At 45.4% G+C, this 71,901-nt stretch overlaps 1 protein-coding gene across 4 annotated transcripts; it reads right to left on the reverse strand.

The window, feature by feature from the left end:
• Positions 1 to 17,825: 17,825 nt before the first annotated feature.
• Positions 17,826 to 59,439, reverse strand: EHF (ETS homologous factor). 4 transcript variants are annotated; one of them, XM_059405933.1, is made up of 10 exons: positions 59,284 to 59,435; positions 48,143 to 48,212; positions 38,566 to 38,665; positions 34,606 to 34,851; positions 32,070 to 32,132; positions 29,326 to 29,394; positions 29,137 to 29,205; positions 23,954 to 24,016; positions 22,315 to 22,510; positions 17,826 to 22,226 (listed from the first exon to the last, which is right to left on the reverse strand). In XM_059405933.1, exons 3-10 carry the CDS (start codon positions 38,660 to 38,662, stop codon positions 22,127 to 22,129), a joined length of 903 nt encoding a protein of 300 aa, XP_059261916.1. In that variant the 5' UTR covers positions 38,663 to 38,665; positions 48,143 to 48,212; positions 59,284 to 59,435; the 3' UTR covers positions 17,826 to 22,126. The 4 variants fall into 4 exon arrangements, with proteins under 4 accessions (XP_059261916.1, XP_059261926.1, XP_059261906.1 ...); XM_059405943.1 differs by lacking the exon at positions 48,143 to 48,212 and having other exon boundaries at positions 23,954 to 24,013; XM_059405923.1 differs by lacking the exon at positions 48,143 to 48,212 and having other exon boundaries at positions 59,284 to 59,434.
• Between the last annotated feature and the right edge of the window lie 12,462 nt (positions 59,440 to 71,901).

Here is a 71,901-nt window from a genome sequence, read left to right on the forward strand (position 1 = left end):
CAATAAAATTTTCAAGGAAACTCATTATAAGACAATAGCCTTAATAGAAAAAATAGGCAGAGGGTATAAAAAGGCAACCTACAGAAGAGGAAACAAAAGGTTACTTAGTATTTGAAAGACTCAAAATTATGAGTGACCAGGAAAAGCAATGTAGGAAAAGTTATCACTTCACACCAAATACTTCTTCCCAAAGCTGGACGTTGGCAGACTGGGTGGGGACCAGGAACCACTAGAATCTTCATGTGCACTGTGGGAACCTTTCCCAGCGATTCCATTCCCAGGTATATATCTCAGATGATTTTTTAACCTAGTCCCAGAAGAGCCCAGGTACCATAATATTCATTGCTGTGTGATTGCAGCAGTGACAGAGCCTTTGAGACAACTAGCAGGTCCCTCAGTAAAAGAGGAGAGAGGGTAATTATGGGAGAGACTTACCCTGGGGCACTGTGTAGCAATGAGAAGCAAGGAATTCGGTGTAATGACAGTAACATGAAGAGGCTTTTTTAAAAAAACGTTATAGTTAGTATTAAAAAAATTAAAAATGGAACGAGATATATAATGGAATAGAAATTATATAACATTGAAAAAAGCACAAAAAAACACATTTGAAGAACATATATTTAAAAAAAAAATTAAATGTGTACCCTAACAACAAACACATTAAGTAGAATAGAATGGTTGCCCATAAAAGTGGGACTGAAAATAAAATACAATAAATAAGTAAGTAAAACCAGAAAGAGATGTTTAGGGGACCACTAATAATTGTGTTCAACAAACTGCAGAGTGTGATTAGCTCATCACTAAAGCTATCCTTACCAAGGGCTCATAGTCTCATAGGGAAAATGATACTACAAAAGTCAGACATTTTTTATGCATTAAGGAATTCAAGTGACAAAGAAAAGATGTTTATTATACAGATGTTCCAATCAAGCCAGGTGGACTGTGATGAAACCATATTACAGAATATATTAGCAAATAATATGGAATGGCCATCTTTTTTTTTTTTTTTTTTAAGATTAAACTCCCTAGACTTCTCCTTTTGGGAGTATGTAATGGCACAGTTCATTCTGAAAATCTGAGCAGAATTATGTGAGGCAACCCATCACAAATGCATGTGTAGGGATGCATGGGTTTGCATTAAGGGTACTGTGTTCACTGCAATTCTCATCAGCACTTTGGACTATGCATTGATAATTAGGGACAGCAAGATGAACATAGCTATTGTATGTAATATCAATAAGCCATTTATTATGCATATCTGTCTATGTTCCTAGATTTTAAGATGACCCTGTAGAAGTACAAAGTACTAGCGTACAAATGAACATTTCCTCCTGCCCTATTCTCTCCCCACCCCCGCAACCTGCCGAGAATTCCTCCCCCATCATCACTGAAACATTGAAATAACAGAAATGCTCAAGGACAACTCGATTTCTCCCCCATGAGTTGTTTTGCTGGTATCCTAGGGATTTGTCTCATCTGCTCTGCAAGCACTGTTTCATTTAATGAAGTCCACACCTCTACCAACCCTTTTGGAATTCAGAATGATCGTTGCTGACGATGGCAGGTCACACATGGACAAAAGTATACAATAACATATTTCTGCAAAACTGATCGGGTGCGGGTGTAGAGCTTTGTAGAGGTATAATGCGTAATCCTGGTATAAAACTACTAAATTTCATCTATGCTAATTGATTGTAAGATACTCCATTATTTTATGTGTCATTAAGTAAGAAAAAACACTGTCAGTTACGCTATGGCATAATGGCATCCTTTAAAAAAACAATGCGTGTGCAGCAGCCTGGAGAGCCAGGATTTACATGCCAGCTCTTCTGTTTCTAGCTGGATGGCTATGAACACACCAGCTAACGTCTCTAAGCCTCAGTGTCAGCTCTTATAACAGGAACACCATAACAGTACCGGTTAATAGGGCTTGTGCGGGGATTAAATGAGATTGTGAATGCAAAGTATTTACATCATATCTAGCACATACTAGCCCTCAATTCTTAAAATATATTAGCAATTTTAGGATTAACAGAAAGTTTGTAATAGTATGGAATGTTCTTATGGCATAATGATAATAAAAAAGCAAGATATAAAATTACTATTACTTAATCTCAACAATATTCTTTTTCTTAAAGATTTTATTTATTTATTTGACAGAAAGAGACACAGCGAGAGGGAACACATATGCAGGGGAAGTGGAAGAGGGAGAAGCAGGCTTCCTGCCGAGCAGGGAGCCTGATGCGGGGCTCGATCCCAGGACCCTGGAATCATGACCCGAGCCAAAGGCAGATGCTTAACCAATGAGCCACCCAGGCGCCCCAATCTCAACATATTCAAAAGAATTAAAGCATAGAAAAAATGCTGCAGCGAAATATATGAATATTAGCATGTGTTAACATATATAACACGCATTTGAAGCAAAACTGTGAATTACTCTTTTTTCTTTATTCTTTTCTTATTTTCCTAACTTCTTTCTTATTTCCTAACTTTATTTCCTAACCTTATTTCTTCTTTCTTATTTCCTAACTTTATTCTTATTTTCCTAACTTCTCTATGATAGTCATTTTAATGACTATACAAACAAAAAAATTTTGACTATATTTCGACTTACTCCTAGATATTTCTTTCACACTTGAAAGCTTCTTTTCACACATTTGCCACTGAATGAGTAAGGAAATGCTCTTACTGTTTAGTCAACAAATGTACCTACTGAGCATCTGTCCTAAGACTTCTCCTTCCAGCCCAAGAAGGACGCTGCTCATCGGGCACAGCCCCTGTGAGTCTCCCCCTGAATCCTAACTGAGATGACAGTCCTTCTCAGTACAATCTGCCAGCCCTTTCTTTCCAATCAAATGAAAGAGCACTGTGGGGGAAAGGTATCTCTGGTCTCATGCGTCATTCCTCCCCCAGGATATTGACATCTTAACTGTTGCCATATTTCATCACTAGATCAAAACTTCAGTCTAAACACAAGGTGCCTGAGATTTGGGAGAGGAGATTTGGGAAGAGGGGGCTTTCCATCCCAAGAACTAAAACTTTTCCTTTAACAAAAGGCTGTAGAATTAATGGCAGAGTTTCCTGTCTTAAACCTATCACAGAATTCCAGATCTTCCTAAACAGTCATAATATTGAATATTCTATGACTTGTGCTGATCAGGCAATGGGTTGCAACCTCGGTTTTGCCTCTTATTTTTTAATCCCTTTATATTCCAGGCATCTGGCTCTCAACAGGTTCTAAATCAACTGGTTTTCTGGTGATCAATCTCTCCTAGCAAAAAAAAAAAAAAAAATGGAGACCTCTTTCTTTCCCAGCAAAGCCATAAATTCTTCTTACTTTCAGACTTTGTTCTTTACCTTTTCAGATCTACTCTACCAGGATGGCACAGTGCAGGTGACTGATACATGAACAAGTCCTCCCAGGCATGTCCTAAAAGCCTGTTCCCCAGGAGACAGAACAGGTGGTCAGGGTAATGCCATGCCCAAGCTTTGGAAGTGACTGGTAGATGAGTCATGTGGCTGTGTCACTGTGTTTGTTTACAGGGACCAAAGCTACATTTGTATCTAAGCTTGTGGATTCAGAGAAGAAACAGTCTCATGGGGAAAAAAGGAGGGGGTCATATTATTTGAAATTACCTGCTAGAGATGAGTGTTAGGCTGCCCTAAGGGGAAGTAGGTTAGCCCTTAAAACTCCATTGAAAGGATGAAGGGTCCAGTATAGGGGGTAGTTTATAGGGACAGATGTTTATCTCTGAAGCAAAGAGGAGATTTCGTCCTTCCGTATACCCAGAGTGGGCATGGGAAGCATGGGAAGCATGGGAAGCAGCTCCAGGACAGCCTTTGGAAATGTTGGCTGGTATGGCAGAAAGAACATATGACTTGGTTTTAGAACACCTGCATTCAAGTTCTACTTTTGTCACCTAATGACAGTATGATCTTGGGTGAGTCTTAACAACACTGAGCCTCAGTTTTATCATCTGTAAAAGGGTAACTATAATTATAGACTGTTGATATGAACCATTGAGGTAGCTTATCTGGATCTCCTGGTGTGTAGTCAATGCTCAATGAACATTTCGTTCCTTCTCCAGCTTTGTCAGCTATGGATAGTAGGGCTTGGAGAGATCTTATAATTTGCCAAAGGTCTCCCCCATCAGTGGTGAACAACACATGTTGTTCTCCATGTGGAAAGTGGGAGAGCTGGGACCCAGTTAGTATTCTGGTTTAAGATCTAATTTTCTGAAAATTCTTTGTGCCTTCTTATCTATCAATGCTAGCTGGCGGGGACCTTGTTGGAATTGAGGTTGAGGAGGGGCCAAGAAAGGAGAAACACTATTAAGAAGAGTTCACTGAGAAAAACCCTTTAGCTCTGTGGTTCACTAATGTCACCAGCACTGCTGAGCCAACCATGTCACTGTAAAGCAATAACCACATAATGACAACTCCCACTGACTGGTGACTTCTTGGGTAGCCAGTCATAGGCCAAGCATTCCCACCTCACAAATTTGTTGAGAAATTGTAATAAGGCAACCTAGCTGAAACTCTCAGCAGAACTCACAGCATACAGTAAGCTCTCAATAAATGGTAGTTGCTGGCACTTTACATACCTGGTCTCATTTTACCTTTCCAACAACTCTATAAAACATTTATTACTATTCCCTCTGTTTTACCAATGAAGACAGATAAAAATAAAGGGACTTGGCCATAGGTAAAAACAATCCATGGAAATCAGGACTTAAACTAGGTATGTTTGAGTCCAAAACCTACACTTTTAGCCATTAGGATATACTGGGTCTCAGTCTGCTAGGGGAAGTTGTGACCTGCTAACTAGTCTCAGTTTAAAGTTGCCTGGTTTTCCCATTTCCCATGGGGCCTGAGTCCTAAAACTGAGCCGAGCAGGAGGGCAGTGATACTGCATCGAGTCAAGGGAGGTCTGGCTCCACACTCACTCATCATGGCCAGGAGCCTCTGAGACTGAAGACTGATGGCTCAGAAGGAAGGAACTGGAATAGGTTTGTGTAGTAGGAACCTTAGAAGTTTTCTAATCATTAAGGTCAGTGGATCTGTTCATTCTACATGGACTTTGCTGGCTTTGGAAAGCTTTGCTCAAATGAAATTTTATAGGAAATCACAAAGTGTAAAAGTCAACAAAAGTAGAATCAGTCTGCTAAAAATGAGTGGGAGATCCAGAGTCTCAGCATCTCCAAGGAGCCCTCACGTATTCACCTCTTCATTCAAGATGGTGGCCATTCAGCTGGCGGCAAAAGAACTACGTCATCAGCATGTGCATACAGACAGTGTGGGTAGTGGGAAGTGCCTGGGCTTTGAAGTCCCTCGTTCATATCTCAGCTCTTACATTTCTGATGTGCATGGTATGGGCAAAGAAAACAATCTCTCTGAGCATATCTCCTCCCATGTAAAATGGCACTCTAGTCCCAACCCAAGAAAGTTGAGAGGAAAAAAAAGAGGCAGTAATAGATGAGAATGGCCTCAGACAGTAAACAACACAGAGAAGAAGAGAAAACAACTGGGGCGCCTGGGTGGCTCAGTCAGTTAAGAGTCTGCCTCTGCTCAGGTCATGGTCCCAGGGTTCTGGGATCAAGTCCCACATCAGGCTCCCTGATTCTCCCCTGCCTGCTGTTCCCTCTGCTTGCACTTGCTCTCTGTCTTGCTTACTCTCTCTGAGTCAAATAAATAAATAAAAATCTTTAAAAAGATAAAAAAAGAGAGAGAAGAGAAAACAATTGTTCACTATTAGCTCACTGAACTGAGTTTTAGTTTTGGTTGGTTTTTGTGGTTTGTTGTCTTTTGTTTTTGTGGAAGGAAGAAGAAATTTGTAAGGGTTAAAATGAATAAAGAAAGCATATCTTGGGGCGCCTGGATGGCTCAGTGGGTTAAGCCGCTGCCTTCGGCTCAGGTCATGATCTCAGGGTCCTGGGATCAAGTCCCGCATCGGGCTCTCTGCTCAGCAGGGAGCCTGCTTCTCTCTCTCTCTCTCTGCCTGCCTCTCCATCTACTTGTGATTTCTCTCTGTCAAATAAATAAATAAAATCTTTAAAAAAAAAAAAAAAAAGAAAGCATATCTTAAAACAAGCATACATAATCACCAAAGCTGAAAAATGCACATCCTCACCCTCACTCAACATTTACCTTGTGACTAGAACATGGGATAGACAATAGGACTATTACCTGTCCTAGAGGAACTTAGAGCCCACTGTATGCACAATTGTACACACACACACACACACACACACACACACACAGGAAATTTCCAAACTCCTCTCAGTGTGGCAAAAGATGACAACACTGCAGCCCTGAGTCCTGGACTCTGGGAGTCTCTACCCTGGTTCTTAGTGAAGCAGGAAAAACACCAGAGGCTTCTTATATAGGTCTTCTCCACAGGGTATTTTTCCTTGATCATTATCAACATCTGCCTTGATTTTGCCCAGGTCCAGTATAAGGGGATAACCTGAAAACCTTATTTTTTTTTCCCATATGTGCCTCTTCCACCCCAACCTACTCTCTGGAAAGAAATATGAAGAACAGAATGGAATAATTTTCAAATGTTGCTTCTTTCAGGAGCTCAGACATAAGCTTTCTGTTAATGTATTGAAATTTGAGATGAAAACAAACCTGGAGGGAAATAATTCCCATAGTTTCTGGGTGCATAATAAGGTCAAAATTATTCTCTCATAAGGAGAACAGGCCCAGTCATTGCAGTGGAGAAGGACCAAGCCGAGTCAAGGGACCCACAATCTAACCATCTCGCCCCATCCGGTTGCAGGCAGGATGTGAGCAGGAAAAAGATCTCGGGAAATGCCATGATCAAGAAACAAGAAGATGACTCATGGGTATGGAAGAGGCAAGTGTGGGATCTTGGGAAAGTTACTGAATATGTTCAACTTAGGATGAGAAACCAAATATAGGTGCATTAAATTATTCCACAAATATTTATTAAGCATGTATAAGGGGTGTTAGTATCTCTAATTATAATTACTCTATAATTTAGCATCTTAAAATAAGAAACATTTATATTCTCACACAGTTTCTGAGGATCGGGGGTCTAGGAGCTGCTTAGTTGAGTAGGTCTGGCTCACAATCTCTCATGACATTGTAGTCAAGTTGTCAGCCAGGGCTTTGATCATCTGAAATCTACGTTGGGGGCAAAGGATTCATTTCCAAGCTCACTGATGTGGCCATTGTCTGGAGACCTCAGTTCCTCATTACACAGGCCTCTCTGTGCTGACTTCTTTTGGAGGAATTAGTCCGAACAAGAAAGAAAGAGAAGGGAAGGCTGGATCTCTTCTGTAGTCTGTTAGAAGTGACACACCATTACTCTGCCATCGTCTATTGCTCCCACAGACCAAACCTGGTACATGGATGGAGCAGATTATACAAAGATATGAATACCAGGGAATGGGGAATCACTGGGAGGCCACCTTAGAGGCTGGCTACCACAAGTTTTTTTTTTATAATCCTCAATGCCTTTGCCCCAAGGCAGTGAACCTGACTATTACTGTCCCAATTTAGACAACTGTAGAATTCTAAGACTTTGTCTGAACAAAGGAATTTTTTTGTTGTCCTTCATCAAACAAGATTTTAGATGAAATCTAGTCATAGTGCAAGTATCCCTTGCATTTATTGAGTGGATGCCCTATGTCAGGCAATGTGCAAACTTTATATAGATTACCACTGGGCTCTAAGCATCTTCAAGAGTAGGGAGTCCTGTGCTCCCAGAGACAGAGAAAGGACCAGATGCTCTTTTGAGGCCCTTTCTAAACTGGGATAGTTTTTCCTTCTTCCCAGAGAACTTTTTTTAGTATTAATTTTATAGTAGTTATGTTAGTAGCTCATTCCAGTAATTTTTTTCTGTCTGGAAAGTCATTATTTGGTTTTAACATTTGAAGGATATTTTTGATGGGTACAGAATTTTAATTTGGAAAACTTTTTCAGAACTTTATAGAAGCTACTCCGTTCCAAAGTCTTCTGGCTTCCATTATTTCTGAAGAGAAGTCATGGAACGAATTTTTTTTCACTGTTTACTTTTAAGAATTTCTCCTTGTCTCTTGCCTTTGTTTTTTGTTTTTCAGAGTGTAAAAGTGAAGCCTTTTGTGTGATTTTCTTTTGCTTCTTTCGTCTCAGAGTTTGCAGAAATCACTGACCTTGTGGGTTTCATCTATTTTGGAAAATTCTTGCCCATTACCTCTTCAATGTTGCTTTGGTTCATTCTCTCTTCTCTCATTCTGGCACTCCAATTATATAATGTTTAGACCTATTTACTGCCTCCATACATATTTTCTATTACTTAGTTTTTTTTTCTAGGTTTTTGTCTTTTGGTCCTAGTAATGTTTTATTGAAGTATGTATGAAAAACCATCAAGACATTGAATAATGTTATCTTCCTCTTTTTTTTAAGATTTTATTTATTTATTTGACAGAGAGAGAGAAAGAGCACAAGCAGGGGGAGCAATAGGCAGAGGGAGAGGGAGAAGCAGGACCCCCGACAAGCAGAGAACCTGACTTGGGGTTCCATCATAACACCCTGGGACCATGACCCAGGCCAAAGGGAGATGCCCAACCAACTGAGCCACCCAGGTATCTCTCTTACCCTCCTCTTGAAAAACTTCACTCTCTTTTTTTTTTTTTTTTTTTGGTGAGCCAGACAGATGAGGGGCTATCAACTTCCACCAATCAAGTAATTAGCTGATGTGAAGTAGATTTACAATTATGGCAAGGATTCACCACTTGGGTTAACTCCACCTTCCAGAATTCCCAATAAAAGCCTCAGATGTTTATTGAATATTTTTCTGCCTGCTTGGTCCTGAATCCTAATCCTCAGCCCTTTAGCTTTATGACACTAACAACATTCCATTCTGCTTTTCAGAGCCCAGGTTTATTCATCTCTTACCATAAGCAGTTTCAGAATTTGGCAAATTGTGAGGGGAGGGGAATCTGATGGAGTGTTGGGATTAGTTCTTCAGTCCTCTCTTCTCATGGTTATTCTAATTGCTTAAGCGTCCGCTTTTTTTCTCACCAGCCCCATAAGACTATCAAAACTTCTCTGGTTTCTCTGTCTCTTGGTAGTTGCCTCCTACCTGAACTTTTTGTCTCAAATCCAAAATTGAAAATGACCTGAGATTAGAAAGTCACTCAAAATGTCAATTCACCTGGCATGATTCCATCTTCCTTGGGACTTTGTCCCCTCAACTCCTGGTTGCCTTAGGAGCTCTCAGTGCCTTTGAACCTTTCTAGTCCTCCTGCTATGAGCTACTGTGTTCTGGTTGAAAGTAGAAGTCTATAGTATTATTTAAAATTTGAAAAAAAATAAAAAATAAATAAAATAAAATTTGAAGAGTTGGACCATAATTTTCATCTATTTTTATGAAAGGTAAGAATGGAAATATGCAGCTAGAGTTTGATTTGTAGATAATAGGAAGACTTTTTAAAAGATTTTATTTATTTATTTATTTAAGAGAGAGAGAGCTCAAGCTGGCAAGGTTAAAGAGGGGCAAAGGGAGAGAGAGAAGCAGAAGCAGACTACCCACTGAATATGGAGCTTCCATGCAGAGCTCGATCTTAGGACTCCAGGATCATGACCTGAGCTAAAGGCAGGTACCTAACCAACTGAGCCACCCATGTGCCCCCATAATGGAAAGATCTTGAAGGTGTTAATACCCAGTGATTGCATGACTGGAGCTGTGTATTACATAGTTTCCTGGCAAGAGTGTATGAAATAGAATAGAGGTGAAAGAAGTAGAAAATGGAGAAACTGGCCATTGTTTCCCCAGCTCTTATCTGCTTGAGAAATGACCCAATCTTGTAGGCTCCCATTCCTTGCTCTAGAAAAATCAGAAAAAGGTGTTTTTCTTGCAATAGTGAGCTTATGGGTGACTTCTAACAGAAGCGATAAAAAGTAAATGAGGGGTAGAAATAAGGACTTTGGAGCCTGATTGACCCTGGTTTAAATCCTATCTGCCACTAACTAATTGTATGAGTCTCATAGCATCAGAAGATTTCGGAAACTCTTTTGCAACCTGTACAATGGGGGTACTAATATCACATAGAGTTATTTTACAGGTTAAATGGGATTTTAGGACCATGCTTGAGCCAGGATTCAAACTCAAGCAATCTGGCCTTGGAGCCTAGTGTTTAAGTACTACAATATTCTGCCTCTCTAAGAATCAGAGATTGTTGAAATTCCCCAAGTCAAATATTACAAAGGCAATCTTCTCCATCATGCAGGTCAGTTTAGGGACAATAGAGATCTTGCACAGTCACTCAAGTCCTACCATTGTCCTGGCTCATAGTTCCAACCAGATTAGAGATCTGTGGCTCAAAAGCTGGACTCTTTCAGGAGGTTACAAAACAGGACTTTGTCCTGTAGATAGACAAACTGCAATCAGAATTTCTGATAAGAAGTTGTCAGCTTCATTAATATGAGGGAAGGTTGCTCTTACTCAGGATTTTGTCTCTACTTGTCCCAGGACTGAACTGTAACGAATGCCTTATAACATTCCATAAGAGAATGAAATGAGTTTCATCCATTTGGCAGGACAATTCCTTCCCCTGTTTCCCCACCTCCCCACCAGGTTCTTGGCTCTTTTACATTTTCCCAGCACCAGGTAAGATCTTCCCATAAGGAGGGAAGCCTGGGTGGCTCAGTCAGTTAAGGGTCCGACTCTTGATTTCAGCTCAGGTCATGACCTCAGGGTCATGGGCCTCCATGCTAAGTGGGGAGTCTGCTTAAGGTTTCTCTCTCTCCCTCTCCTTTTGCCCCTCCTCCCACTTGGGCTCACAGGCGGGATCTCTCTCTCTCTCTCTCTCCCTAAAATCAATCAATCTTTTTCTTTTTTTAAAAAAAAGACCTTCTTACAAGGAAATATTTGCTGTAATAGTCAAGTCTTCAGTCCAAGGTTCTACTCCTCTTTAACAAGAATAAGGCCCCCTGTAACTTGAGAAAAAACTAAGCTCGCAAAGACCAAGCCACATGTTAATAGTTCTCTGGCCTCTAAATCTTTGTTCATGCCCTTGCCTTTAAAGGAATGCTCTTTCCATCAATTCCTGTCACCAGCTATCTTCATTATTTCATTCACTAGTACTCTTCACTTTGCAATCAACAGAAAAGTCAGAAATCTAAAAGACGAACTTATGTTCCTGTAACTGAAGTTCAGTAGTATGAGGGCTTCAGGTGCAGCCTGATCTAGGGTTCAGGATATCGTCAGGGATCCAGTATCAGTCCTCTGAAATTTGATTTGTTCTACCCCTCCCCACTACAGTAACTTTATCCTCAGGCTAACTTCCATTATGGAAAGAAAAAAATAGTTGCAGTAGTTCTATGATTCATATCCTCACATCATACAATCCTGAGAAAGAGAGTTCAAATCCCCACCTTCCCAGAAAAATCTACTGAGAGTCACAGAGCGCATGAGCTTAGATCATAAAGATATAGAATACTCTGATTTGCTCAGCCTGGGTCATGGGCTCCATTCCTGGAGCTCAAGGAAGAGCTAGCTTCCTCAAAATGACGTGGGTCCCCGGTGGAGACCAAGAACTACTGGAAAGAGAGAATAGATACACAAGAGCGATTCAAAAGAATTCACCACATTATGAAACCCAGACATCTGAGAGGTGAATCCAAATAAAGAAATATGTAAAAAAAATGGATAACCAATGTAAAAGGACTGGTGACAAACATTTAACACACTTAAATTTAGATCTAAGACTAGACAACTTTGGGAATCAGGGTTTTGATTTTATCAAAAAGAATGGAAGTATTTAATCCTCAGCAATAGCAAAATGAAAAAAAAAAACCCCACTAACTTGAATCAGTAAATGGGGGAAGGGAAATATGAGGGACAACACAGGTTAATTTTATCACCTTTCAGAGTAAGGATTCAACCAATCCCATCTAAAATGGCCACATGTACCTTTAGAAAGCATAATCCCTCCAAGGTCAATATTCTTACTTTATTGTCTTGAACATAGAAGTATCTTTTTGAACTAAATGTATTTTATATTAAAGAAATATTTATTTGAATTCAGAGATCCTTTCTATTTATTTTTCTGTTTCTTTTTCTTCAAACTGAGTTCAAGTCAAATTGATTTTTTTTTGTTAAATAATGTTTAAGGTCATATTTTATAAAATTCTTTCCATCTACATACCTATTTTTTATTGAGTAATTAATTCATTAATATGGTCCAGATATAAAGTTTCACAGGGAAAAGTCATGCTTTCCCCCATATCCTCTACCCTCCTAGTTCCCAGCTCTCAATTCATCTATCTTTTTATTATTCTAGAGACCCGGAATGGATGTCTACCAAATGTGTACACTGGTTATTTTGAGTGTGGGAATTTGATGTTTTTTTAACTTTCCTCTATATTATATAACATATACGTAGGTGTGTATATGTATATATATATTTGGATATGTATGTATTATATATATGCATATATATATTAGACATCATTTTTAAAAATGATATTAAAAATGAAAATCCTGGGGTGCCTGGGTGGCTCAGTGGGTTAAAGGGTCTGCCTTCAGCTCAGGTCATGATCTCGGGGTCCTGCAATAGAGCCCCACATCAGGTTCTCTGCTCAGCGGGGAGCCTGCTTCCCTTCCTCTCTCTGCCTGCCTCTCTGCATACTTGTGACTTGTGATCTCTGTCTGTCAAATAAATAAATAAAATCTTTTTAAAAAATGAAAATACTTTCTTTCCTGCAATGGCCAATTAAATCCCACTCTTGTGAAGGCTTTGAAGGTGGTCAGGACCAGAAATTACCTCTTATCTCCATAGTATGCATCCCTTCCTCAGCACCACTCACGCAGCACACACATATTCCCTGAGACTAACGTTGTTTGTGGACATAGAATGCATGCCTCCTGCAGGAGCTCCCTGGGCGTCCAATCTGTGGTTCCACCACTAGCATTACTGGGATCAATCAGACTCAAGAAAAGGTGGTATCTTTCATGAGTTTTGTATTTCAAATTTACTCAATACCTCAGGGACCTGCTTATTTTTTGCACTTTTGGAAAATTCTACTTTCTAATTCTAAGAAAGCCTACTCAAAAAAGGGACTTCAACCAGCAGTTGAAACCTCAGGTGGTTCTTTCCTGAGTAGTTTAGGAATTCATGCAGTAGAAACATTGTTGCAAGGGAGCTAGGTGTAAGTCCTAATTCTGCCACTTGTCAAACGCTCTAATCCTTCTGGTCCTCAGTATCTTCATCCGAAGGGGAAGGTGGTCATAATGATATTACCTGCCTCATAGGATTAAATGAGATCCTACAGCAAAGTGTATGGTACTTTTCCTGATACAGTCAGCACTAAATAAACATCAGCCATCACTGTCACTGATGAGCCTTTTCCCCAGGGAGCAAACTCACCAGGTGGACACGGTTCTTAGATCTGGAAGAATGGCTTCTGCTGAAACTGGCTATATACATCCAGGGGTCCAGACTCTGCTGCTTTGTCTCCACTCCTCTCCCACTGCTATGGTCCTATAAAACCACCAGAGATGCCTCCGTGTTCACTTTAGCAACCCAACCCACCCCAGGGCAGAATCATAAACATTTACATGATATTTGGACTAGACTCAAACTTATTTTCATAAATTCCTGGATCTTTCTATTTGCAATGACTCTGGAGATGATATAGTCCAAACTGCCAATTTACAAATGAAGAAACCAAAGCAAGAGGGTCGAAGAAACTTCCTGAAGGACCATGGCTAGTTGGTGATGGAGCCATGACCAGCTCCCAGAATTTACCTTCCTGCATTCTCCTATTATTGAGCATACTGCAATGTCATACCCAATTATTTGTCTGTCTTCCCCAGAAAGCATAAGCTCCAGCTTAGGAACTCCTGCTTGTTTATGAGGAACTCGAGTTTTAAAGAGAGAGGTTAAGTCAATTGGCCAAAGTGACCCAACTTATAGTAGAAGGAATGAGATTCGGAGCTGGAGTTGTTGCAACTTAAAAGCCTATGCTTTGTACTCTGTTGGCCTCTTTTTCAGTTCCAGTGACATAAGGGTATCTCCTTCCTAGAGAAAACATGGACATTGATGGACACAGCACAGTGGAGTAGAACCAGAAGTGACATGGGCTTCCACACTAATCTGCATTGTAAGCCAGGACCAGTCACTTGATCTTGACTTGAGTCCATCGTGTGCTCTGAGGCAGCGCCTGGTACAGTGCCTGGCACCGTGGCTGTAATCATTATGTACTTGGAAACAGTGAAGTACTTTGTCCTCTGTGCCATGCTGCCACATCCTTTACTTCTTGCCTTCCATCTCACCAGGAACTCAGTGGAAAATCCAACATGGCCCCAGAATCCTATGTATCCCCATTCAGGTGAGTCATGTCCTCAGGTCAAACTTAAGAGATCACTTCTGTTTTCACAGCTTTGGCAGGGATCACTGACTCTATCAAGTGTGAATACACTGTTTGTTTTCCTTCTTCTCTTTCTGTTTGCCATTGGGAAAGTCCATTAATGCTGAATGACATGACTAAACAGTCAAAGAGAGAACAGTTGATGTGTTAATAACTCTTAGGTAAATACCATTTGTTATTGTCACCACTGAGGCTTTCAGAGAGGTGGCACCAATCCTGGTCCAGGACTGTCCTCTTGTCAGCCCTCCATCTTTCAGCAACCTGGAAAGACGGGTTTGAGGCGGGAAGGAATCTGAAAGGGACCGGTGAGCAAGAGGAAGGAAAGGCATGGGAAAGAAGTGAGAACTCTGAAAGAGACATAGGGTAAGAGCAAAGAAGGTGTGCGCACGCGCACATACACACACACACACACACACACACACACACACACACACACACACTGACGCTGAGCAGAGAAGTCGGAAAGCTGATGATTCATCACATCTTTTACTTGATTCTGTATTCTCCATGCTCCCTCCTCAGCAGTGCCAAGGACCCTTGCATTTATGGTTTCTGAGCAGCTCTAACTTGGTCTCATCTGCTCTTCCACTGACATCGAAGAAGTGTGGGTTTTCCTCCCAGACCAGGCTAGGCTCCAGAGGGAAGATGAAGTTGACTGGATTCAAAGAATCAGCATAAGAAATTTGCATGGCATCGCCCTGGAGACAGAGGAAAGGGAGGTTCTTGAGGATGTCCCCATGTTGGGGACGGAAGACCCCTGTGATTATGAGAACCTGTAACGTGTACTTGTAAGGATTCATGAATGGGAAAACAAGGGAACTGGCTTCCCCTCCTAGCTAAAAGCCTGTGTGACCTTGGATCTATGCATTAAGCTCTCTGTGCTCTTAAGACAGGGTTTTGCACCAAATGATCTTCCAGCTCTAACTGATTAGGAAAGGAGGCTTTTTGAACTGAAACCCACATGACTGGAGGTAGCCAGCCACATGACACAGGGAAGAGGGAAGAGCTAAAGCAAAGCCCCTGAGGCAGCAGTGAGTTTGGCTGTGACCTTCAACAGAGCATTTTCAGTGACTTGATGTGCACAGAGACCGGATCACGCTAGTTAATGGAAAAGCATTGACTTACAAGGCAATAGCCAATAGTGGGTAAACGATGATTCAAAAAGTGAGTCTTGAAAAAGAGGAAGAAAATGGCATTAGTATCATTTGTGGCAGACAGTGGGAGTTCCCAGGCATTCCCGCTTACGGACCTTTCATTTCCCTGCCCATTTTGGTGATCTTCCCTCAATGCCAATATTCCCAACCAGAAAGCCGCATCCTTAGAACACTCGTATTAATGACTGTAGGGTATGTGTGGGGTTCGGAGATAAGAATAATAAAATCCTCCCACTCCAAGCAAGTCTCCACTGACAGCATCAAACTTGTTTGCACTGGTAGCTACTGTCACCATTCCAGCAAACACAGAGAGATTTGCTTTGGATCTTTATTTTGATTGTTCTCTACAATTCAGGGTCACCTTTAGTTTCCAAGGCTCCCTGGATCTTATTTCAGCCTGGGTTAGTTTTGTTCACTACCTCCTCCTCCCAGTCAGATTCTCGATCCCGGCTGTCCCTTCGATCTTTCTCTGGTTATGGAAATGTTCTACGGCGACACCATCCAACACGGGAACCAGTGGCCATATGTGGCTGGGCAGCGCTTGGAATGCAGATGGTGTGACTAATTTCTGTAATTTTAACTCATCGATGCTTCAACAGCCACATGCGGCTAGTGCCTATAGTTTGGGACAGATAGTCCTAAAGATTTAAAAATTCAGGGGGGTTCACAGTTCCCCAAAAGGAGTCAGTTGGCAAGTCCACTGTGATTGCTGACCAATGCATCAACGCAAATAAATAGCACCCAGGGCAGAGAGGGAGTTTCTTCCTAATGAGAAAGAAATAGAATATATTCGAAGTTGGCCAAGTGTGATATGCATGAATATTACCAGCATACTAATTTGGCCCAAACAGGAAAATACTGCTTCTCCAAAGTCAGCGAAGTCATCTCTACATATCATCCTTTCCCTGGGTGTCCCTTGATGAAAAAGGTCCATTTTGCGTACATTTGGGAAGTTGGGAATGCTTTCCCTCTCTTACGGGTTCACAGTGCTTACGATTATCATAAAGGCTCTAAGAATTCTTAAAGAATAACTTCATAAGATTTTGTGTGACTCAGTCTTCCTCCAATATATTGAACCATGAAGCCGTGTGTGTGCATGTGGTATAAATTAGCATCCCAATGAACTAGAGAACATCAGAATTAGGAAGATGGGTTTTGGGGAACTGAGGTCTGGGTGCACAAGGATAGCTTTACTGCTAATTTCTAGCTGTGTGACCTTAAGAAAGTCATTTAACCTTTCTGATCACTGTTTCCTTCATGTGAAAATTGGAGATCATATCTATATATCTGAGACTTGTGGGAGGATTTAATATAATTATGTATGTAAAGCACATCTCATGGTTCCGGCAACAAGAGGATCTTCCCCAAATGCTCACCTATTATTATTTTCATCTTATAGGCTATGAAGTTAAGAACTGAATGAGACTTTCTGGGCCCCAGGAGACAACATAGCTCTACCTTTGTTAGGAACAGATAGAACTCACTGACTACCTTGAAATTTTTGTTAAGCATTGTATGGGAAGCCTGGGTATGAGTGGGAGCTTTTCTACCTCCTTCTGTTCATCCTTCCATAAGAACTATGCTTGGCATTGAATGACTCCCTGCAATTCATTTGCAACACAACAGCCAGAGGGGTTCTTTTAAACCAGAGATGAGAGCATGTCACTTCTCTGTGGCTCCCCACCTCACTCAAAAGAAAACCTGGAGGCTTCATAAAGTTCTCTGTGTTCTATGTCATCTAGGCTGCCAGTGACTAGTTTACATCATTTCCTACTATTGCTTATTCTGCTCTGGCAAATAGACTTTCTCGCTGCTCTTTGGACAGGTCAAGAACACCTGAAGGAAACTCAGGACCTTTGCACTTGCTGGTCCCTTCAGTATGTGACCATTCCCCCTTATCTGGAAGGTTCCTTTCCTTTCATCTTTCAGGTCTCCACTGAAATCCTTCCTCCGTACCCCTGGTGAAACTTGCATATATCCCTATATATCCCAGCACTCTCCAGTCCTCTTGGTTCCGCATTTCTTTATGACACCTCTGATATTTGCTTGTTAGTGCTTGGTTTCTTGTCTGTTTCTATCCAAGAAACATGAACTTCATGAAAGTCAAGATTTTTATCACTTTTATTTTCTACCATAGCTTAGAGTTTAGGATAGTGCCTGGCACACAGAAGATGTTCAATAAATGCTTACGGAATAAATATGTGCAGGAATTGCATGTGTTTTGTTGCTGTAGACCAACTGCATTTCCTCTGGGCGATTTGCTGAAGCATGAAACACACAATTACAGGCTGATCTCTGTGTTTTTTATTCATGTTTTCTAGGACCCATCGAACAACAACAACAAAAAAAAAACCATACTTCCAAAAATAAAATTCTTTCATACAATAAAAATACTCAGTTTGAATTTCACATAGTTTAAAGGATAAGATTTCTGATTTTTTTTTTAATAGTGGCAGTAGGATTGTTTCCCAGAAATTGTTGACCCAGAAGCCAAATGGAAGAAAAGCAAGAATTGTGCAGATAGCTACAGAAAGATTAATCCCAATTAAGCTAAACTTGTGAGGGCTTATACGTTTCAATGGTTCATAAGGCACAGTCCCAATGGGTTTTTATTAAATGCTCTATCTCCTATTCCAGAAAAGGCATCCTGAGAACCAGTGCTGAAGCTAATCCAGTTCTGGTATTGTGACTACTACGCTGTTCCTTCTTTCACACTGCATGTATCCATGCAACAGCGTCCTGTGGAACATCTCTTACGTTCTGTAGAATTAGACACTCCTCACATAGATGGCTCCATTCTGTGCCCACAGTAGGCACTCAACAAATGATTTTTTTAACTATAAAATAATAAGATAATTGCCTCTCCCTCTTACTATTTTACCTTTTCCTCTATTGTATAGATTTGAAAAGCAACACACTTGCAAAATTAAAATCTAACATGCACGACTAACCTTATCAAAAGATCCCTTTTTTCAAAAAGACAAATATATATATATAAACCAACCCCTAAACACTAGAACTGCTTTACACTTAAATAGCAATGTACATCATATAAACACATTCATAACCTTCATTGGTTAAAACAGGTCAAATGTCCATTACTGGCTTCTCGTACCAGATAAGTCTCACAGCTCCTAACAAGGGAACAGAATTCTCATTCAACATATGTTGACTGGTGGAACCAAACAACCTGACTGTTTGGTTTCATTTCAGGACAAGTAGGAAGGCAAAGTAAAAAGTCTCACAGTAGAATGCTCATCTAATACATAATATGTTCTCGAAGTTTTGGCCATTGTGCTCTTATTCCAGTAAAGAAATGATTCACATCCCGATTGTGGATATGGACAAGTCTTCCAGAAGACGTTCATTTATTAAGTCAACACATACTTACCAAGGACCGAGCCCATGCAAGGTGCTGGGAAACAATATGGATAAGATCTAGTTCCTGTCCTCTAAGAGCTTACAGTCTAGAAAGGCATGAACTTTGAGGAAGAACCAGCATGTTCAAAGGAAAACTCATCACCCGTATCTGCCCTGTTCCGAAGGTAAGTTCAAGAATCTGTGGGTGTATGTCTCTGGGATCCAGGATCTTGCTCAAATTTCAAGAAAAATATCCAGGAGACTCAGATTATGTGAGTCTGGTAAAATCTTAGCAACACCTTTCTTGCCTCAGAGTCCCATGAAAATGGCAAAAAGGCTTAAAGCCTAAGCTTTGGAGCTCAAGGAGACCAGGTGTAGGGATGTTGTGAACATCCAGCAGAGCTAAGCTTCTTGAGCGAGAAGCTGTGAGTCCCCAAGAGACTGGGGTTTGGGGGGAGGCTTCATTTGATGCTGGCTTATCTTTGGGATTTTGCTCTCCCTTGCAACACTGTGGTGGGAAGTACTCTGTTCACACCCCAAGCTGGCATGGCTCAATTCCCTTGAGTTCTCCAAGTCACGAACAGTACATAGAAAATGCATCAACTCAAGCCAAGACAATAGAGAGATATGCTGAGAACTTAATACTCCAGCCTATTTAAGCAGGAACTGGGTGCCAAGAAACCGTCACTTTCAACAAATAGCACAATCTGTTAATTATCTGCAGAACTGTTCCAATCAGTACTCCCCAGATTTTCTTACTGCCGAGCAGAAATTGCTCTTCAGGGGGAGGGTGCAGAAAGAGCCAAGGCCAATTTGGAGGAATGTGAGAAACTTGCAGGTTTGGGGAAGCTCAGGGAAGTATCTAGCGCCTCCCCTGCCCCCCATGATGAATAGGCAAAGCCAGGGAAGAAAGAACAGAGAACGAAATAGCAGATGTCCCTAATAGCTCCACACAATTCAGATGTACACAGACATGCAAACATTTATGCATTTATACCAGTTCAGATGTTTGGATGTTTAATTTGTTCCAGGTGAAACATAGTAAAATGCTGGAAAAGCCTCAGAGTCCTTCAGCTTCGCTGGGAAAGCAAGGTGTGTCTTTTAGGCAGTGTGCTTCGGGTCTGTGTGGCTCATTGTTTTTTCTCTCAGGTCCCTCGGTAACTGTTACTTGACAACACCCAGTAACACCTCTGTGGAAGTGACCAAGCCAGGCAGAAGCAAAAACGGACTTGGTTGTACCTTCAGAAGATCATCTCGCTAAGCTGCCGCTCCAAGGTCGCCATCCGTAATGGTTCTCCTTATGATCAGGACAAATTCTGAATTCTTACTTCCAACCTTCTGAATACATTACAAACACTCCACAACCTTCGACTATGACTCGTTCACCTTCGTTGGGTGAGACCCCGTGGTAGGTGTTCTCTTCGTGGATGACATTAGCTGTCTCCATCCCCATATTATTGCTCAAAATAGAGAGGCAAAAGGGGGGAGAAAGCGAAGGATGTGGGGAGCCAAAAAGAAAAGGTGCAAAAGGGATCTCAGGGTTCAAACCCATTTTCAAAGTGTCTACAGGCTCATGTTCCTCCCAGGCTGCAAGGCCCAGGATTAAGTCTCCAGGCAGCCCAGAGCAATGCCACTGGAGAAATCCCCAACTCCTTACTGACCATAGCCCCTGAACTGAGCATTCTGTTTCTCTTCCATCTACCTTTCTTTTTTCTGTCTTTTTTTAAAAAAAAAAAAAAATCCTCTGGACACAAATCTAGGCAACACACCATTCACTTTGGGATGAGTACAGATAAGACAGGAAAGAAATTATCCAAAAGAACAAAGATTTTCCCTGGACCGATCTCTCTCTCTCTCTCTCTCTCTCTCTCTCTCTCTCCCCCTCTCATTCTTCTCTCAGCATTTCCTTTTGCAATGTAATTTTTACTCTGCTTTGTCATTCTAGTGAAATGTCTTCTATTATAATTCTTGGTACATAATTCTGTTTAACTTCTCTGACTTTGGTTCTCATCTGGGATTCTGAAAATCCCCTCTAGATTCCCCATTTCTACCATTCCCATTGTCCCTAATATTTTAAAACGTAAAAATTGATTGACTTTGACGTCTTACTTTTACTTCACTCTGGGAGCTGAAAGATCTACACATATGTTTGTTCTGAGAGTAATCGCCATCTTTGTCTCGGCGGGCTGCCTCAGTGGTTCTCAATCAGGGACAATTTTGCCCTCTTTCAAGGGAAATGTGGCAATGTCTGAAGATGTCACAACTTTGGGGAAGGGAGGACAACTGGCATCCAGTGGGTAAAGATCACGGATCCCGCTAAACAACCTACAAGCACAAGACAGCCAAATAATGCACAAAAAAGAATCACTCAGCCAAAAACATCCACATTTTGTTCATCGAGAATCGATGGGCTGTGAATACAAGAGCAAACTCATCACCACTTCCTTTTTCCCATTTATTTTCAAACAATTGGGATTGAAAACAACCAAGGCTAAACTCTCTCTTAAATACCTAGAAATGAGCAGAGACAGCATTTGAAGTTTTTTTCCCCCAGTCATCGATGAGAGAGGGAGAGAGACAGCCTTGGCGTCAGGTAAATCATTCTTGAATGAGTAGAAAGCCTTCACCATTATTCTGCTGATTTAAGCACAGCAAGTCATGTGATTATGAAGTGATTATAGTCCACTTGGATTTTGGAAGTCTTCATGCTCCCCTCACTGGCTCCAAAAGGTCAGGTTAAACTTCCCAGCATCCTTGGGTTCATCCTGTCAATCTGAGACCTTGGAGTTCACCTTAGTGACCTCTCCCGCCTCTCCCGATGAGGCCACGTGGATGCTTACACGCAGAGGACATGTCACCTTTTCCTAATATAAAAACATTTAATGCCCTCTAATTTTTTTCTCTTTCTTTTAGCAAGAAGCACAAGGCTACAAATCCTGCCCTTCTTGCCATGGAAAGGAACTTCACAATAGAGGCAAAAACAAATCACGACCACATACAGCATCATATTTCACAGAAAACTGTGTACGTTTGTCCCCCATATAGGACATACTTCAAAGTAACAATTTTATCAACTGTAGTGTTCCTTCTTCCCATTAGAAGTAGATGGTTTTCCCCCTCAAGGTACATAAATATCAGAGAAAAGTAGTCTTTGAAATACTTATGTCCAGGAGCTCTTTGCTGGCTATCATTTGGGGGAATGTTTGGGTTCGTGCTCAGTGTTGGCAGGTTCAGTTTTCATTTTCTCGCCATCCACGTGCATTCTTCCCAAATTTGTATACGAGTCTTCTTCCATCTACACGTTCCAGAATTTCTCTTTTGTAGTAATATCTGTAACAAAGGACATCACATAAGGTGGCCATCAACAAAGACCACCAGGGGAAACAAGCGGTGATGGTCAGGGCTGGAAACACCTCACCTCATCGCTCGGCTGAGTTTTTCATAGGTCATGCTGCTGTTGTTTTTCTTTTTGCCCCATAGCTGAGCCACAGCCTCTGATTTCAAGAACCTGAAGATGCCCTCAGACCGGTCTTCCCACTTGATTAACCCTGGGTTCTTGTCTGGGTTCAGGAGGATGTCACGGATGAATTCCCATAAGTGGGTCCCTCGTGGATCTGAGGACAAGTTGAAAAAGGAATTTATAAAGGGCCTAAGTCACAGCAAAGAAGGAGGAGAGGAAGCATAGAGTTGCCACATCTTCTATCAAGGAGAAGAGTCTCAAATTTCCCCTATCCACCGGCACAGTCAGATCACAGAATCACCAAATATTATATCTTTTAAAAGGGCATTTGAGAACAAACTGGCACAATTGTTTAGTTTATACATCAAGAAACGGAGACACAGGGGTGCCTGGGTGGCTCAGTGGGTTAAAGCCTCTGCCTTCGGCTCAGGTCATGATCCCAGGGTCCTGGGATCGAGCCCCGCATGGGCTCTCTGCTCAGCGGGGAGCCTGTTTTCTCCCACCCCCGCCTACTTGTGATCTCTGTCTGTCAAATAAATAAATAAAATCTTTAAAAAAAAAAAAAAAAAGAAAAAGAAAAGTAAAAGAAACGGAGACACAGAGAATTCAAGTGACTTAACCAAGATCACCCAATTAGCTAGTGGCAAATCTAAGACAAAGGAATAGATCTTAGACCTCCTATGCCAGGGGAGTCTCTTTTAATTACTGGAGGATTCCTTGCTCAGGATTCCTTGCGCTCTGTCCTTTCCCAGAAGAGCAAACTTCAACCACTTTCATTTAGAACCTCAGCCCAGGTAAAGCACTCTCACCCAGCAACTATGGTTCAGTCCAATGCACATCAACAGGGCTCTAGAACTCGAGCTCCTAGATTATACTGGGACAGGGTCTGGTAGGAGTTGAGGGGGCCAATTTGACAATGAAGCAGCTACTACAGTAAGATTAGCAACCAAATCCTACTTGACCCCCATAAGACCTGCCCTACACAACCCCTCCCTGCCATTTACTGTGCTGTGTTCTTTCAATTCTCGGGAATGACATGGAGTAACAAATAGTTAACAATGTCCAATTGATTTCTTTCTGAGCCCTCCCCTTCATGGCTCTGACAGCTCCTATATTTTCTTAAGGTTTTATTATCAAGGGAATGACGACTTCCCAAGAACACTGTTGACTATTATTAAGAGTAAACAGTCCTTTCTTGGATCAATCACTCAACAAAGGTAGGAAGCCAACAGTCAACAAAAGAGAAAAAGAATACATCTCCATTGTTTCTGCTCATTTTCTCTTCCCATCCACTTTTCTGGAGAGAGTGAAATGGCTAGCCTCGTGCCTGCAAGCAGTTCTCACTCACTGGGTGTCTCAGTTTGCGAACAAAAAGAACAGCACAGGGAGAAAATATCCAGGGGATCTCCACTTCGAGAAACTATAGAGAGACTCACCGTGCCAGCAAGGGGTGCTCCCACTGACTCACCCTAAACAGGCTGAGATAAATAAGAGGAGGGGACAGGCAGAGGCAGTATTTGCATAAAAACTAGAGGCCTCCAGTTACACCCACCCTGAAGGGAATGGGCAACCGCCACCTGAAAGCCAGCCGACTTACTGTGCTTTTTGGTGTGGGACTTTGAAGAGTGGTCTTGCTCCTTTTTCATCTCAGGTGACTCTGCTGAAAGGAACAGTGAGAGCTGCTTAATTTACCTGTCACCTACAGTCATCCATGCCACTCATTCATCCAGTCATTTAATTGATATTTATTGAGCACCTACTACATGCCCGGCACTGTTTGCGTGTGTGGTATATGAGCAGAACAAAACAGATGATATGTACTATGAAGAAAAATCTTGCAGGGTAAGAAATGGGGATAGGAGTGTGAACGTGGAAATAATCTGCCATTAAATATAAGGCAGTCACAGAAGACATCTCAGAGAAGGGGACCAGAAGATGTGAGGGAGAAAGCCAGCCATGCAGAGAGCTTGCAGAAGAACTCCCAATGAATAAGAAGAGTAAATGCAAAGGCCCTGAGGTCAGTATGTGTTTGGTACATTCAAAGAATAGAAGGATGCCAACGTGACAGTAAACAAGGGGCAGAGGTTGAGATCAGTAAGGCTTTGTGGGACTCTTTTTGGATTTTAGCTTTTATTCTGAGAGAGCGAGGAAGCCACTGAAGGATATAGAACATTGAAAGAAGTATGTGTATGTGTTTTTACATAATACAAAATGTAAACACTTATAACAAAGAAAAATGGCTTTTAAGCCAGAGGAGTGCCCTTTTTTGGCATGCAAAGTTATATTTTAATCAGTCTGACAAAGGGGCCATTGACTGGTCTGTACTCAGTACAGAGGGCCACCAGTGGACTATGGAAACACAGATTAGTTAACAAATGACTCATTATGGTAACCCTTGTGAATATCACCAAAGACACAATGACAGAGGCAGATCTGGTGAAATAAAACTTCTTAAAAAGAAAAATAAGTGGTCTGGCGATGCCTGTGCACACGTGTGTGTGTGTGTGTGTGTGTGTGTGTGTGTACGTGTGTGTTTGTGTGTGTGTGTGTGTGTGAGTGGGCACTTCAGGCGTCAGGAAGACCAGGGCATAGTTTACCAAAAAATCTCTCAATCAGCAACCCAGCAATCTGAATACAGAGCAGTCCCTAAATGCAAGCCAATCCTGTTAAGCAACCGGGCCAGTAAAATGCATCTCCCAGTGCATAGTACATCAGCGCTTCCTAAGCTAGGGTTCACTGATTCCCATGTGGCCTTCCAGGGCATTATGAACTGACTGAAACTGCATGTAGATGGAGAGGACCCATGGCATTCACTTCATTGTCAAGAGTGGCTGATGATTCGAAAAAGTTAGAATAACCATTAGGTCCTACTATGACGGTTAAGAAGAAGAGCTACTATTTACTGAGCCCTTACTATGTGCCACCACTGTGCTAGGCTTGGTACAAGAATAACCTAGTCACCTCACTCAGTAGGCTTCTGAGGTGGGGACTATTACGAACCAAAGATCTGACACAGAGAGGTCAGGTGACTTGTCTAAAGTCACACAGCCTGAAAGTGGCACCACGATGTGAAGACACATGATTCAAATCCAGAGGCTTTGGTCACAAACACCATTTGGAACCAGTCCCAGAGACGATGGCACCTAAGAGATTTCACAGAAGTCTTTCCTGCCGAGAATCAGGCTCAGTTCTCTAATGCCCGAGTTCGTGGGAAAAAGTAATTCCAGCTCAGTGATTCTGGATTCCCCAGCATGCATGGACACATCCTCACACACAGTCACCTATAGGAGCACCCGGCTCATCACGGCTCAGCGTTCCCGGCTGTTTCTCCGTGAGCCGTGGTAGGAGGAGGACAGGGATGTCATAAGCTCTGGTCAGCTGAGAAACCTCTTCTTCAGGCGGAGGATCTCTCCCCCCGCACTGTCGGCAGATGGGCCTGCACCTGACTTGGGTTTCTCTGAAATCTGGAAGGGCAAATTCGCAGGAAAGGCAAGGAGACTCCGCTCTCCCGCCCTGTAGGTTTCAGGGTGAGATTGCGACATCCCGTCAGGATGTGACAATATTGCGACAGGTCTGGCACTCACCCCGGTTTCCAAGTGATACATCACTCTGACAGGGCCGCGTTGTTCTGCGGACAAAGGGTGGCATTTACCCAGGAGGCCACAAGCAAAGTTCATTTTCCAGAGGCATCCAGAAGGGATACAGGGCCATTACTTCAGAGCCAAGGTTGAATTCAGGAAAACTCAAGGGTTTTCAGCAGATTGGCTTCCATCACTGTTCAGGTGTTTCAAGCTGGTATAGAATCAGTTACTTTGGGGGCTCAGGCACCTTTGTGACTAAGACGGAAATCGTGGGCCCTCTCCCCAGAAAAACGCACATATGTGTATCCTCGTGAGAATCTGTAAGCAACTTCAGGGATCTAGGCTTTCTCAATGAGTCCATGGACTCCAGACTTAAAGACCCCAGACCAGACAGACCATGAGGGAATGTTCTCTGTGAGATGCCAGCCATTTACCCAGAATGGACCTCCATCCAGCTTCAAGAAAAACCAAAGACAGAAAACAAAATAAATCCCCCAATAAAAATGTTTCCATCATCACATGGAGGAATATGCAGCCAAAGGCAAAAGAAACTCAGATTTCTTCCAGCCTCCTCTTCCCGTCCCCAGTGTGTGTGGGCAAGCTGTGGGATCACCGACCTGCCTTGGCACTGAAGTCTTTTGATCTGAAACCTCCCCTTAATACGATGGCCTCTCCCCCCGTGTCTTCCCCTCACCCTAAAATAAAAGCCAAAAGCTTTGAAGTTAGCCGTGTGGTTAAGTGATTCACTCCTGTAAAATAATGGCTTGCTCTGGGGAAGTCGTCCGGCCCGGCTTTCTCTCGCTCTGCTCCCAGGCACCTGAGGCCGAGGTCCAGTCTGGGCAAGGGGAGCATCAAGCCACGGGTGTGTGACGCAAGTGCCAGGGCATGACTTCAGCTATGCCGCTTTGCAAGAAGCGAAGATTAGAAGCATTTGCATGTGATTCAGCTGTGAGCCATTTCTTTACGGGATATACAAATGTCAGTGTTATAAGAGACCATGACACCCTAGCTCTAGGCTCAACAAGTCAGTGAATAAACACATCAAGCCCGAGTTGGCGTGATTGGCTCGAGGACTATCGGGCAGATCAGGAACATGGGCAGCGGCCATTTTGTGAAATGGGCAGATGACAGAGAAATCAAAACAAAGCCCGCTTCCCCACCTGTGTTTATCACAGAGGGCATCAGTTTATGCCGAGCCTCGCCTGCTTGGCTTGTAACTTGCTTTAGAGCATAGCAAGATGTTTAACTGCACCCGATTTCATGGGAACTTGAAATCTACAGACTCTGACAAATGACAAAGGTCCTTTTTTTAGGCAAGGTGGTGTTCTGGTCCCCTCCAGTAGAGATTAAACCTTTCCGAAAGGAATGGACCCCCAGGCAAGGCTGTAATTAACTAGCTTTCTGGAGGACCCAGGGCTAGTTAATTACTCCAAAGAAGCTGCCAGCCCCAGACGCTGAGTTGACTCTATAAGGAATAATTCCAGTAGAGGTCCCCAGTTTCTTTACCGTGTTACAATCCAAGGATAGGAATGGGCGGCAAGGGAATCCAGGGTCAAGGGACATAAAGGAGTGCCGATCTGCAAAGCCCGTTTTAAGGATTATGTAAAAATGGAATCAGGGGACAGTGAATTCCCTATTCCTGCAGATATGAAAACAGAATGGTCCGGTGTGGACTGTGAAATTCTAGAGGGTTAAGTCAGGACACAGAAGAGAGAAGGGCGGCCAGGCAGAGAGGGCAGGAGAGTTGTGACTATGGCTTTTCTGTTTTCCAGGCACCTCAGGACCCAACAGGCCCCGAGGCTCAGGAAGTGGTTGGTGCAAGTTTATTCTAAGCTGCAATTTTTTTGCCATAAGCCAGAGACAGAACGGGAAGGACACAGGAGGTGCCACCTGACGAGGTGGGAGAGGAAGTCAGTGTGTGACCTGGTGGTTTCCTCGGTTCTGAAACCCTTGGTCTTGACTGGGTGACAATGATTGTTGCAGAAATTCCACCCCGTCCCCGATCGGCTCAGTTCCCCCAGAACAGCAGACCCACCTAGAGCCTTCCCAGTATCTGATCTGTTTCCAAAGTGGAACAAATACTAAGAGTGACACCTAACACGGTACCCACTGGGGGAAGTCGAAAAACGAATTGCCCCTCATTCTTAACCTCAATTCTAGAACCACTGACATTGGTTCCCATCCCTGTTTCATTCAAAACCTCAAAACCTCATGATTTCATTTCTTAAAAACATACTGAACAAAAGCAAAAACAAGGGAAGTTTTCCAGGGAGGAGAGGCAGTGTGATTCCATGTTCCTTCACAAGCATGCGTTTAAATCCTGATTCTGAAGATGCCCCACCTTCAATTCCAGGAAAACAGCAATTGACCCATGACAAGTCTAAGCTCCAAATCTCATAGACCCAAGCGGTTTTACAAGTTCGCACCCAGGTCAAGGGACACGAGAAAACCCTCTGTTCACCTCCCCTGTGCGCTCATGCTCACAGGGCATGTGCCAATGGGCTTCTTTGTAAGGGGAGGGGGGATTGTCATCTGAAAGTCCCTCTCCGAACTCCCGAGGGACCAACCGTCTCAGAGGAACCTTGACTGGGAGTCACGGATAGCCCCCACTGGCATCCATTTTTAACCAAGCACAACTATCGCCACAGTAATTCATAAAGCACAGGGGTTCTGACTAATCAGAGTCTTAATGAACCATCAGGGTTCAGGCTTAAAGGCTGATCTGTGATAGACAGGGTTCTAGAAATTTCCAACAGCTACCCCACTACCCAGAGATCATCCCTTCAGGTTCTGTGACCTTTGAAGGCCACTTTTAGGTTTTCTTTCTCTGAAGTCAGACTAGTTTGTTGAAGATTCAATACAGCCTTCTTCCCCCATACATAGACCCAAGTCCGAACACTTTTATCAGATAATTCCCTAAGAGCAAGCTTTTGCTGAAAGGATTTTTTGTTGTCACAAGAGAGTGACTTGATTTCACAGGGGACAAACACTTTTTCTAAAGGCTTCCTTGCTGGTCATTTTCAATGTACAGATATTGGCTCAAAAACAGACCTTTTAAAAATAGTAACTCCATTCCCTTCCCAGTGTTTTAACGAGAAAGACTCCAGCAAAGTGGAAACATAGGGTATTATGATTCTCATTAGTTTTCAGTAAGCACTTGCACGAGGCACCCTCAGCCTCTGATGTCAGGACAGCTTACCGACAGGAAGGTGACCCGTGCTCGTCATGGAGATCTGGGCCCGACAAAACGTCTTGCTGTCCAACAAATCTGTAGCAATGAAATGACAAACGACATTAAGAGCCCCCTCCTTAGAATGTAATTCTGTGGCTATTAGAAAACAGAATAAAAAGAATGTCAAAGGCCCTTAAGTGTTGGGGAGTTAGTTACCTACTGTGCTACCATAGTTGGTGTCATATAAAAAGTTTTCTTCTTTCCAGGTGTTCATGATGGATGGGTCTACAAAAGACAGAAAATGGGAATGGTCAGTCATCATATTTTCCTAGGTGATGAGTTTGCCTTTTCTAACTCACTGCTCATCAGAGAGGAGCTGGACCTTGTGGGTGGTCCTCTGAGAGGCAGGAGAACGTTCTGCTTCTACCACATATTATTTTATAAGAATCTTAACTCATTTTTCTCCCAGTGTCCAACGGGAGATGGGCTTTGTTTTGGCCCCAACTGTGTGTTCTACACCTATGCCTCTTTAGAAAGGTGAAGGGAACACTATAGTGAGACCCTGTCCTAGGTCCATGCTTTGGCTTCCTGGGGATCTTCCCAGCATGCACACAGCAGGCAGTGGGCTCTGGAGCCTGGCCTCGTCCTGCCTGCTATTGTATAATCACCGGAATATTCTTACAGTAGAAAAAGAAATTATTATGGTCAAATAATTCTTAATTAATGATCATCGTTTCCTAGAAATATCTTCCTGGGAGAACTAATGTTTCTCTCAGGAAAGTCTAGTCAGTCTTGATCATGGTGTTTTCATGACTGAAATTCTGGAAGCTCTCCCTCCAGTGGGGTGACACCTCCCTTCCTTCAGCATTTCTCCAATTAACTCAAGCGATGACATAAAATTCTCAAAACAAAACAAAGGAGAAGGCAGAGAGTGTTACCAAATCAAGCAGACAACTTTTAAGAGGGAAGCCCCATTGCCTCATCTCTGAAAAAGAAGAGCGCTCCCTCTCCCCCCACCACACCCCTGCAGAGGGCTGGGGAAGCATGTCTGACCCTTTGGATTTTGGATTCCAAGGAAACTCCCGTCCACCTACCCCAAATGAAGCCCAGCTCCTACACAACCCCCACGTCTGGGCTGATCTCCAACAGGAGCATATTCTTTCCTGGCCAAAAGCTGTGAGACCGGGCAGGCGTTCTCACCTCGTCCCCACCAGGAACTTCCTGCTTTCCCCCCTTCACAGACGGAGGCTGCCCTCAGCTCCCCTCCTGTCTGCCTTCTGAATTTCAGGGTCAGGGTGGTAAGCCACTGGCCGAGTTTCATTTTGTTTTTATAGCATAAATAATATAAAGCCTGACTCACCGGCTAAGTCCTCCTGTTTACGACATAGGGATTTAGCTGGTATTTTAACTAATAGCTACGTGTTTGGGCACCCCAAGCCCAATCTCTTGGGGCTACACCCTCTCTCCTCGTTGGGTCACCTCGTACACCTGTTGTTGTCTCTGAAAACAAACTGAACCAAAAAGGTTTGGGGGGTGTTGGCCCCTCTAAGAGCCTCTTCTCCCCTCCTCCTAGGGTGGACCTTCTTCTCCACCCCTTGGCTCAGCTTTTCTGAACTGGCAACACGAGAATGTCTGGATGGTCAAGGAGGAATTACCGAGTTATTTGGGCCCTCTCCAACACCAGCAGGCTCCTCCAGTGGGGCTATCTGTCAGGTCCCGGTGGGAATGGGGGTGGAGCCCCAGCCTCTGGGCCAAATCCTGTATCTGCCTCTAGGGCAGTCAGACCCAGAAACACAGGCCATCCAGGGAACCCAACCCCTGGCTTCTGTGGTGGGTGGGGGTTGGGGGTTGTGCAGGGCGGGGTGGGGGGCAAGGCCAGGAAGACCTAATGAACATGCTTAACAGCTGTTGTTTTTTCTTTAATAATGGTGACTAGCCCCTCATAAAAGAGTAAATAACTGCATGGGGCCAATTTCAGCCCCTAGCAACTCTCAAACCACCCCGGGTCAAATTCTGTCCATGGTGACCTGCATGCATGCCTCAAGGAGGCCTGTGGCGACCTCGGCCATCCGACATGGCTCCCAGTCTCACTGCTGTGGATGTGGGGAGCGACTCTGGGGCAGCGGTGGTCTTATCACAGCCAGGGGACCCTGGGGGACTTAACAGAGCTCTCCCCAGACTGAGAGGTCATAGGTCAAAGGTCAACATGCAAGGATCTCTGATGGATGCAAGGCGAGGCCCTCGGGCGCATTTCTCCAGGCAGTACTGCCTGCCCCTCCCCCTCACAACCACCACCACAAGTCCAACAGGTCTCCAGGAGAAAGATCTGGGACAGAGAAAGGAGGACAGGTTGGATCGGGAAAGGAGAACAAAAAATAAACGTAGATCCTATGAGACCGCAGACCCTACTCGGAGTCCAGAATAGTGTCATTTGTCTAAAAGTGCACCTGAGGTAGGAATGGGTTCCGCAGCTGCTTTTGGATGTCCCCCAGACCCTCCAGAAGCTATAGAATCTGCAACAGCGAATCTGTAGTTTCCTCCTTTTTGGGAAATGCACTCCCCCCAAAGGACGAGCGGGGAGGAGACGCTGGACTTTTCTTGCCCCTGGTTTCTCTAACTTGGCCCAGCCCAGGACCCTGACTCGCTTCGTGTGCGAAGGAGGCCCTCCCAAACCCTGCATTTTCCCCAGCTCTTGGACTCCAGCCTGGAGGATGCCTTAACCAGCAGCGGGAGGTGTGGACGGAGGTGTGGACAGCTTCAGCCTAGATAGGAAATAGTTGGCAGTCCCTGGTCCCCAAGGCAAGGAACAAGACTCACAGTAGGGTGGCCCATTGGAGAGAGCCAAGGAGGAAGCACCCCTTGGCTTCCTGCCAGAGCACTAGACTCGCCCTGCTCCCACTTTCTCCTGATGCCCTCCCAGCTGTCCTCCCCAGGCTTGGCCTCCCAAGTTGCCTACTCACCACTTTGTTCTGTCTTGACGATGACATTGTGTGTGGACTGGAACAGGTCACTGCTGCACTGGCCTGTGGAGGACAGATGGGGAAAGTCAGAGCCGGACCATATGAAGCCAGAACTAAAACCAGCTGCAAAAGATCCAACAAAGACAAAGCTAGCCTTTTGGAAGGGTTTCTGCCAGTCCTGCCGCCTATCCACCTCTGTGTGCTTAGGTCAGCGGGCTTCCCTCTCAGCGTTTATAAACTGGAGCCTGGAGTCCCTGGCCCCGAAAAGCAGGAACTAGGGCATCTACATCCGATGCAATTATTTGACCTTGTCGAGGGAAGCTATCCCAGGATGGTGGAAATAGAACTTAAGAAGTCAGAAGGCCAGTTTTCCCACTGATAGTCACAGGCACTTGGCCTTTGTGGTTCTTGGTTAGCTCGTCTGGAAAAGGAGGGGATTAAACCAGATAAAGGCAGTAAAGGCCTCCAAGGTGCTTTCTCCTACTAACATAGGATACAGGAAGAGAGCAAAAATCCAGGAAGAATCGTTTTCACCAGCTTGATTCTTCTTCGATCTTAAATGTAATCAAACCCATTTTGATTAGATCCAGTCTATGAGATATATCTGGATAAATGAAGCAATACTCCTCTTTTATGCCTTGTAACTATATATATATATATATATATATCCATATATATTTATATATTAAATATAAAAGCATATATACATTACACATGTGAATGAGTTTAGCATATTTTTTCCTCCCCAGCCAGATATTTTTACAAATATCTCAGGAGCAGAGTCATAACTTTAACCTTTCTGACCTTCACGTTTCCCATCTGTAAAATGGGTACAATGTTTATTTTTCATAAGGTCATTAAATGAATCAATTCACTTAAAGTGTCCAGTATTAACACTCAATGAATATAAGCTAAAAGAATGTCTGCAAAAAGGCAAACAATGAAACAAAGGAGAGAAATCTGATCATTAGACACTCAGAGGCACCGACAGCATGAAGTGGGGACAAAGAAGTTATGGAAGGGCAGAGAGGGAAGGTCAAAGATGGCCACCACCCTTTTGCTCTCTGCCTCCTAAGCCTCTGCCCCTGGCTTCAATCAGGGCTTTGAAGGACTGGATCTAATTGAAGGTAAGGAGGTAAGTATATTTACATCTTCAAGTGTAAGTCTGCTCCTTCTGAAGACTCCTGGGGGTTATTTATAGAGCCTTGTTTGGTTTGGTTCTAGTAAAAGAAAAATGAGCAACCATCTCTGTGAGGTGGACGGGAAGAAGGGAGTGCCGGGGAGCTGAATGAGGTCATCCAAAATGGCCGCCCCAGCTGCCAGCTTCACGGCCAGACCCTGGGTCCTTCTTAGTGTTGATGCAGCTATCAGGGTCCGAATCTGGTTCATAGCCCTGGACCTCACGCTTCCCAAAGTTCCAGCTACCTGCCCAAACGTAGGTTCTGCTCAGACGTGCCTGTTCTGATATGGACAGACCAGCGCACTACTCCTGTATAATATTACTGTCTTCCAAGATGCTCAAAGCACCCAGAAGAACTTACTTTTTTTTTTTTACTAGCATTGTCAGGAGAACCTTATGTCAGTGTCAAAGACATTCTGCAAGACTGGTTGTTTGCCCTGTCGTGTCTTAGAAGCCAGGATAAACGTGTGTGAAGAAACTACCGCAGACGAACAGCGTTTGAGGCACTAGGCTGCCTCTGCTCTAGGTGCGGCCTCCAGAGAGACACATAGGGGGCTCTAGGGCAGCACTAACTCCAGAAATCTGCAGAAATGACCCACACGTGTCAAGACCACTGGTTCTAACCTTTTCCTTCCCTCTCTTCTCTCTCTCTTCTTGAGTTCTGGACTCTTTAAGAATCTGCTGAAATATTGAGAGCCTTCTCTTCCCCAAAACAAACACAGACTTAATTAATCCTCCATCACTTCTTACCACATGTAAGTCCCATCTTAAGAACCTTGGTCTAGAAGTTTAAAGAAAAGAAAAAGCACCCATGATGATCTCAACAAGCAAGTGACTGGAAACTAGGCTATCCAAACCTGTTTGTAGAGGTGGGGCAGGGGGCAGAAGAAGAAAAGGTTTTCTTTTTTTTAAAGATTTTATTTATTTATTTGACAGAGAGAGATCACAAGTAGGCAGAGAGGCAGGCAGAGAGAGAGGGGGAATCTGAGCAGAGAGCCCAATTCGGGGTTCGATCCCAGGACCCCGAGACCATGATCTGAGATTGTGACCTGAGACCGTGACCTGAGCCAAAGGCAGAGGCTTAACACACTGAACCACCCAGGCGCCCCAAGAAAAGGTTTTCTGAGAGCAAGTGTTCTGTGAATACCCAACTAGCCTTGTCTCCTTAAAAATTAACCAGAGGAGAAATGCAATGACCTTGAGTTCCTGTGGGCTTGGACACCTGGAACCTCAGATTGCACCTGTTCTCTCGCCTCCTCTCTCCTTCCCTCGCTCAGGAGACAGTGATTTGGAGGTGAGACACACACACCCCCACCCCAGCCCTGGATGTCTAGTGGGGTAAAGAGAGGTAATCACCATTCCACTTGAGGTGCTGCAGGTTGCCGTAGAGAAGCTGACCCGCAGCCCCCGCTGCCCGCGTGAACTCCTGCAGGCTCATGCTGCACAGGTGCTCGCCGTTGACATCGAACTCCTGGAAAGGGATGCAGGTGGCGTCCAGCTGGTTGGTGTCCAGGAGGTGCTGGAGCCACTCCCACACCTGGTACTTGGTCCAGTACTGAGGATGGATTTCATGCCACTGGCCTCCGAAAAACCCGTTGGCAACTGTAAAACAGGGGGCGGTCCCGTGAGTGACCCGTGGTTCTTCCGGGACATAATCTCGGACATAGGGAGGCACTGCTCGGCTGCCAAGTGTGGGCACAATGGCAGTGGGGGCGTTGGAGCATGAGACGGGCTCTCGAGAGGAGGCTGTCTGGAATGTGCCTCCCTGACTCTTCCCGCCCTCCCTAGCAGAGTACTTAGCCCTGGACGCTTCAGGAGGACACAAACCTGAAATGCCCCGAGATTAGGAGCACATCCCACAAAGTACAGAGAAGGCTAACACATTGTTATAGTTTCACCAACCTATTACCTATCATCCACACCCACACAGTTCCCTTCCTCTCTTTTCTCACTCCCATTTTTAACTCGTACACACACACACACACACACTCATAACCCCAAATTCAGACCATTTTCAACCAAAACCGAGGCCTGAGAGTAAGATTCTTTTTCTCCATGATGCCTTTGCTCCTCCCCAGAGTGGTCCTGCTTTGCCGCCAGCTAACTGTGCTGATCTACCCCAGCCCCACACGGGCTATTACAGCCGCTGTGATGTCACTTCCCTACTCTGCTGCCTTCAGGAGCTTCCCGTTACTCACTGAAATTAGGCAAAAAATGGCCAAGCCAGGCATTGAGGCTCTTCCGTAATTCTCCTCCAAGTGACCCATCACTTCTGCCCTTTTTCTCTGGTTCTTTCAGCCTGGTTTATATTCTGCCAGTCATTCCCTGTTGAATACTTACCCAGCTTGCAGAGTCTGGCCACCCCAAAAACTCATCACAGACCACCCCCCCAAAAAAAATTATCATTCAGGGCTTGATGTCCCCTGATTCTCCAACAGATGTTCTTGGTATTTCTCCTAACGGCTTTTGTCATGTTCTGCTTTGCTTTACGCATCTCTAGGTTTTGGTTTATTCTCTTTTGTAAATTGTAAAGCCAAGGTCATGGACTCTGTCTTAGTCATCTTTGCCTCTCCTACAAAAACCACCTCAGAGACTATGCCATCGTCATAGGTACTCTCTGTATATTTCTTGGTGGAATTTTTTGCCAAAGAAGAGATAATGTAGAAATCTAGAAGAGTTCCAGATGCATTCACAACCTGATTAAATTAAATACCAGTGAAGAAGTCAAGTTCGTCCAAGCTAATCGATATTGCTGAACCGGAGATGGGTTAAACTTCTACATAAGGAACTTCCCCGTGCTCCCTTCAGAGAACATCATAAAGTTAGCCCAAAGTGCTGGGAGAGGATGGAGAAGAGAGAGCCACCCTCTGGGCACATGGTAACGGACCTGAGATCTTACCGACCCCTTGAAAACAGAGGTCACAGGGAGGAACCCGCATCCGGGAATGAGGAGGGGCAGGGATGAGGGGAAGACACTACTGGAGCCCACTGAGCTGAAGTAGGGAACTTAACTGAAGGATAGACCAACAGCGGAAAACAGAGGGCAAGAAAACTGTCCCTACTTTTTTTTCTTCAAAGGCACGTTAGATCAGTACTTCTCAAAGTCTAATGTGATTGTCAATCACCAGGGAATGTTGTTCCAATGCAGATTCAAATTCCATAGATCTGGGGTGAAGCCTGAGTTCCTAGCAAGCTTCCATACGATGATGATGACGGTGATGATGACGATGAAGATGATGGCCCATGAATATGGTTTGAGTGCCAAGGAGCTAAAGAGCTCCAAAGGTTTGAGTCTCATAATGGCCATTCCCTGGCCCTCAGCACCCCCAGAGAGGCTGAAGGGGGAATGTGTCCAGCCCAGTCCAACTTGTGCTCATCCCCTCTGAATCCATCCCCTGCTTGCAGACCTCAGGAGCACTAACAGCAGGAGATGGAGGTCATTTAGGGATGAAGATGAGTGCCATGGGTCACGCTTACCACTCGCAGTACATCTTCACTCCTCATACATCACGGCCAGACAAAAGCAGCCCTAAAACCCTCTTTCTGGGGCCTGGAGGGGAAGCCAGTTGTGGTGGGGAACAGGGGCAAGGAGCGGAACAATCCTTGTAGAAATCCTACAGAAATATTCCCAAATACACAAACACACGGAACTCAGACTGAAGACTTCCATGTCCCTCCAATTTTGGGGTGTCTCACAAAAAGAGCTGTTTAAGGATGGGTTGTGGTTTTACGGCTCCCTGAGGCTTTGATCTTTTTTTCCAAAATAATTACATGACTATGACAGTACAGCTCTGAGTCTGCCAACAAGAGACAATAACTCTCAACAACCCAACAATAAACTTCTCTATTTCCTCTTCCAACTTCACATGATCCAGACTAAAGGACAGTTCCCGATATCGTATCCTGTTAGAACCTGGGAGAACCAGAGGATTTTGTCTCAAATCGACCAGGGGATTCTTTTAGCTGCTGGGGGGCTCTTTACATTCCCTAAGTTTTAGGAGAAGCTGTGAAATGCCTCTGAGTTCAGCTCTTGTCTGTTGATCAACTTACCTCCCTCACCGCATCAATCATGATTGGGAGCTGGGCCTTCTTTGGGGCCTCTGGAAGTTAAAACATACAAGTGGAACCCAACTTCTACTCCCTGACAAGCACACTGCCCCAGCTTTCTCCAAAGCACGCAGGAGGAACGCTGCCATGATCCAGGGCCCAGACTGGGAACGCCAAAGGCTTTCCAGTCTGAAGAAACTTCCTACCCAATTGGGAACCCTCCTTTGAGAGCCTCACAAGGAAGCTGAGGCCTGCCACAGCAAAGTTCACTGCCCAGAAAGGACAGCAGTTTTGTGGCTAAGTGACCAAGTAAGGGAAGGTCCCTTGACCACACTTCCCAGCCCTGTTTGACTGGGGTTCTGCTGGAGAATACAACCCTTCCATTATCCTCCGCCTCCTGCTTTACAGACTCCGCTCAGCAGCAGGTCCTCTGCTTTCCTCAGGAGAAGCAGGAGCAGCAGGACCTCCTTCAAGGAGATCAACAGCACATATAGGGCAGGAGAGGGCCTGGAGCTCCTTAAACCCAGGGCAGCCTGAGGCACCGGAGTCTGCCTAGACCTAAGGCTTTCACGGCAGGGGGTGGGGCCAGATTGGGCAACATCTGAATTCTGCTCGCATCCACAGTAAGCCACGGCTTGATCCGTAAACCCTCTATTAAGCCCCAGAAGCAGGCCCTCCCTTTTCTGACCCAGGGCTCTGAATGAAAGCGCTTAAGAGAGGCACATGGTCTCCTAACAAATCTCTCCCTTTACACAGGGAGGCCACTGGAAGATGAAGCAGAAAGGATAAAATGCTGACCCTGTCTTCCCTAAGTTCCATGCCTCTGCACAACACACACGCACGCAGGTGCACACGCACACATGAATGCAAACACGTACATACATGCACACATGTGCACACACATACACACCTTCCCCCCACACACACACCCCTTTCTCGATATCCTGTCTTGATATCCCAGCCAAACACTGTTAAAAACATCAACAGGTGGCCTTCCCTTCTGGCATATCTTCTAGCACCTTCTCTGCCAGGCTGCCTCGGATACTGGGAAGAAACGATGGAAAATCTCCAACGGGCTTCTGTCTGGAGCCCCAGCAGCCCTTGGGGACCTCCAGCATGATGTGTTCTCCATTTCCCTGCATCTCCACAACCCTGCTGAATAAAACCTGTATTTTTCAAACATGAAGTTGGGAAATGAAGCCTAATGAGAGCAGAGGGGGGGGGGAGTCCCCGGGGGGAGTGACACTGACACCCATTAGGGCCCCTTACCATTGCACGTGGGGTAGCCGTCTGTCCAGGCTGGCTGCTGGTGGAGGAGGTTGTTGCTGGGGTTGAGATTCATCACACCACTTCCTTCCAGAATCATGATCTGTAAGGGGACCAAACAGGGCACTCAGTCAGGGCCTCCTGGACTAACGTCGTCTGAGAGCACAGATCATAGAGTTAACTCAGGAAGAAAAAAAAAAAAAAAAAAGAATTTGTCCTTCTATCCATTGCCTCCAAAGCGTGTTACCACAGCGCTTTCAGTAAAAGCAAAACTCCCCGGCAATTAAAAATTTCCAGGTTCAACTTTCATATGCATGAGGCAAGTTTTTACAGCCCCTTATTCATAAATGAATAATCTCTGATCAGGAATGAAGCAGAGGAAAAGGCAATAGCTGCTCGCAGGGCGAGTCTGGCCAGCAGCCACGGAGCTGGTTTTTGGGTTGGTTTTTTTTTTTTTTTTTTGGTTTTTTTTGGTTTTTTTTCCTTTTTACAAAAGTGAAAATGCCAAAGAGATTTTGTGTGAAGTGGAATTACAATCAATAAAAATCCAAGCCTGTAGCGGCCAACCCCGGGCACCTGTGCGGGAGCTCGGATCTGAAATCCGACGTTCACAAGTCCCCACAACAGAGCAGCCCTGCACTCAGACACGTGGACACTAAGATTCCTTAGTGCAGACAGCTGCCACGGCCCAGGGCCATGGCCATGGTCATGGCCACACCTCTGAGGACTTGAGTCCTGTGTCCCTAGAGCACCTCCAGTATTGGGCTCCATGATAACATCAGGGATCAGTCGGTTTCTCCGACAAGACACTGCCCCTGTCCTTCCTTCCTGGTGAAAATTCTGACAACTTTCTCTCTCCTTTTAGAGCCCTAGAAGAATACCAGAGGCTTCGAAGCCAAACTGGACGTGACTTTCTCATCTCATTTTTGCAGGAAAGGGCATGGAGGAAGAGCCTTTCTCACATGGGGCCGTTTGGATTTTTTTGAAATGACGTAAAAATGTTACACTTTAGAAACAGTCCCCTCTGTCCGCCCGAGCGTCCCTCAGGGCCTGTAAAGATAACCTGCTCTTTTTAAGCTGTTGGGGCAGGGAAAGGAGGGAACCTTACAGCAGCAGCTCATGGAAATTTTTCTGCCTGTTTTGGGGCAATCTTCATCCTTGGGTGTCACCAATGTCCCCAGGGTTGAAATTGATCAAACAGGGCAGTTCCAGCCCCCCCAAACCCTCCCTCTAACTTAGCTCTTAACTTCTCTTGGTTCTATGTAGGGCTTCAGAGAGAGGAAGAGGGGTCTGGCAGAGGTATAAAAATTCATTCGTGTATTGATTTATTCAACAAATATTTACCCGCTTTACAACAGGCTGGGTACTGTTCCAGGGACCAGGGACAGAGCAGTGACTGGGAGTCAAGCTAGTCCAAACAGGACATTTGTGATGATTATTAACAGTGTCATGGTTGTTAGGCAAGTAATTAGGCCTGAATTGTGCCTAAGTAGCAGGTAGAGAAGGAAAGATAGGACCCCAGCAGACCACGGGCTGGGAAGAGGGCAGAGCCGGGTTCTGGGTGGTGGCATCATCTATGTGAGCTTCAAAGCTAGAAAGAGCTTCATTCCAAGCTCTACCCCTTACCAGATGCTTAGTACTAACCCAGACAAGTCACTACCCTCTTTGAACCTGTTTCCTCCCATGCAGACTGCAAGTCACCGTGCCTACTGTGTGCTTTGGCTGGATGGTTAAGTGGATCTCTATGCCTGGAGTGCTCAGCACGAAGTAAGGCACAGCTATATGGCCGGTGTGATGAGAAGGAGACTTGCTCCCCCTCTGGTAACTCAAACCAGAAACAATCACAGGCCTCAGTTTCCCCACACAAAAATGTAAAGAAGGTGACTACTTCGATTCTTCCGTGCCCGACCCAGGAGCCTCTTTTTCTCAATCCCGGAGAAGGGAGACCAACCCAAATCAAACCTTCCTCTCCTTTTTCCCATACAGCTTTCTAGAACACTTGCCCTCAGCTAAGCAATCCGATGGGGGAACTCCAGAGCAGAAGAAAACCTGCAGGTCCCCCAGAGAGGTGGCTGGGGGAGGGGAGGGGCATGGCCTGGTGTCCTGTTTGCTCAAGGCTGGGCTTGTTCCTTGCCAGCGTTTGTTCAACCACAAGCAGTAGAAAGGTTACTGTTTAACCCTGAAAGAGCTGAAGCTCGGAGCCCTGCCCATCTGTAGAGAGAAAGGACCGGCCTTTAGGTCTGGGCTTGGTGGGGGGGCAGGGGGAATCTTCCCTGAAACCCTTTCAGAAGGGTTTGCCTGCAGAGCTGTTTCCAAGTGGCCGTTCAGTGGGAGCAGGCCGGGCCCTGGGCCAAGCCCTAGCTACTCCTCAGCCAGTCCAGGGTTTCCATTCCCACCCACCCCGCCCCCACCCCCGCCCTCCACATCTAGAAGGCAGGCTGATATGAGCGCTAAGCACCCCAGCTTTGGATCTAGGGAGAGGTGGGCTTAGAGCCTACATCCCCCACTTGCCGTGCATGAGGTCAAGCCAGTCCCAAGCCTGTACAGCCCCCAAAAGTTTCCGATCCTCCCTCCCTTTCCCCAGCCATAAAATGAGAACAACCCCAGACTCAAAGCTGAGAGAATCAAACGAGGTCATGCGTGTGGAAAGCTTAGCAGGTTAGAACAAGGAATTCAATAAATGTCGCAGGACAGCACGGGCCACTTCTCCACTTGTGACCAAACGCCCACAAGCCCCTTCCCTTGGGGCAGGTGCTCTTTTCTCTCTGCCATCTCCTGAAGGCATCTGGAACTACTCTCAACCCACAGAGAAGCCTTTAGGACCAGGAGGTCCCAGCAGCCCCAACACTGCCCCCCCCCCCAAACAAGAGGCTGGCCTATGTGCAAGAGAACTGCTCCCTTCTGCTCCCCACCCCTACCCCGTCCCCCTCCACGCCACCCCTCCCCTGCCCAGGGAAAGCAGCCAGCTCAGGGGAGGGCTCTTTTTTTTTTTTTTTTTTTTTTTTTACAGGGCACAGTAAATGGTTACTACTCATAAAAGAGTTTTATGTATCTTAACCCTTACTGAATCAGAGTTCACTTGAGCTCACCCAGGCTCCTGAGAAAAGCAGGTCAGCCGTCATGGCGCTGCCTGGCCACGGCCCTGGGGTGGGCCCAGAAGGCCCAGGGCTAGCATCCCTCCAGAGCCTCTCCCCAAGTCCTACTCCCTCTGAGGTCCAGTCCCTCAGGTGGAAAATGAGGACATTTGCCCCCCACCAACAGCCTCCCAAGCGTCTTGAGGAGATCAAATGAGATAATAGATAATAAATGTCCCTGGAGAATTGTAAAAAAGCATGATTATAACCAGCTCACCCACACTCCCATATACTAAAGTACACTTTCTATGACACGTAGGGATTACTTTATGGGGTATAAAAAGTGATCCTTTTAATTACAAAGTAGGGGGATTTTTTAATGCTCCTCTGTAAGCTTCCCAGTTTACCATCAGAGTAGTTTTTATTGTTTCTTGAAGAAAAAAGCATCACTTAGATACAGGTAGAGAGCAGACATCCCATCCACACACCACGTGACCTTGAACAAGATAACCTTTCCAAACTGAGTTTCTTCTCTGGCCTTCAACGGGGCATGGAGGGGAAGGTCGATGTCCTGTTTTGAAGGATGAATAACCTACTGGTCTGAAAGAGGGCTAGTCCAGCACGGCACACGCGTCCTCCAGCAAAAATTAGTTTCTTTCCCTTTCTTTAAACATCAATTCTGAAGGTGTTTCTCCACCACATTTAGCTTGTTCCCAAGACTGGAAGAAGTAAATTCGGAGCCTCAATAAGAACGATTCCACCTTTTGAATCAAACGCAAGCAGAGAAAAGAATCCTCGACTCCTCATCTCTAGCTCAATGGGGAATTCTGGCAATGACCCTGGCCTCGTGCTCAGGGTGAGAAGCCGACTTTCTCAGCGTCTGTGAAACTGACATCCTGGGCTGCGAGGGCTCCATGGTCGTCCTGCGCATCGCGGGATGGTAACCGTCTCCCCAGACTCTAGTCACTGCAAGCCAGACACAACCCCTGCCAGGCCCCTCCCCCCAAAATGTCCCTGGGGCCACATCACCCCCCACCACCACCCCTGGAGAACACTGGTTAAAAGGGAGTCTGTGGTGGCCACAGGCTTTGATCATGCTGGTGTGGTGACCTTGGGCTGTCCCCTAACTTTTCTGAGCTGCTAAGAGCCTCTCCTGGGAGGCCAGCATGGCATTAGGACCTACCACAGAGGTTTGCTAGAGGATTAAAAAAGATAAGGAGCTTTAAAGCCCCTGCCCTATGTAGTGCTTGGTACAAATAAAGAGTAATTGCTTGGTAAGTGGTGGTGAAGAAAATGCAGGGGCATCCGGGCCACCTTTGTCTCTTCCTAGGTGCTGTGCGTTCTGGGAACAGAGCAGAAACTTCTTTCAAACCCAAAGTGAAATGAAATGTGGATTCTCCAGAGGTTTTTTTCCATCTGCATTCTCTTACGCCTCCCTCCCTTCACAAGAGGCATCAGGGAGAATGGTGTTTGACTCTGTGCCCCAGCGACTGGTCCCACACTCAGCCAGGACCTCGCCCTCTGCACTGCACTTCCTTTCTTTCTCCCTCCGTCCCTCTCTTCTTTCCTTCCTTTTCTCTCTCTCTCTCTCTCTTTTTCTTTCTTTCTTTCCTTCCTTCCTCTCTTTCTTTCTTTTTAAAGATTTTTAAAAATTGTTTTTTAAGTAATCTCTACACCCAACACGGGGTTCAAACTCACAACCTTGAGTTGGAGAACCACATGCTCTTCCAACCGAGCCAGCCAGACGCCCCGATCTGCACTGCAGTTTCTAAGACCAACACTTTTGGAGACAGAAGCCTGCTCTTCATTTGTAAAGGGGAAGGCACACACGCGGCCAGGAGACTGCACCGACGCCTACCTCTCGCGCCGGGTTTCCAATCAGGACCTATTTGACCTTAGGCATCAACTCCCCTACAGATGATGAGCCGCTAGAGTTTGGCCAATCCCAAAGGCATTTTTGCAGAGAGACAGCGCTGCCGTGTGCTGGGACAGCCACAGCCCATGTTCTGGGGGGAGAGACAGGCCACTTCCTGCTCCCCCCCACCACTTCAAAGCTGCAAGTTACACACAATCCCCACAGTGTCCTAGTCGATAAGGACTTGGACCACGTCTGCATCATTCACACAGAGAGACGAGCCACCATCCTCGTGGCCAGTCCTCCTCCAGGCTTCCGTCAAAGCCTGAGTTCCCATGTAATACCAGCTTGACCCCAACGCAGAGGATGGGGTAGGTGGTGGAGGTGGGGGAGACAAAGGGTTGATGGGGTGACCCAGCACCTGGCCTGGCCCTGAAGTTTAAGAGTCTCACACTTTGGCTACTGCTCAGGAACGCAAATGGGAGATGGTGGAGCCTAGCAACAGAGACTGAATGTCCCTTATATAGTCAAGGTGTGGGGAGCTCCAGACTTCGCCTCGCATTGCTCTGCCTCTCAAGAATGGCTCGTTAAGAGGAAGAGCTCATGCCTCCAATGGTAAGGGTTGAAATCTTTTTTTTTTTTTTATTTGACAGAGAGAGACATATGAAAGAGGAAACACAAGCAGGGGGAATGAGAGGGAGAAGCAGGCTTCCCGCTGAGCAGGGAGCCTGATGGGGGGCTCAATCCCAGGACCCCCAGATCATGACCTGAGCTGAAGGCAGACCCTTAGTGACTGAGCCACCCAGGTGTCTGGGGTTGAAATCTTCATTCTGAACCTTGGCAGGTTGTATTGACCTCCAGGAAGTACTATTTTCTCCAAAGCTTCAGTTTCCCTATATGACAAAAAGTGGGGGGACATGGTGCTGATGTGTGGGGAAAGTGAAAATGTTTGTAAAGTTCTCACATATTAGCTTGTGAGTGACAAGTGCCCCCCACGCGTCAGCTATTAGAAGTTCTGCCCGTGAGTTTCTCTTTAAAGTGTGCTGGTTGGCTTCAAGGACAGTCTTGGGGTCCTGGTAGACCCTTCCAAGATTGGAGAGTGCAATTGTTGGGAGCGCCAGGCTCTGGGGTCAGACAAACACAATTCACATTCTGGCTTTGCCAATTTGCTAAAAGGGCAAGTTTGGACAAGTTATTCAGTTTCTCTGGGCCCTAATTTTCTCATTTATAAACTGGAGATGATATGAAAAGGGTTGTTGAAAGACAAAATGAGATGATGCCTATAAAATCCTCGGAAAAGTGTTCAACACGTAGTAAGGACTTGGGGAATGTTAGCTGGTTTTTATAATAATAATAATTATTATTTATTTATTGTGTTATTACTAGGATTTTATTGAATCTCCAAGGACGAAATTGACAGCCAAGTTTTTTCAAGCAAGGCCTGGAACTTCTACCATCTACACAATGTTTTGCAATTCTAGCTTTAGCTGGCACAGTCAAGTCTATGTTGGACCTCGTGCCTCCCCACCCCTCGTCTGGGGCCTCTGTGTGGAAATGCTGTTAGGCTCAGCTGTGAACCGCCCCTCTTGGCCCCGGTTCACAGAAGCCGTGCTATGGTCCTCTGGGCATGGTCTTTGCTCAGGGACTAACAGCCATTCCTCCTAGCAGACACTCCATCCTTGGTACTGCCAGGAACCATGGGAGACCACAGCCCCACAGGTTCTGTGTTTCGGCCTCCGCATCGGACTTTCACCTGGTTTGCAGGTGCAAAGGACAGCAGCATGTCTAAAATGGGGGTTCCTGGCAGAGGGTGGCCAGAGAGCTTCTCTGTCCTCCAGGTTCCCTTAGCACAAGGAGCCCTCCGTCACTGCAAAGCTGGGATTCCAGCTCACAGGGACAGAAAAGCAGTGGGAAGGAGGCACCCCTGAGACTCTGGCAGGTTGCTGGAGCCATTCACTCCAGAACCTAGAAGGTTCTGCCCATCTCAGGGCCCCTGACAAGGCCAAGGACTGCTCGGCCGCTCTCTCTTCTTAAATATACAGAGAGAACCTGCCAGCAGAGACCAACACAACCAGCTTGGGTCGGGAGGGAGGTATGCCTTTTGCTTCGTGGTGTGGAGGACTGGACGCTTTAAGCTATAAAAAATACATACGTACATACACACATACATATGTAATAACTATACTATAGAAGCTGGGGTTTATTGAACATTTAAGATGTGTGAGCTCTGTGCTGAGTATTACATGCATTATCTCAGTTAATACCCACAATAGCTCTGTAAGGTCTGATATCATTAAACAGATGGCCTATCTAAGGCTCAGAGAGGCCAGGTAACTTGTTCAAGGTCACACAGCTTAGCAAGAATTAGAACTAGAAGAGATTTCAAACTCGGACTGTCTAGCAACAAACCGTGGGAAATGAGCCACTTTCTGCTGAGAAGGGGATCCTTTGTCAGAGCACAAAGTCGCCTTCAACCCATCCTCACCCCCACCTGCTGTCCACACATAGTCATAGCCTTCTCCCTGGGCCATCTGGGGCCTCACACCTTTACCAAGCTTCTCGAAAATTATAAAACTCTCTGGCTCATTCAATTATGCTGGGACCCTGGTTGAGCCTCTCTTCCCTCTTTGTCAGATCAACCTGAAGTCATCTCTCTTGGCAATGTATCAGAGCGAGCCTTCAGAATGAAAGAATAGAAAGTCGCCTTCATTTCGCCACTTCATGATATGAGCAGGTAGGAATGCGTTAGTGGCTTAAAAGCTAGGCCGTGATACTCCTTTAGCCATTAGAATAGATCTCTGCATATGTACAGTTTATGTGCATACATATATATGAACATATATACCATGCATACATACATAATATAAATACTTTTCCTATGACTCAAAGTTATTTTTATTTTATATTTTGGAAATAAACAACCCATAATTATTTTCTTCAGCTGAATTAGACCTCAGGACAGAAAGCCTAGTGTTTGCTGTGAAGGTGAAAATACACTGGGAGCAATCAGGGTCACAGAGCAGATCTTAAGCAAGGCTTGGCCTGCATTCCCTATCACCAGGCTCAGAGGACTATGAGTCAAAGTCACGGTCTGCCTTCCTCCTGACTCCTTTATTCACTCAACCACATCATCCCCGAACTGCCACAGAATTGGCTATCTTGTGGGTATTTTTACTCCTCAAGCCAGAGAAGCAATTAGGCATTTTAAATAATTACTTTTATGATGACAGCGATATACAGACCATTCTCAGGCCTTAATCAAAGTTACCAGCAGGTGAATTCACAGTATTTGCCCTAAGGATATTGCAACAGCGTGCTGACTTCCTGTTTCAATATGACTATAATTTCAAAAGAACTACTCACAAAGAGGAGAAAAGAAAATCCACAAACATGTGAAATTTAACTGGATTAAGACAGGCAATAATTCATGCTTTCCAAATGAATCAAGATGTGAATCAAGCTTAGGGAATGCATTTGATCCTCTCGGGATTACATCACAGGTAATTTCATACCCTCATAATGTGTTTTGAAATAGACATTTCATGTTCCCAGGGGCAACATCTGAAGTATTATTCCTGGGCTTTCAAGCGTTTTCGTGAGTGATGATGTTGTGTAGGGAAGCCAAGTGTTGATCCATGATAGATACACTTTCCTGACGGTAAGCCATCTGGAAATATACATGTTATGCCGATCGTTATCATTCTTGGTGCCAGACCCAGACAAGATGCAGATACTGACAGAGTGCAGGCACCAAAGTCGATCCAAAGACAAGATCGCCTTACATGACTTTCAGGGCCTTTATCAGTCCCTTTCAGATGTGGCAAACTAAGAAGAACGAGGCAAGCTTGACTCTAAAAGGTCATAGAGCCTTTTGACACTGGAGCACTCATCTACACTCATCCGTACCTTGCTTTGCATATATTCTGGGGGGTGCTGGGCCCTCTGAAGACCATCTCTACAGATCATTGACCCCTATCTCTTGGATCTTTAAGAAATCTCTCTTACATCCAAGTTGGATTGAAATCTAAAGAAAATTTTGTAGTGGAGTCAGGTTTAGGAGATCTAAGTTTATTCCAACCTATGAGAGAAAGCCTCAGATTTTATTCTTGCCCTCTCTCTTAGCATGGGTGTGGCTTATTCCCCTACAGTGACACCGGGAAGAGCCCCACTGTTCCTCTTCATTGACAGGTGAAGCAGGAACCAGACTGTGACCAGAAGGGCCATTCTGGACCTCTTTTTGGTAATGCAGTAATGAATTCACCATTTTTCCCACATCACTGTCTCCCTGCTAATCCCCCTTCTCTAGTCTAAAACCAAGTAATCATAAAATAGAGAGGAAAATGAATAGGAGAAGAAAAAGAGGCCTTGCTTCCTGTACACCCTTAGGTCTCTGTAGGTCTTTGGAAAGGCACAGATATGGAGATAGGAGCACCCAAGATTCCCAGGATGCTTCATTTCCATCCAGGCTGAAGAGACCATACAGGGCTTCTCAAGGTTTGATCTATAGACCACCACCACCATCATCATCACCCAAGGAGGGGCAAAACGTCAGGTTTCCTGGGGTCCCACCCCAAACCTCTGAACCAGAATCTTCATTTTTTAGAACCTCCCTTAACCAAGCCTCAAGCATTCTCATGGTTGAGAACCTCACCTTCTCACCTTCCCTCGATGTTCACAAGAAGATAACCGCCTCCAGGAGATAGTATCCTTGAAGGAAACACCTATGAATGGAAATCCATGTAAAGCCAAAGACAACACATCCCATCCAGAGAATGGGAGCTCCAAACCAGCTGTGGAGACTCCGTCGATGTATTATTCTACAACTTGAAATAGATCAGCTCCCGGGGCTCAGTACCACCGAACTGTGAAATTCACCAGCGCTGGGTTACTCATAAGTACGGGACTCTGATCACTGAGTGAGCAAACCTAGCCTCAGAACACAGCATTTGTCAAGGATTTCTATGACCATCACTTCCATCCAGAGAATCTCATACCTGGCCGAGACAGCCCTTACCCAATCCCACCCCCATCTTAGACCTTCAAAAGATGACTTAGCCTCCCTGGATTGCAGGCCTCATACCCCAACAAAATCGACGTCTTAGCCTTCAGTGGAGAGAAAGGGTCAAGGAGACGTGCTTGTCTTGCTAATATAATTATTCATTCATCCCCTCCAGTTACTGTGTATTTATTCAATGTCTACCAGATGCTGGGCAGTCTGCTAGGCCAGGGGACACAATGATGAACAAAATACAGAGCTGCTTCCCCTAATGGGACTAATTCAGCAAAGACACCGCTTCCCAAACAATGGTGGCTCTTTCCAAAGTCTTCTGAGCTCATTCCCCACCTCCTGCTGTGGACAGAGTGAAGCTTGCCTGGAGGGGGCCAGGCCACCTGTTGGTATTTGGAATCAACCAACCTTGGAAAGAACTGCGACTATGTCGAAAAGCAGGTCCTCTTCTGTCTGGTAACCTCAGGGCCTTGCCTTCACGGGAAACCCTTACTGAGCTGTCGAGTTGGCGGCCAGGATCATGCCCCAGAGTTTCACAAAGCAGCCTCAGCCAAAACCAGTCTCCACTCAGGGCAGGATAAAGTAGTTAGTTGTCTGGGTGGCTGATTGTCTCTCCCCGAGACAATGGCGTGTTTATGTGTGGGAGGGTAGGGAGCACGTTGTTAACACAAAACCCACCGTAAACAGAGCTGTTAATTCAGTTGCTGGCAGGGTCTTCTGTTATCTTCTGAATACCTCCCAGAGGGTATAAGCCCTACCTTTTCATTTGAGTTGGCAGCAGAGTTATTTTTTTGCACCTGTTGCTCTGCTCCAATAACAACGCAGTTAAGCATTGATTTGTTGGAAAATAAACAGAAAAAAGCAAAGAAAGGCATCTGCCCAAACAGCCTAAGCTGGTTCGGCTAAGCATTCATGCCAATTTGTTTTTCCTATAAAAACCGAAGAAAAACCTGTGCTTTCAGTTTGGATGCTACCTTCCCACTCCCTCAGAAGAAAAGGAGGTATCGAATTGACCCGCCAGAGCTGGCAGGGCCAGGAAGCCAGAAGACACTGTACTTTTCCATTGGCTGGTCCTGTGAGGGCACCGAGGGGTGTCTAAGATCTGCAGAATGACATGGCCAGGCTCCAGTCAGCCTAGGTTAAGCTCATGAATCAGATCAACAGGGGCAGAGAAGGGACTGCCGGGATATGATCAAAACCCAAACCACACCCTTCCCAATGGTTGACTTCCGAAAGTCAACACGGCCCAGGGAGTAGGTGTGGTCTACAGGTAACCTAGAGCAGAGACTTAGCGTGCTGTGCCGAGTCCCAGTCCAGCCTCTCCCACAGACTTCCTACGTCCAGCCCTGGGCAGCAGGCATAATTTGAAAACCTCTGGTCCCTGGACCAGTTTTTCCATCGGTGAAACGAGGCTAGCCATACCTACCTTGAAGGTGGACTGTGTAGACTCGCTCATGTCCTGCTAAGTGACTTGAGATCCCACGTCCCAGGTAAAAAGGGCTTGAGATGTCCGGGTTCAGGGTGTGATTTCTGCGTTAACTCAAGCCTCACCACACTCTCTTTCTCATTGGTTTGTCAATATCACATGATGAGCTCAAGCCAAAAAGGGCCACAAAGTGCTAAACAAATCACTCCAATGCAGATCACAACAACACTAATTAAGCAATGGTATCATCACGCAGCCTTCAACAGACACACAGTCGGAGAAAGCCTCCTGACACCGCTTTGTAAGCCCTGAGAAGAAAGCGCAGGACATGGCAATGTGCGATGTCCCCCTAGATTGCCACCTTTCCCCAGCTTTCTCTCAGCCGTCGGGTCTTCGTTACCACCAGACCACTGGCTTAATGGGGGGGTCATGGCAGCCAGGGGAGGTCTCCGAAACACCGCTTCTCAAGGAGCGTGAAGAACAGGGTGTTCTGACAGAGGAGAGATATGGCTGGCTGGGCAATCCCCGGCATTCTTGTAGTGAGCAGGGCAGGGAGTGGAGGGCCTCAGAACCAAACTGGGCAGCCAGAAAAATATGAGATTTAACGACACCCTCCATTGACTGAAAAATAAACAAGACCAACTGTGCAGGAATGCGGGAAGGGTGGAGAGAGGTAAGAGGTGGGGACTGGAGCCAGGGAGGGGCTGGGAGGGCCTGGAACAATGGATTTGACCATTTCGAGATTGAAATTTCTTTCCAAGAAAAAAATCAAGATGTTCCAGCCAAAGAAACATCAATAGCAGCTACATGGCCTCTCACGGACTAATGGCAAAATAACAACCAAAACTACGACAGCGATGATAGTTTCTATTCTTGGAGCATCCCCAGTGCGCTAGGAATTGATTGAGCTAGGCTTTACATGAATGATCTCATTGAATCCTTGCCATACTCCTGGACACGGGTACTCATATTATCCCCATTTTACAGGTGAGGCCCAAGAGTTTAAGTGACTTAGCCAGGGACACAGAGCTAGTAAAGGGCCTGGATATATTACAATGAATGTCCTGGGGAGTTGGGGAGGATGGAAATGACAGGAAATGCAACATCGTTCTCTGTCACTGAAAATGAACCCTTGTATTTCTGAAGTGGAAGAGGATGTCTTTTAGAACTTCACACTTCCGTTTTGGGAACTGAGATCCTTTTAGAATGGCTCCCATTGTTTTTTTCCCTAAATGTGAATAGGAATCACACCTTTCCTCCTTGTGCCCAACAGTAAAACTTCCTTTAGGTGTCCAACTGTCCCAGCGTTCTAGAAAGAGCAGATCACGGCCACTCCAACCCACCTGTGAAAACTTTAGTCTGACTTCTTGTTGAAAGCCCCAGATTGACTCAGAGACTGGGCTTGGCTGCTTGAAGCCACCTCAGACTTATTAGCCAGGATAAAAGAGCAGTAATAATAACAAGGGGAAAAAAAAAACTGTTGAGAAGTGAAGGGGAAGTTATGGCTCCTCTAGAAGAGCTCTGGACATCTGAGCCGTCACACAGGGATCCTGATGACAGACCTGCTGTGTCGTGTTGTAGATATCACACTGGGGACAGACAGACTGTGGAAGTGTCATTTGGGAGCCTGAATTCCATCACTCTGACCAACAGATCTAGGAAACCTCCGCCCCCCCCCTTCTTCCACCATGTCCATGACCCTGGAACAGTTTGTAAAAACATAGCTATAGAATACAGACGGAACCTCACAAGGCTTATTCCATGATCATCTTTGAACTTGAGAAGCAACTACTATCTGAATTTCCACATGGATTAGAGGATCTCCTCTTTAGAAGAAATAGGGTCTTCTTTCTGCACAGATAATCATTAAGTGACAATAGCCAAGAAGGCCAAGTTCATGCACATCACCCTCTTAACAAGAATGATAGTCTCTCATTGCACCCAGTCTCACTTTCCCTTCCAGTAACACGCTTTGCTCTGCTTCTCCTAGCTCCCTGTGTATGTAGTAAACACCCTGGAGAATAAGAAATGAAAAAAACCATAGGAAGGTAAGCAACTCCCTACCAGAAAGACTTTCCAAGGAACCAGGTACCTTCCAGCCAGTTATTCAGCCTTTCCTCCAATTGTTTTGGAGGAAAGAAATCTTTATATTAAAAAAAAAAAAAAATCACAAAATTCACCAACTCAGAAAGTACAGCATCCTTCAGCTTTTCACCAAAGGTCAGCTAGATGAGTAAGGGGGATCTCCAAGCAGATTCCCAGCTTCCCAGTATCAGGAGCTGTTACACATTACCACAACTTCATCACACGCAGGAATGGACCAAGCTTTGTAATTCACAGGGCTCGGTATCCCGCATTTGAAAGCTTTTTTTTAAGAATTTCAAGACCGCAATAGCAGAGCATTAAACCATGCCCAAGACCTTTCTAAGTGTGGAGCCCTGTGCTCCATGGGTTTGATATCCAGGACACTGACCCTGTTCAGGGGGTCAGTTCCATCCCTTCCCTTTATCTGTAGCAACACTCTGTCACCATGGGGAGCAGGGGGGAATCTTTTGTCTTTGCCCCATAAATGACCTCCTGAAGTAGGTGGTAGTATTAAACAAAGTATGACATTGAACATGCCTGTAATAACACCTGGCTTACAGCAGGCACCCAGCAAACGCTAGCTGTTATTACTATTATTATTATCATTATTAATTATTATTAATCATTATCTCCATTATGCCAGGATCCCTCCACAACTCCAGAGCCACCCATAGGCAAAAACAATGAGTGGGAAGAACATATACCCTTGTTTTAACAGAGACCATCTATTAGCTGACATCATTCACAAATCATTTCAATGGCCCCATGTAAGAGAATGATATAAATTAAGGGTTCCTCGACTTTTTTTTTTTAAAGATTTTATTTATTTATTTGACAGAGAGAGATCACAAGGAGGCAGAGAGGCAGGCAGAGAGCGAGGGGGAAGCAGGCTCCCCGCTGAGCAGAGAGCCTGATGTGGGGCTTGATCCCAGGACCCTGAGATCATGACCTGAGCTGAAGGCAGAGGCTTTAACCCACTGAGCCACCCAGGTGCCCCAGGTTCTTTGACTTTTAATTATATACATGGACCCATTTTTCAGTCTGCTGAGACCTATTGACCCCTTCCCAAAATAATGCTTTTAAATGACAAATTAAAATTACAAGATTAGAAAGGAAGTTTATATTGAAATACGATTATGAGTGTACTTCTTAAAATTAATGTGTGAAATCATAATATTATAGATGCTTCTTTATTAAACATTAAACATCGCATTAAACAAGAATATCTAGTGCAGGTCATATAACATCCAGGAAACCAAAGTAGTGATGAAAATTGATATTGTGAGACATCAGCAACAGGCATAATGTGATATGAAAATGTCTGTTAATCTCTCTTGGGGACAGTCAGTCACAGCTAATACTATCCTAGATTTTGCCTATATTTATATTGAGAGAAAATGTTAAATTTTAGTTAGGTTATTAAGAATAAAAACATCATTCTCTTACACGTCCAAGTTCACCAACTCCCTGAATTTTTTCTACGGACACAAGGAGTCTCTTGGATCCTATGTTAGAATCTGGCACTTTTATTAACCGCAGGGACTGTTTGTTCAACTGCTAGAAACCACGTCCCCATGACTAAAACAAACTATCAGACACTACAAGTGTCATTTGAACAATTTACCAAGAGGCAGACCCCATGAGTCTTGGTGATTTTTTTTCAAAGCCTGTAGAACCCCGGGGGTAGTAGTCAGTATACATCTGGAGACCCTATTAAGAATTTTAAGGTTGGGCAATGGTATATGATGTTGTGATTAGTCAAATGAACTGCCTGGAGGGGAATCAGTTTCTTCTGGAAGCCCCTTACATGCCAGGCATCAAACGCACAGACAGGAACATGCTGGGTGCCCACATCAGGTCTTCCGTGGTACTCCCCCAGGCTGTGGTTTGCAACCAGCTCAAGACAAGCTCAATCCGGAGGTCCCCCATTGAGATGGTTCATCCCATGTCCCTGCTGCCTGTCTTCCTCGGTGAAAACCTTATCGCATTTCTTTCCCAAGGTCACAGTGCAGAACCTACGTCGATCACCTTGAAAAACAGAATCCCAGAATTCTATAACCAGTCTGACCCAAATGATGTCCTCTGAGAACGCCCATATTGAAGACCTATCCTCAATTTCCACTCTACAGATTACTAATTATTTACTCACAAGCATTTGTCCGGGTGTTTTGAGATTTTTCTGTAATAATTTAATCCTGACAACAGCCATGGGCAGATGCCATTAACCTCATTTTCCAGATGAGGAAACTTATAATCTAGAGCTTACATAACTCACCCAAACTCACTCAGCTACTCGGTGGCAGAGTCAAAACTGAACCCAGGTACTCTGACTCTAGACCTGGTATTCTCTGTAACACATTCCAGCTGCTTCCAGGCAACCAAAATCTCATAGCCTCCTGCCTGGTTCAGATACACAAGCGGCCAAAGTCTACTACTGTTTGTCAACATCTTTCCACCCACAGCCTGCCAGCTGGTGGAGTTAAGACGGGTGAAAGGTGAGCTGAGATGTTTGGCTGAACTTGGGGCCCAGTCTGAAGCCCCCTGCAAAGACAGAACAAATCTCGTGAGCGGTCATCATGAAGACTGCACCGAAAATAGCCTTCACCTTCCAGACCTCACTAACCTCATCTATTGTTGGTCCTCCTGAGGGAGTATTTTCAAAGGTTCCTGAGAGGGATCACAAAATAATCTCTACAAGACAACCGTATTCTCCAAACTCCGTTGTCATATACAAAACATAGAAAGCCCTCTCTGTATTCCATGAAAGACCCAATAGGCTCTTAGAAGACGTTTGTATCAAGTTGAGAAAGGACAGGCAAGCTGGCAGAAACTCCTCTTATCCACGGTTGACCCAATGAGACCCAGCCCCCAAGACTGTTTGTGGTGTGACCATGATACAGAGTGAGGGGGAAGTGACAAAAGATGTAATTTTAAGGTCACCACAATCACAACAACTTCAAAAAAAAAGTGGGCATCTAGATGAGGTCAGGCAAAAGTAAAAATAAGCAGCTATGGTAAAATAATGGGGTTAATGAGGAGGTGTCTAAAATATTATGATAAGCATTTGGTTCCTTTTTATTTTTTGGCTTTGTTTTCCTCAGAAAACATGTTTTAAATAAATAGGTAGATACTCTAAATAATGTTGAAGATGCTTCTAAGAAAGACAGAGATGGAGGCTCTAAGGGTCTGGCTGTGCAGGAAGACAGGAAGAGGAGAGATAATGTGAATCCAATGAACCAGAACAGGGTGCCCAGCCCACAAAACAAACCGAAGACAGAATGTGGTTAGGTGCTAGCGAAATGAATTTTTAAAGGAATATTTTACAGGGTATCTCTTTCAAAACAAGACCAATTAACCCCCCTGGAGTCTCCTTAAATGGGCCACCCTGTTGCCAGGTCTGGTTACTTCAGATTCAGGCTGAGGCCCTCTGAGAACACCAAGTCTCCAGGGGGGGCTGTCCAGCAGCTGGGCCAGCCATGCTCTCCTTTTGCTTGCGTCTCGGCTCCCCTCTAGGAGATGGGAGTCCATCTCTGGCCAATCATCGCTGGGCAGCCAGTCAAGCAAGCTGATCAGCACCCCACAAACGGAGTGGGCTCCTCTGGGTGCCCGAATGTTTTCAGCGGGCTACTCTGGTGTCCTACAGAAGACAGCATCAGAGCACCCCGTGGCCACGTGCTTTGGTCCACTTGCACACCCACACCCACCTCGGATGCCCGAGGCACACTGATAGAGATGAGACGTTGTCACGCAAGCAGACGCTGACACCCTTAATGAAGACTCCAGGAATCTGGGCTTCGTACCTCCCCCAGGGAGATCCCTTCAGCCAAGTTCCGAAGACCTTAAGGAAGGGCTCCCACTGACCTTCTTGCCTGTATCATCCTTACCAGGGTATCCCCCAGCCCTTCTCAGCTGCTGCAGACTCAAGCAACACCTGCTGACTGCTAGGCTTAACCTGCCTTCTCCCAGCATCAGTATCTGAAGGTGGAAACAGATCTTTAAAATAATCAGGTTCAAATGCCTTTGTCCGGACGAAGGAACTAAAGCCCAGAGAGGTGGAGTGTGCTGCCCTGGGCACCCGGCTTTGCCAGGACTAGAAAACCAGGTCTCCTGATTGGCAGGTCTCCTGACTGGCAGTCTGGTGGACTGCCTTATGCACACTCCACTCCCATCATTCCAAAAGTCTGAAATTCTTTGGGGGAAAATTCTTGAAGAAATATCTTTTTTTTTTTTACCTTCCCCTCTGCAGCCCGATACATTTTATATCAAATAACTCTGAGGGATCCATGGAAATTTCTACTCTAGCACCTCTCAGCATCTGACATTAATGTCATTTGGCTTGAACATACACCTCACCCTAATATCAGCTGCTGTGGGAGCCAATATCTCCACTGCATTATTTGTTCCCTGCACACCCCAGTAAGTTGGTCTTTTAAAACCCCATCAAACGAAACAAGCATGATAGTCACCTATGTCTAGCGAGAGCCCAATCACCTGCATCTTAAAACAGATCATATTATTTAAAATCATATTACTAAAAATAAGACAAGAAAACACTAAATAAAATTTATTATCGTCCTCATCTCTTCCCTTGTTCGGCAACAGATTTAAGACAACACTGGCAAGATTGTGCCTGACGTCCTCCCTCTGTCTTCGGAGGGCAACTCCCTACCTCAGACTCAGTTTACTCAAGCTGAAAGCCTCGACGCGGCATCAGTTACCTGGTAACAAACCAGGGTGGCAACACGCAGTCTCTAAACACAGAGCCCAAGGTGGACTCCATGCCTCCTGACCAGAGCCCCACCCAAGCAGGAATGACTATCACTTCAGTTTTACCAGAAAGAGATCTCAAACTAGGGAAATGGGCTGAAAGAGCCACCAAAAGGTGTCACTGATATCAAGTTCCAAGTTCACATTTGGTTTCCTACAACCGTGGCGTTACTCCTCAAATGTGTTAGCCGGTTCTGCCATGATTTTCTTGGTATCCCCCTCACCCCACCGCGCAGAGTTCTCTGAAAATCACATCTGTTGGAAAGGAGGTAGAGAGGCCTCCACCTGGAGAAAGAGGAACAGAGTGGAGGGCTTCCAAATGATTTGTTTAACCTTTTCTGTCTGTGTCTGATGCTTTGGCATCGAGCAGAGGCAGTCTAAAGGATACAGCCCAGGGCTAAAATTCCATAATTTGCGGAGCAGAGGGAGAATGAGAAGAATATAAAACATTACAAGAGTCCAGAAAGCTAAATTCTACTTCCTAGAAGTGAACTTTGGCCCAAAGCACTCACATTCTGACCTGCGACCCAATCTGAGTTTCTTCCACTTTCCAATTAGCTAATTGAATACAGTTGAGTAAATATTTTAACCTCTCAATTTCCTTTTTGTCTCAGCGTCTCAAGGGTCAAAAAGATATTGAAAGAGGTAATTTAATGGGAGCCGAAAGGGCATGGAACCATTAAGTGTGAATGTAGGGCTTCTCAGAGGTCTAGAAAGATCCAAGACATTTCCGTTTGGGGGAGCTTACAATATATTAAAAAATGGAGCAAAACTATCAAAAACTTGTTGTTTGAATTTAACAAACAGATGCTTTCTAACACGAAAGGACAAATAGAATTGAATTTGCAATCTTCCATACATACAAGGCCTGAATCAAATTCCTTGCTCTGCCCACAGTCATTCTAGAAGGGGCCTAATGCTGCCATCCTGAACAGCAATGCAAGAGAACCTACAACAGTCATGCCCTCCAAGTTATTTTCTTTTAAAACACTTCTATAAAATACTTCAAAAACATGAAGAAGGATTGTCTCCATTATATTTGTTATTTTTTCCGTTGTGATCACAGACTTCCCAGGGACCCTCATTTCAGGTTCCCATGGTTTTTCACATCCATCCACACCAGTCATCAGCAGTTGGTGTAGAAATGACGGTCCTACGCCACGCTGGATTATAAGAACACAGAATGGATGACTTATTTCATAGTCTCAGAATGCTTCATCTCCAAAAGAGGACAAGTGAAGCCTTCTGTCAACTTCAAATACAGCTGTTAAAATTACTCTTGAAATCTCTGAAGAGCCTTTTTCTGGTGGGACATCTTACCCATGAAGTGCTTCCTAATGACCTCATCCTCCCTGGAAATCAACACGTCCCTTGACCTCAATGGCGTTAATGCGTGGCCACTTACGGTTCTTGTCTACCCTTTTACACACTGAAAGTCTCTATCTGAAGACGTCTTCACACCCATGCCTGCAGAACCAATTCCTGAATTAGTCCTCCCATCGGAAAGTTCTCAATCCAAAATCCCCCACTTTCTCCCTGTGACTGAAGTCAGCGCAGATGACTAGCAGAGACACCTGTGAACATAGATGCACGGGGTCTCCCAGTTCATCTTAGAAAGACACAACCTTCCACAAAACTCAAAGGCAGGCAGTGAAAATGTTACTTTCCTGACTCGATGTTGTTATTTACTCCCAAGGTAAGTCCACACTGTTCCCAGTTCTACCCACATTGAGACCAACGACACTTCCCTTTGGTGGTCAAACAAATGAAAAGAGTCCCTGTTTTGGAAGGCATTTGGTGCTGCTGACGCACGTCCGCCTGTCCGGTGTTAGTAGCCCATGATGGCACAAACGAAGGGTTAGTCTGTCCCCTTGCAATGTGGCAAAATCCTTTGTCATTTTTTCTGAAAAGAGCCATTTTTAAGTGTTCCGCTCTCCCCAGGGTCCTCGCCTCCTTGGGCTGCCTGACCACTGTTTCCAGTGTGAGTGCCTACGCCACCACCCGTTTCCAGCCATTTTCCAACAACAGATTACACCAAAGACAAATCTGCCTTTCTCTCTGACCGATGAGTCAGAAAAACTACCAAGAGAAGACGTCTCTAGAAAGTGAGAACATGTGCTCTGAGCCCCAATGGCTATTCAGCCAACCCCGTGTTTCACTGAGTTATCGCACAGTCACCTGTCCCTGTCTGTTTCAGAACTCAACCCAGGGACACGGCTTTGCCACGCAGAGAGAGGGAAACCAGGGAGCTCTTTAAATTTGTGGTGGTTGGAAGTCCAGACTCAATGTAGCATATTCACAGATAATATCCGAAGAAGCCCAGCTGCCTCCCAAAATAAGACTCCAACCGGCCCCAGTGAGGTAAGCACAGGTGAGGCGAGCTGCACTTCCTGCCAGCTGCCTCCGGGAGCCTGTTTTATTTTCATCTGATTCAAGGCAGCCTGCCCTTTCCACTCAGGTGTTTGAATTCCAGGTTCCAAAGAAGGTTTAAAAATAAAAGACTTACCTCATTTACCTAAAGATTCTGGGTGGGAAATCCAATAGCTGTGGCTAATGGAGGGGAGGCAGCAGCACGCACGCCAGCTCCCACGGGGACAGGGAACCACAGGTGTTATCACGTCTGAGCCCTCATCAGAGTGAAGATAAATGCATATGACAATAATTTTAAATCATTTTGTAGGATGTTAAGCAATAAGCCACCAACCGGGAATTCCCTAAGTCACTTCCCCCTCTTCTGATTGGCTGCTGGGCTCTTTAAAAAAATAAAATAAAGGATTACAAACATTGGCTCATTTGCATTTGGCCAACTCACACGTTAGTGTTCAAACAAAACAGGTCTAACCAGGTTATGCCTGTGTCTCAAGAACAGAGAGACGACCTGTTAATGGATGAGGAATTGATTTGGTGGTGACTGTTCTTTTCAGCTTAGAGACTGTTTCGGGTGAAAAGCATCATGCTAGCCCTCCAAAGACACCGTCTCCCCCCAGACACGTAGAAACGAACTAAGTAGAGGTTCAAACATGGAGGATATATATGATGGTACTGGGGAGTGGGGGCCCTCTTAAACACCTGTCTCGTGTACTAATCTGTATTTAGTCAACTCTACTTTGGTATTAAGACCTGTGTCCTGGCTGTGCAGGTATCAGGGTCTGATGGGGCTCTCCCCAGGCGCCATGATGACGTCTTTGACAGAGACACTTGGCAATGTCGATGGACTTGGAAAAGTCACGCTCCCCCCGACCCCAGCTCCAGATAAGAGCTTTGGGAAATCTGAAGAAAGAGTCCTGAGAGGGAGGGTCCACTCTGAGCTATTCAGGCGGAACAGTCAACCCTCAAGGGCTGACGATCCAGTTGGAGGATCACCCAGCTTCTTTATCCCTTCTTGACACTTAACATGGTTTTTTTTACGTTGACACTCCCTATAGGAAGGAACTAGAGAGAAAAAGAGCTGAAACTGGAAATAAAACAAAACAGTGTGGACAATGGGGCGCCTGGGTGGCTCAGTGCGTTAAAGCCTCTGCCTTCAGCTCAGGTCATGATCCCAGGGTCCTGGGATCGAGCCCTGCATCGGGCTCTCTGCTCAGTGGGGAGCCTATTTCCCCCTCTCTCTTTCTGCCTGCCTCTCTGCCTACTTGTGATCTCTGTCTATCAAATTAATAAATTAAAAAAAAAAATCTTTAAAGAAAAGAAAACAGTGTGGACAAGAACTATACAGTCCCAGTCTCTACACGGGGGTATCCTGGAGAGGATCCATGAATTTCAAGTGCCCTGGCAACTGCCATTCCCCTGGGCCAAGGGCCTGCTTCACTGGGTCACAAATGCATTCCCGCCCCGTAGGTGAGTGACGGCTGCTGGCGAGGAAAAATACCACCCCCTAACCATTAACTTTCTCTCTTGGGTCTTCCTGGACACTGGCCTGATATGAGCCAAAGGTCCATGCAGGCTTCTTTAACTCATCAGAACTCCCCTTTGTGGGAAAGAAAAGGGAAACTGAGTTTTGGCAAAGAAACAAAATTTTGTGATCAAAACCAAGAAGTTCCTTGTATAAAAAAGAAAGTGTGTATGTGGGCAAAGACTGAATAGAACAAGAAGTAAGTGTCTGTGCTATTCAGGTGGAATGGTGAGGGGAAGCAACATTCCCTCCTTGCCTGTCTTCCTACTTTATGTAATCTGAATGCAGAGGTTTGGGAATGTGTGAAAAACTTGGTGGGAGAGCAGGGGTGCATTGGGGAGGGTCTTGGAACTCAGGCAGGTCTCGGATGTTTGGACGGTTTGGGGAGTGCAATTTAAGCAGCCCTGAAAAGCCCCTTTGCCTCCTAGCCTCCACCAAACATCTCCACCCTCCCCTGTGGTCCACCTGTGTGTTTCCCAAGGGCCCTGTTAAAATGCAAATGTCTGATAAAAACAGTAAATGTCATTAGTGCGCATTATCACATTAGCCCCAATTAGTCTATCAGCTCCAGATCTGAGAGCAGAGCCCTGAGGGAACAGACTGGTAATGTTTAGCTTGAGAGATGAATCAGGAGCAATCTCAAGGAGCACCTCCACCCACAGGGGAGTACTTGAGCGTGCGCGTGTGTGCACGTGTGTGCACGCACGTGCACATGTGTGTAAGGGTGTGTGTGTGTATGTTGGGGGCAGGGTGCTGTGGGCTGTTATTAGTGCTAGTGTGACTCCAAGAAGTGAACTTGGCCTTCTTTACGATTTTGCCTGAGATGAACCTGAGACCACGGTGGGGCAGGTGGCAGCGAGGGGCTGTGTGGTCAAGAGGGTAGACTTTAAAGACAATCCCAAAAGTGGTGTGGCTCACTGTTCCAGGCCCAACCACTTAAAATTTACATTCCCTTTCATTCCTAGCTGAAGAGTTCCGAGTACCTCTGCATTCCTTTATTCACTCTTCTCCTGCTATTTTCCATCAAAGGACTACTCCCATAAGGCAGTCCCCAGAAGAGCCATTTGGGGATGGTGGCAGTGGAAGGGGGTGGAAAGATGTTACCTCATACTCACCAGCTATTCTATTTGTGGAGTCTTCATGTATATAAAGTACCTAGCGATGTATCTAGTACTGGGTTCTTGTCAAGTATTGGTTCTTTTCTTTACCTGGATCTTAGCTGAACCTTCTAGAAGAAGGACAAAAACAATACTTCCTCTCTCCCTCCCCCTACCCAAAAAACACCCAACCTGGATTTTTTTTGTTGTTGTTGGCATGTTAAATCCATAGAGAAATTTCTTCAGAGTAGAGTATAAGGTCTTTCACCCTACCTATGGTCAATTTCAACAAGAAAGCACTTGCATCAAATTAGACGATTAACTGATAGATGATAGATCAATAGATAGATTGATAGAGAAAAAATGGGTGGAAGTCCTGATTTTTCACTGAGAATGCTACAAGTTGGATTTAGGGCTGAGAGCTTCTGTTGCAAGAGTCTCAAAATACATCAAGCACGTCTCTCCTGGATATGAAATTTACAAGTGTAACCACAAAAACATCAAGTGCACCAGAGCCTTTACACAGATACGTCCTTTGTTTCCTAAAAGTCATAACCTTCTTGAGAAGGAATCAGGCAAGGTTCTCATTATCATGTCAGACCTCCAATCCTAACACAGATGCCTTCCATTCTGTGCTCCCAGGACTGGGATGGGGGGTGGTGGCGCGGGGAGAGATTGAAGAAGACACAGGAATGTGAACAGAGTGCTGAGATGGAGCCGACTGCCCGAGCTTTACAGATGGGAAATCTTAAAAGAGATTCCTTAAAAGAGAGGAAGAAAATGTAGGTTGCTCTCAGGTCAAGATCCAGGTAATACTGGGATCGAGAACCAGCTCTACAAACCCAGTTACTCTTCCTGGTCTTCCCTGTAGACCCAAGGCCCCATCTCCCTGTCCCAGATCTGCACAAAGCCACTCGAATCAGGTCCTGATGCTGGTTCCCACAGAAGAAAAGAAAGGTAGAGCACACCAGATCAGGCAGTGGGCAATAGCCCGGGACCCTGAGTTCAGTTGGGTTGTCTACTAGGAGACTCCCCTTTTCTAGTAGACATAGAACCAAAGAACCCCAGGAGACCTTACTTCCTAAAACAAGGCCAAGATAAAGAATCTCTCCAAGCCAAGTATAAAGCCCTAAGGGGTCTGAATTTTAATACCAACACAGGCTGTGGTTACAAGGTTAATGAGAGTTCCATGCTTGCTTTGTGAGAAAGAAGATGCTTGCTTACTTTAGAAAGCACCTTTTAACCAGAGGCCCTATATTTATTTTTGAAGGCAAGTGTGTGTTTGTGTATATTCATCCCCTCTTCATGACATGGAGTTACCTCCAGGGCAGAACCTGACAACTGTGTAGTGAGAGCCACACAAGAACATCACTGTAGGACAGACAGCAATGAGAAATTCTGTCTATGATGGAAGGAAGGTTACATAGAGCAGAACATGATCACCAATTATGCTGGCTAGAGTCAAATAAAGAACTAGAATTCATAAATAACGTCTTGCCTCTTAGCTTACTCCCCTCTAAAAGCCATGTTCCCCAAATCCTTACATTTTGACTTAGATTAGATTCCCAGGAATCTTCGAATGCCCCGAGGAGAAGGTTCTGTCTAGGAGATCTGACACTGACAGTTGTCCTAACAGATTTGCATGGCACCTCTCTGATCATGCCTTTTGCCATCACTTCTGTGCCTACAAGCTGAGCAAATCCTCCACCAATGGCACATACCATGAGCCTCTGAGGTGGGGGACAACCCTAGTGCTAGAGAGGGACAGGGTGGCTTACCCTGTCTGGAAAGGATGACCCATTTCCCACCGGCATGTATGCGCACACACACACACACACACACACACACACACACACATAGCTCCCCTTCGGGCTACGGAGTAAATCGCCAGTCTCAACCATGCACAGACTAGAGTTTTCAGAACTCCCCCTTCATATTTAATTATTCTCAACATACCCATTCTTGCCTGACTTAAATCACCCTGCTCTGTTCCTTCCCCTGCGAGGTATCGTGCTCTTTCTTACCTTATCTTTCCTCGCCAACAGCTCTACGCTCAGTGCCAACTCCACTGCTGAGATAAGCACTTCGGTTCTCCAACCCAACAGCTTTGAGTGTTGAAACAGTATGCCTGTCAGCGACTTCGAGAAGGCACATTTCTCATTCTCAGAGCAGGAGGGGAGACGAGGCAAAAGTTGGCCACTTCCAGGCAACCTGCTTGTAGCCAGTATTTTCTTTTTTTTTTTTTTTTTTTTGTTTGGGGAGGTTTCTTATAATTATAGCAGATGTTTCATATTGTTTTAGCTTAAGAATCCTGTGTGCCACTCTCACGGAGCCCCCAGACAGAAAACAGAATGAAGAGATGCCGCTGTGTGTGAATGAGGGGCACAGCTGGCCTCTCCCCTAATCTATTGCCCTTCCTGGCTTCCCCCGGCAGCACACAGCTCTCTGCTAGATGGTCCTTCTGACTCTGTTCCTCGCTCTAAGCCGACGGAGCCTCAGAATCACCTTCACAACTCCAGAGGCTCTCTCCACGCCTACCAGAGTGACACCTGCAGGGGTCGGTGACAGTAGAGACAATAAGCAATTTTTTGTTCATCACAATCTATTTATATTTTGTGGGCTCCCATATTATTCCATTCATGATAAACCAGAAGACTGGGTTCCTATCATCTAAAAGGACATTTTAATGGACCTGACCTTGGGTGAAGGTCTCCCTGCTTGGTCTCTTTTACCCAGGGACGATGAGAGACAGCAGACTCTCAGACCCAAGGAGAAAATGTGTGAAATCACTGCCTAGATGCCTAATGATTTGGGAGAACCCCTCAATTTGGAAGGCTGGTGCTCGGAACCTATTCTCTCACCCTAAAAAAACAACATGGCTCAGCTTTCTCAGGAGAGGAAATGGATTTTGGAGTCAGAACAACCTTGTCACATCTACTTAAACTTTAGGTCTCAGTTTCCCTAGATGTTCTTTGGGAATCTTGACTTCTGAGGGAACTGTAGGGAGTTAAGTGAGAAATTGTGTAAAGCATTAGCAGAGTGCCTAGAACTCAGTGGGCTCTCGGGAAATGTGTACTGTCTCCTCTAAGTAGGAACCTTCAGTCTTCAGTGATCCCCTTAATGATACATGAGGCTGTGTACAGTGATCAGCAAACTAATTTTCCATGTTTCAAAAGACAAAAGAGGAAAAGGGAGTTGAAGATGGAAAAGTCATAAGAACAGCGAGTGATAATAACTACTCATATTTATGAAGTTTTAACCATGTCCTGGTCACTAGACCAAGAATTTAATTTGCATCTGCTCATTGAATCCTCATAAAATTCCATCAGAAAGGTGCTATTACCAGTCTTACTTCGCAGATGAGGAAATTAAGCCTCATAAGGCTGAGAAGTAATTTGACCAAGGTCACACAGTAAAGCTAATGGCTAGAGCTCAGACCACAGTCAGTGTCATTCCAAAACGAGATCTCCAAACCACAACCCTCTACCAAAAAAGAGAAGCTTAACAGCTTGTTGAAATTTGGACTATAATAACTTACTGAGGCAGGGAATGGAAATGTGAATGTTTCTTGGAAGAAGGAGATGGTAAAGTTGAAATGAGAGAAGTATGAAATAAACAGGTCTGGATCCTATTATGAAAGTTCTCAGCCCCTGCCCTTCAGTACCAAATACGTAAAAAGCTAAATGCTCAGAGTAAGAGTAGAGGGGAAACCCATTGGAAAAGCTGTGACTTGGTCTCGCCTGGGAAATCATGAGACTCTTGTGACACAAAGGTCACTGTGCCACCCACCAGGCTTAATAGCACTAGGCAGGCTAAATACCACAGTGAGAAGCCCGTAGGCATCTTGGTCCAGAAATGGCAGAGGTGTAGATCAAAGAGTCAGTGCAGTGATGAAGCCATTATTATGAAGCTTGAGTGGAATCCAGTCGAGGGTACGAATTGCTATCAATTCCTAGTTTTCTTCCATCCCCGTTCTCCATAAGCAGTTGAGAGTGAGTCAAGGCAATATTAAATGCTAATTAATCATATTCTGCCCCTAAATGCATTCCAGATAGAAATTAGGTGGAGAGCCTGGGTGTCAGTGGGTTAAAGCCTCTGCCTTTGGCTCAGGTCATGATCCCAGGGTCCTGGGATCGAGCCCCACATCGGGGTCTCTGCTCAGCGGGGAGCCTGCTTCCTTTCCTCTCTCTCTCTGCCTGCCTCTCTGCCTGCTTATGATCTACTGTCAGTCAAATAAATAAACAAAATCTTAAAAAAAAAAAGAAATTAGGAATTCTGGGTCTGCTCATGCCTCTGGAAAGAATGCATCTAGACACCTCCTGGAAACAGTATCTGGGAGTTGACAAGCACATCCATTGGGACTGTGCAAAAAACTCATTTGCATAAATAAATTATCCATTCAGTCCATTCAAAACATGTGCACCTGCACACTGGTGGAATGTCAAGAAAGAAGCCCTCAGAATTATTTCTGAATAATTATCCCATATTTGGGGGAAGTCCAGATGAAATTTTCCCTCGTGTATCATGGCATATCTATGATTTTTCTCCCCTCTCTCCCTCACCCCCATTCTTAGCAACTACATGTGAGTCCAGGGTTTGAAATTACTCAGTCTGTCTTCCTGGACAAGGACAGTGTACCACACAGTCATATTTTGAGACCTAGTTTCTTTTATGACAGTGCCCCAGGAAAGTTTTATGAGAATCTCGATTTAAGGTTTGAGGTTAATGGCTCCAAAATTCTGAGAATCAAAAAATATTGTGTAGGTGGGTGTACAGTAAAACTGAAATGAGGAACTCCTTCTCTACAAACTTAACCCAAAATCTGTACTGTTGGTTCATCTGAAAACTTCTCTGTCAGTGGGCGGGGGGCGGGGGGCAGCCCTACTTTAAAAGGGACCAGCCACAGTCTATCCACTTCCTTACAGTGGAAAACATGGATGCCATCGAGTTCTATTGTGCTAGAAGGAAGGGGACACAGAGGGTGAGGGGCAGGAAAAACCTCTGACAAGGTAACTGTGTGAGAAAGTCACGGTCATCTTCCTGGGGAGGTTCTCAGTAACAGCAAATTTGGTATTGATGGACTTTTTCCAAAGGACTTCAAGGTCTGCCCAAGGCTCACCGTCCTCAAACTCACCAGTTTGTGGGTCGCCACATTGCTGTTGCAAAGCCACCAGAGCAGAAAGCCTCAGGGACTCCAACCCCAGATCTCACAATTGTGTGGGGTTGAGGTGGAGGGGGGGTACCCTTGGCAAATGTCTGATTTTTGCTGATGTCGTTTCTTTCCAGCTTGGCAGGTCACCTTAACTTGGAAGCTGAACGCACAGCTAGGGAAAATAGGCTGGTTAGGGGATGGGTCAATGCTCTGCAAGCCTTGGCTGCGGGTAAGATTCTTTGAACAACCAGGTAAGACAAGTCTAAGGAAGTCACAACACCATGCCAGTGTGGAGTCAAGAGGCTTCCAGACCCACCACGGATCACTGCACGGCCCACGGCCTCACTGAGAGTGCGCCATTCCCCTAACTGCAGGCGTCATTCTCCAGAGCTCCCGGCAGCCAACGTTAGGTCTTAGGGCTGAGCTGCTAGGAAAAAGGGTGTAGCGAGACCAAGAAGGAAAGAGACAGCTGCGTGTTTTATCCTGATGCCCGCAGACAGACTGGGAAATACCCCCACAAACTCACCCTGGTAATATTTCTTACCATTTTTGTCACAACTGTACCAGAGTTTCATGCCCACGCTCCCATGCTTCATGTCTGCCGCCTTCTCAGAAAGCCACTAGATCCTTCCCTCAGTCAGCAACCTTTGCCACCTCTCCACTCCCTGGCTCCTCAGAGAGAAGTCTACCGTACAGAGGGCAATAAGCGAGAGATGACTTTCAGTGCAAATCATAATTTTTATTTTTTTAACAGTTCTGTGTTTTTGACGTGAAGTCAAATTTAGTAAAGCATAAAGGGGGTCCACGTAAGTCAATGTGAAAACTATGAAGTGAATAAATAGGGAAGTACACAGACATGGCAAAAATAGTGTCAGAAAATATAAGATGGAAATTGGGAAAATAGTGGCTTCAAGATGCACAGTCCTAACTTCCTGAGGGCAAGCCACTTACCTGCCCTCCCCTACTTGGTCTCCACCGATGCCTGAAGTCCGCGGGCCCCCAGCTGCACCTCACTGGGCGCCTCCCAGGCACGGTGGCCTCCCACCACTCCTGCGCATGCGTCCCGAGCTCGTCAGTTTCCAGCATGTCCCACCCCTGGCCCCATCCGGTCCCCATCTTCGCCCGGTGGGACGCATCCCATTTCCTCCCTTCGGTCTCCTACAACTGCTTCATCGAGGTTGAAATCACCCAGAACAGATCGTTTGTATGGATGGCCCCAACTTACCATGGTTGAGTCAAATAATTTTTCAACTTCGTGGCGGGACAAAAGTAATCCACATTCAGTAGAAACCATACTACAGATTCTGAATTCGGATCTTTTCCCTGGTTAATGATACGTGGTCCAACCCTGTCTCGTGATGCTGGGTGGGGCAGCCACCCCATCATCCCCATGACCCCAGGAGTCCACAACCAATACACCCAAAACACTCGTGTGCCCACCCAACAATTCTGTCTCTCACTCCCAGTACGGTAGTCAAGAAATTACATGAAATATTCCACACTTTATTATAAAATAGGCTTTGTGTTAGAGGATATTACCCGACGTGGGCTAATGTAAGTGCTCTGAGAACATTGAAGGTGGGCTAGGCTAAGTTAGGAGGTTTGGTAGGTCAGGCTTACGAAGCGCATTACAGACCTCATCATTTTTCAATTTACATAGGTTTATCAGGATGTAATCCCACCATGCATCAAAGAAGAGCTGTACTTGGGACCACTCAACAGCCAACAGTGAGCTAAAGTTTACTGAGGTTCTCCCATGGGCCAAGTTCTGGGCTGGCAATGGGGATGCAGCCGTAGGAGGGGGAAAAAAGGTACAAGTCCTGCCATCACAGAATGTAGAATCTGATGAAGCAAGATGTCAGGACGTTCCCTATTCTGTTCTGCGGGGCCACTTTGGGGTTCTGCTTTTCCCCTCCCCCAGCCAGCCTGCCTTACGCAGACAGACAGGGTTTTCACTGTCCTGTCCCCAGAAAGACTGAACCTGACTCCCTCTCAAGCAGCAGGACTTTGAATTGGCCGTTCCCAGAGGTTGAAACTCCAGACCTGGGGCTCAGCGTTCTAGAAACAGTGATATAACCCCCACACCCTGTGGATGTGTGGTGGTTTAGAAACTGTTCCCTCTGTGTATCTCTTTAGAGCCTCCCAACATCCTGGGGCATGTGACACACCCAAGATAGTTGAATTGATGACCCTATGGGGGTCTTGAGCCTCTCTGTGCAAAGTTCTTTAGCAACTGCTGAAAAGGAGGACCCCCCCCCCCAAGAATCCTGTCGGGAGCAGGAAAAGCCCTGGACATCCTTCCAGAAACAGTGCGAAGTTGCTCCTCCTGTTCTCTCCCTGCATCTCCCTCTTGTCCTCTGTCTCACCACCCCCCCTCTCTTTTCCAGAACCACGGCCAAGCCTCGGCAGGGAGGCTGCAGGTAGAGTAACCCACTCATCCTAGACTTCCCCCGGGGTTTAGCAGGAAACCCTGTGAGCCCAGGAAAGCCTAGCTGAATGTTACACAGACATTCTGCTCTTCTCTAATGGCTGTGTGACCTTGGGCAATTACTCCCCATCTCTGAGTCCCTATTTTCTCAGCTGCAAATGGAGATACCACCCCCAGATCTGCCACAGGAATTAAAGAGGTGATGTACGAGGTCTAGGGAGCCACCAGTGCACCATAAAGTGCTGCCATGAATGCCTTTGCAGGTGGACTGGGAGCTGTGTAAAAAGGGATCACTGCAGTTCAATCAAAGGACCTATGAGCCAGTGTGCCAGGGACCTTGTGGCCAAAACAGATAGCATCTCACCAGGGTCCCTGATGGAGCAGGAAACAAGAGACTTGCTGGCAAAGCACTGTAAGCCAAACCCACAATCCACTCGGCACTGCCTTATTCTTTTTCTTAAGCACTTACTATGTGCCAGATATGAAACATTTTATTTCCATGCGATTTCTCACTTAATCCTCAAGGTAGCATTATAATCCCCTATGTTAAGGATGAGGAAGCTGAAGCTGAGAGATATTTAGTAGCTGGCCCAAGGTCATGGGGAATAGCAGCAGGAGAGGGAGAGAAGCAGATTCCCTGCTGAGGGTGGAACCTGACCCAGGGTGCGATCTCAGGACCCAGAGATCATGACCTGAGCCAAAACCAAGAGTCAGACCCTTACCCACTGTGCCACCCAGGCACTCCAGACACAGACAGTTTTCATCCTAACTCTACCACTTAATAGCTATGCCACCTGGGACAACTTGAGTCTCAGTTTTCCCATCTGCAGAGTGGGTGTGAACTTTGCCCTTGGATTATCAGCAATAACATCATCCCTCATGGAGAATTCACACTATGTGAAGCACGATACTGGCATCTTAACCTCAACTCCTCCCAAAAACACTTTGAGGCAGTCACTGTTTTTGGGGGGGTTTTTTGTTTTTTTTTTGTTTTGTTTTGTTTTTAATTTATTTTTTATTTATTTTCAGCATAACAGTATTCATTATTTTTTCATCACACCCAGTGCTCCATGCAGTCACTGTTTTAATCTCCGTTTACAGTAGAGGAAATCGAAGCTCAGAGAATTTAGGAAATGGAGCCAAAGTCAACATGGAGTAAACGAACCAGCCTGGGTGTGAAAGCCAGGCCACCCAAGACCCTTGCTTTCCCTCCTTACCCTCACATCCTATCTCTTGTAGCATGTCCCTACCCCATGGCTTTCCATGAAGTGACCCATGTGAACGTGCCCCACTCACAGGCCCCCTGTGGTCACGTCCTTCTTCCCCAAGTTCTCAGCCCTGCCTCCTGACAAGTGCCGAGAGAGAAGAGAGGGGTTCGCCACTGGAGCACCCTTGCCGTGGGAGCACCTCGCTCTTTCCCAACTGCATCACCCTCCCCAGTGGCAGTGAGGCACTGACTCCTCAGTCCCAGTAGGTACATCTGAGCCTGGGAGTGACGGGAATCCCAAAGGACCTGCATCTCAGGGATGAGCTCCTCACTGTAGAGGAAGGCCAGGCAGCAGCCTATGGCAGAGCTAATTAGCTAATTACAGTTAGGAGAGGCACCATGAAGGCCAAGGGCTCTACCTGGCCACTATAGACCCCATTGGAATTTTAAAAGTGAATCCTCCCCCATCCTGACCAGTACACCACACAACCCTCTTGTGTCTCTTCCCCTGGAAGTTGGTGCCAAAGAATCCAATGCCAACCACCCCTCCCCCACCACACACACACAACTTCACCCAATATTCTCAGAAAGTGTGGGAGGATGTCTGGGATCGCACTGTTGGGAGTGTGACAGAATTGTCAAATACACAAAAACCAGCCATGTGGTTGAAAAACGGAAGTCGTGGTTCTTCGTGCGGCCCTACCACCGGGCAGAAATAGATCCTTTTTCAAAATAGAAAATGAAAACCTGCCGCTATCATATCAGGCAATCTGGGACAGCATCCCCCACCCCGCCAAGTGAGCCCTACCACACCGAAATAGAGGCTCTACCAGGCATTTTGGTTGTTAAGTCTGACAGACATAAGTTTGGTTCCGGAGCTGCTATTTTCAGCTGTGTGATTCTGACCAAGTGACTTGACCTCTCTGAGCTTCTGCCTCCTCATTTGTTAGATGCAGACTGTAACAGTACTAACTGTGTTGGGTCACTAAGGGGATTACCTTAGATAACCTATGTAAAGAGCTACTTTGTCAGTTATTTTCTGCGTTATTCCTATAATGCTGAATTCTGCCTCCTTATTCCCGGTACTTAGCCATCCATCTTCCACAACTGCCATTGGTCACTGTCTCCCCATAGACCACACTGGGCTTGACTCCCTGCCCGAGTTGGGTGACTTTTAAAATGGAACCAATTGAACTGGTCATCAACCCAGGTCTCGGGTTGCTGAGTCTCTGGTTATCCCAGACATGCCAGCCATGGGGCCTCTGCTATTGGTAATCCAGTCCTGGAAATTTCCAGTGGCCCCTTGTTTTAGGTTTCACAGACTAAAGACTCCCCGTTCTCCCCCTGC

Source organism: Mustela nigripes, chromosome 1, assembly GCF_022355385.1.
Source record: "Mustela nigripes isolate SB6536 chromosome 1, MUSNIG.SB6536, whole genome shotgun sequence".
NCBI lineage: Eukaryota > Metazoa > Chordata > Mammalia > Carnivora > Mustelidae > Mustela > Mustela nigripes.

What these genes read in the sequence shown, in the direction of transcription:
- EHF (XM_059405933.1), bottom strand. Translation starts at nt 38,662, where the DNA reads ATGATTCTGGAAGGAAGTGGTGTGATGAATCTCAACCCCAGCAACAAC. An exon ending in CAACTATGGTAGCACAGTAG is followed by an intron (nt 29,206 to 29,325) that starts GTAACTAACTCC and finishes TCATTGCTACAG; the next exon opens with ATTTGTTGGACAGCAAGACG. An exon ending in AAACTCAGCCGAGCGATGAG is followed by an intron (nt 22,227 to 22,314) that starts GTGAGGTGTTTC and finishes CCTTTGTTACAG; the next exon opens with ATATTACTACAAAAGAGAAA.